Source organism: Manihot esculenta, chromosome 9 (assembly GCF_001659605.2).
Source record: "Manihot esculenta cultivar AM560-2 chromosome 9, M.esculenta_v8, whole genome shotgun sequence".
Classification (NCBI taxonomy): Eukaryota; Viridiplantae; Streptophyta; class Magnoliopsida; order Malpighiales; family Euphorbiaceae; genus Manihot; species Manihot esculenta.
The window spans coordinates 8,084,812-8,156,352 of NC_035169.2; the positions used below are offsets into that span (position 1 = coordinate 8,084,812).

Below are 71,541 nucleotides of genomic sequence, written 5' to 3' on the forward strand. Positions count from 1 at the left end.
CAAGTTGAATATAGAAATAAAATGCTTTTGTTTTCTACTAACTTCAATCGATTTCATTGTTGCCCTTAAATTCTAGAAATAGTTTGACCCAATTTAAAGCATAACCATTGGATCAAGATCAAGAACAAGCCAATCTATTAATAGGCACAATACATCATTACCCTTTTTTTTTTAAAAAAAATAATAATTATTGGGACCCATAATTGTGCAAATGGCTGCAACCCATTTTTGAATCAGAACTTTTCTGGTGTCTGAAGGTCAAATTTTCTTTTCTTTTTTTTTTTTAAAAAAAAATTTCATATTTTTGGCATGAGGTCAATGCCACGGTACTTTATATTTTATATATATTGAACTCGTCAAGTCCCCGACCCTTAAAATGCAAAAAACCTGTTTTTTTTTTTTATTATTTTTAACCATTTTTTCTGTGTGCGAGTAAAAAAAAAAAATTAAAATAGTACTCTGCTTACAAATAATCTTAATAAACATGATTTTTTTTTTATCATGTGTAGTAATTATTGGCATATTATTGATCAGTTCTTTTTATAAAAAATAAATAAATAATTTGAGAAGGTAATTAAAGTGTTCTACGAACTAAATTGGAATCCTTCCCATGCATATTCGAAACTCGAAGAGGATTATTGAATTTTGATTAAATAATACTAAAATTATTTTGAAAATATGATATACCAAGTTCAACTCCAATTTTAATTTAACAAAAAAAAAATCTTATTCCATTCCCTTCTTTTTAAATACAATTAATTTTATTTAAATTTCAACTAGATATCACAATTTTAAAAGTGATTTAGTAGTTGATTATTTTTTTTGATATATACCAAAATTTATTGGGTATGCGTAAAATGATTTTTTTTTTTTTAAATATACAAATGGAATGATAGAGGTATTTCTCCTATTAATCTCAAATATTCTGAATGTAAAATACTTTTAAAAAATTTTAAAAGAGTGAATTATTTTTTTTTAATAAGTTGATTCGGTGCTTATTCGAATTAATTAAAATTAGATGGTTCGTAAAAAAAAAATTATAAAAGAAAACAAAAGGATGTCAAACCATGTTAGGTCTTGCCAACCATATGGGCACACAGCTTGCACATGCATCACGTATTCGAGCTAAAAACAACTCAACAACATCTCTTCTCTCCTCCTTGTCAAATCCATTCTGTAACACGATCAGTTGTACAAATATATTAAATACGATGCCGTCTCCAGATCATGATTCACTCATTTCTTATTTTATATATATTGGTTTGTGTTTCTCATTGTTGCAGTATTTGACTGCCTGAAATCTTGATCATAATATTTGATTTGATCAAACGTGTAGACGTCCATGATCATCATCAACTCCTAGATGAATGATGATGATTGTAGGTGGGACTCAACTTAATTAATTTCTTAGCTTGGATCATGAGATGCATTCTTATTTATTTATTAAGACAACTTAGTTTACCTAACCTTGGACCAATCTCACAGCCTCAACACTACATCACTATTATTATGGCCTTAATTGATAATACTAGCTGGTCTTTAACTCTTTTAATAGTGATTAAAATAATTTTTCATAATTTACTTCTTCAATTTTTTGATCGAGTTAAACCCTAAATACTGATTTCAAAATTATTATAATTAATTTTGCATTTAGAGATGCTTGTGTTTAGATTTGCAGTTGAAGTTTTCAAGATGCATCGTGCTGTTCTAGATGAAGGGTTTAGTTAATTGCTTGGGATTTCATTACCTTCAAAAACAAGAAACCCTTAACTTGTATGGATAACCATAATTCTCAAAAAGAATATTTCTTTCATTAAATTTGTTGGATTTTGAGATAAGGAAGACTTCCCTTGCTATTAATTATTATCAACGATATGAAAAATAAGTTTAGAGGAAGAAAAATAATCTTGTGTTCTGTTGAGAATATAATTTATCACTTGTTTAAAAACATTCTATAATTACAGAAAATTGATTGGAAGCTTGAAAATCTTTTATATACATATGGAAAATCAAATTGCAGGTGCATGAGACATGCATATGCATTATTATAAATTCAGGTTGACATGTACAGAATTACTTGAGATTCTCTACATTTTTAAAATACAAGAAAAATAATGAAGGTAAAGCCATATTTTTTAATTGTCAAGTCCTTGCGAAGAAATATTAACACTAGAAAGATCAAAGGGATTCCAGCTACCGAACAAGAGATTAGAATCTTGAGTTTCAGGTCCAACAACTGGATCTTGTGTCACTTGCATGGTATGATCATTACACATCAAGTGAGAATTGGACCATAATATCTCTTCATGAGAGCTTACCTCTTCTCCTGGCAATGGTGGCAACCCATTGTGGTTTGATTCGTGATGAGTACCTAAGCATTGTTGAACGTTATTATCATGAGCTTGGTGATTGTGTGTTGAGCTGTCCGCCCCATAATAGCACATCAACTGATGATTATTGTTATCATCAGAAGGAGCTTCCATGTAAGAACCAGAGATAGTAGTGAGGCACCCATCAAGACTTCCATGTAGTTGAACGCTGCTTGATTCCAAATTTGAGTTTGGAATGGTAGGAAAATCAAGAGGCTGATCAAACTCACCAGTACCCAATTCTTGCATTTCAAAACCGGTGCTACTAGTAGCAGTGGTGGTGGTGGTCGCGGTGCTCTTGGAAGGTGGTGGTTGATGAGGATTCATGAAATTTGCATAAACAAGAGCAAGATCAATATGTGAACCATCAGATGTCATGGAAGAGCTACGACTTTCAACAGAGGTAACCCCTTTGCTAGAGAAAGCACCAAAGCTTCTGGAATGAGCAACATCAGAAGTGGAAAGCCTTAAGGACTTCACTCTTCTGTTCTTCCTGCAACCACCACCCACAGGGACGTTCCTTAGAGATCCACCTTTGGTCCAATACCTTCTACAACCTTTGCAGAAATATCGAGGTTGAGTCAAGCTGTAGTTGTTGTAATAACAAAATTTAGTGTTTGAAGAACCACATCGAGGACAGCTCGGTGGTATTTCAACATTGGCCTTCCATCCTCTGTCCATATTATCCCAAATTGCTTAAAAGAGCTCTCCACTCTCTTTCACTTGCTCATAGAAAGTGTTCAAGAATGTGATTAGTGAAGTTAAGCCCTAATTAAGGTCATGAATGGTGGGGGGTTTTTTGAGTATAGTAGCAAGCTTGGATCTTGGAAATGTGCAAGCACCCATGCATGCACGTGAGCATGCATAAGGCAAGTCTTGGTTTCGGGGCCGTTAAGGGCGACGGGTAATAGGTAACAGCCCCGTAGGCTAATATATGGTGTCGGTGTTTGTCATGATATGTGGCACAATGCAATTGATGGGAATGAAGGTATCATAGGAAGCAATGGCATCGGGAGGCTAAACCAGGTTTCTTTGAAGAGCAGACAGCACAGATTAAATTAAAACTTCGCTTTTCCTTAAATGACATTTCAGTCTTTGAGATGTTAATGTCAAAAAACCCTCTCCTTACACCCTGGGATTTTCAGATATCAAACTTATACACAATATGAGAGATTTAAGCTAATGTGTACACCTTGGAAAATCTGTGTTGGGATAGTTCTATAAATTTTGCCTAATTATGAAGGTAAGAATCCTTTGCTGATACTTCGAATCCTTAGTAGATTAATCAAAATAAAGTAAATATATGCTCATTTCCTTGGAAAAAAAATAAAAATAATAATAAATAAAAGAAATCACATGTGAGGGACACATGCAAGGAGGGGTTTCTTAAAGGAGGAATGTCTCTTAGGCAAATAGTACATATGTTAGGCAAGTTGCAAAGGATCTCTCTCGGATCATGGGCTCCTTGGATCATGTGATCTTGCTGATTTCATAGAACGTCACTCGCAAATCCAAGACATGAATCTGATAAGACTGCCTTCTAGGAATAGTGCTTTCCAGACCTCGCACACACTCCGGGTCACTACACTAGGCAACCATGATTCACAGGTTGAACCGAGCAACCACTTCTAAGGTCTGAAAAGTGAGAACGATGGCTTCATGGAATTTTTGTTATATATTACAGTTTGAGCTAATAGTACAGACAAGCTCTGTACAAACTGAATGTGATGTTTTAACCGTGGATGAAGAAAACCACCAATAATTTGCAGTCTGCTTCTCCAAACCCATCAACTCATCAAAGGAGCCGTTTAGAGAACATAAATCAGAAATCATATAATAGGCAATTCAATGAATTGTTTAATAAACAAGAACATATACATTATATAGTACAACATCGATACAAGATTTGTGTGGGTAGTTCAATGGATTGCTTGGACTGTATTCTGAAGACCCTAAGAGATCAAAATTGCATTCCGCAGATATTGCTATTGTTGGCCCAATCTTTCCTGTAAACCACAAGTAATATATGAATCTAAAGCGTTTCAGCAGCGGCCGTATATAAATTAAAAACAAATAATGTACACACAAAGGAAAATTCATGATGTTATATAAGAAAAAATCATCTAAATGTCCCCTGGGACCTGGACGTATTACCTTTTGTCCCTCGGCATTCAACTTTTTATTAAAATAAAAACCAACCTAAGTGGGAAAAAAGTTAACAAACAACTGTACATCATGCAAAAAACACCGAAGGGTCAAGCAGGCTAATGTTCAGACAAGATCCACTTTAGTCTTTGTTGTTTTCTATGAAGAAATAACATTTGAAGCTCAGAAACGAAAAACAGGTTTCACATAAAAGTATCTAGAATTTAGATTATCATGTACTAAATAGACATATCAGGTTAACTTTAACGGAACAAGATTGCATTCAATCTGACTTTACATCTTAAAGCATGACATATTATTATTCAATGAACTATAACAGAATAACGGTTTGATACTTGTTATTTATTTGTTTGTGGTCTCAACTTGAATTGTTAATCTAAGCTTATGTAAAAGATCAATATACTGCCAGCATGAAGGAGGTCAAAAAGAGAAGAAAAAGGTACTGGACTGTCCCGATTCTTTAAAAGATGCTAATAATAATAATCTAGGTCTCTGCATTGAAGGAATTGGGTTCATTTATGCAGATGCTGGGGTTGTAAACCATCCCAGATATGAGCAAAATCTAGTTCCACCGAAAAAACCAATATAATTTGGAAACTCCGTTTGGTGAACCGGTTCGATTTTAAATTTTAAGTAATTCAGTCCATTCAGTTCAAATTGGTTTCTGAGGAAGAAAATTAGTACCAAACTGAACAGTGTGAGCTTAAAAATAGTTGTTATTAAATCTTAAAATATAAGTAAAAATACGAAAGATAACTGAAATTAGCTTCAAAATAAGTCAAAATAAGCCCCCAAAAAAACCAAACCGGTTCATTTTTCTTCCTAATCCATTACAGTTTAGTTTATTTTGCTATAAATTTTGGTTTTTCTGTAAACCAAACCAAGTTGAACCAACAGATGGTCGCCCTAATTTCAGACCCTAGGTGAACTCCAAAACAAGACCAATAGGAAAATAAAAATGCAAGAAAATTGGTTTTTCATGCGCATGCCAACACAACGGGAAATATAAAGAAATAAAAAATAATTATAATAATAAATTTCAGCAATTCCCCTCACAGTGACCTTATGCATTCATGACCAGCAAATGGCAACCACTAGCACAGAAAAGACAGGAAAACAAATAGTAACAGTTTCTCCAAAAATGATAATAACCTGAAGCATCTGCATCAATTTTGGATTCTGCTCCAAAAGCCTACAGAGTTCTTCCTTGTTGCTCAATAAAGACTGCCATCAAACAAACAAGGGCATTAATGATTAAGCAAACTACAGCATTTACCTACCAGGTGCATTTATGGAATTCCTTGAATGGAACACATACCGTAATAGCTTTAGGATCCTGGAAGTACTCATGTAATGACATTCCTAATTCTTGTTGCTGCGTGTTTGAGGCATCCCCTTGTTGATGTAGAACTTGTGGTTGACCATGTTCAACTTGTTGCTGCTGCTGAGATTGATAATGGGTATGCATAGGAGAAATATGTGGCTGCTGCAGTATTTGTAATTGATGCATTTGAACTGGGTTTTGCAAAGGAACACCTTGCTCAATCTGCTGAGAAGATTGTGCAGGTGGCCAATGATGCTGAGGTGGCTGTGGAGGGCGTTGAAGTGGAGGCTGGAGAGGCTGTAATTGATGAATTGACTGAATGGAAGACTGAGGAATTGAGAGATTTTGCATGATACTTGGGTTATCGCCTTGCTGCTGAATTGGGGTGCTTCCATAAGGAGTAGCAGGAATTGTACCTGGCCTACTGAAAACCAAGGGTGGCATTAGAGGGGGAGGCATATAAGAGGTAAGTCCACCACCTGTTACAGAAATATTTCCAAATCGAGCATCAATCATAGGTGAAATAGAGGTCTGTGGAAGTTCAGTAGTTCCAACAGAGTAGACTGAAGATTGGGAAGTAGAAGCCTTTAAAGATGGTAAATTATATGGACTAGATGAGAAAGGGGGCGGTGTAGGAGGAAGCGGCGGATGAGGCCCAGCAGAGCCACTGGGAGAAGAGATAGAAGCTCGTGAATACTTGGAATCTGATATAGAAAGGGAGGACGCTAATGATGCAGCACTGTTACCAAATGCAGACAGATAATCTGATTGAACCTGCAAAATGGGGAAAAAGTGATCACTGGGTACAAGGAAGAAGCAGTCGATAGAGATATTTTGAAAGAAATAGGCATATTTTCTCTTACATGGAATCCCGTGGGAATGGGTTGCTGACCTTCTATCAATGAGTTGACAAAAGGGGATGACTGACTTGGGACTGGATCAGGGGTCTGAGATATTAAAGGTAAGATTGTTGATGGAGGTGGCATTGGAGGCAAAGGTGGTTGATTCAGAGGAACTTTCTGCTCATAAAGTCCCCGAGATCCTGAAGCATTCTGTGGACTGTTCTTCAAATAGAAATTTTGAGGACTAATCCTAGAATCTGCTGGTGCCTTATTATAAACAGAAGCAGGAAAACCTGAAGCACTAGCAGCTGCAACAGAATCAAACCCAGTAGATGTCTTAACGGGGATAACATTCTTCATGTCATCAGGATGCTCAAAAAACTTCTTATCTGAAGAAACACTGGGCTCTCGGTGCAATGGCATTTCAGATCGTGAAACAGACATTCTTGAAGAGAACTCACTTAGGGTGTTTTCATCAATGTTAGATGTCATTTGAGTACCTAAACTAGGAAATTGACCACTTCCATTAGCATCACTCTCTGTCTCTTCAACAATTGAATGGGGAGAACTCTGCTCAACAATGACAGGGGCAGGCTGCTGCAGATTATCGTCGGGTTGAGGAAAAGGCAATTTATCATCTGATTCAGACTCCTCACCATCAAAAACAATATCTATTCCCTGAAGATCATCATCAAGATCTGTTTTCAACTGCTTAGACTTGTTTGCTTTTTCTCTCTCTGTGTCAATAAGAGGAGCTGCATTCTTCAATTGTTCAGATGGCTGCTCTCCAACTACAGCTGCCATAGGGTTCTGGCGTTCCCTTTGTCTGGCCATAAATTCATCCACATGAATTGAGGGAGGTCTTCCACCTGTAGAACCTACTCGCAGGACTGCTATGACATTAGAATTGGTACCAGCATCAACATTTCTTTCCCTTGCAACATAGTCATCAACGTGCATTGATGGTGGCCTGCTAGTATTTGGCTTTCGTTGCCTAAAAGTGTCCCTGCGAGTTGGACCAGAAGAGGTAGCAGATGGACCCAAACCTCGTGAAAATGAATTTTGGCCTGTGACCTCAGCCACCGAATTCTCTCCTTTAACACGCTTCCCAGCACCATCTAGGGATGACAATTTCCTTTTGCTAGGAATAGATTGGGACAATCTGTCAGGTAACGTTTCTGGACATTCCCACAGAAACTTCTCCCCAAGGTCTCCAAGGTAAAGAAAATCATCAGATTTTCCAGCGTTGGTATCTGAAATATGATACATTTTTTGAGAGACCATTACATCATTTTGTAACAAAGAAACACCTTTACTGCACATCAGATGATCCAGTGCAACTGAACCAGTAGGCTTTTCCAACAACAACATCAATGACTTGGCAGACTCTGAAGCCTGTATATAGGTAGCAAAGCAACTAATGTTCCACAAGTAAACAGCAAAAAAGAATTTAAAAAATAAAATAAAATCTAAAGGGCTAAGTGTTCAATTCAGCTAACCTGACACAAAGTGGCACCCATCTCCAGGGTAGCTAAACAGTCATCATCTGATGCCTTGGAACTCAACAGTGTAGTCATCTCTTGTATATAAGTCATATTTTCTGAAGAACCTTCTGTCCCATTCATATTATCTTGAAGCCCAAATAGACGTTTTATTGCATTTACCGAATTCGAATTCAGACTAAAGAAAGGAAAGGAAGAGGAAAAGGAAAACAAAAGTGAGCTTAAAAACAAAAATTTGGAAAATCATAATCGGAGATGAAGTTTATTGATGAAGCTTATATCATAAAGCAAGATTTGCAAAAATCAGACACAAATCATACAATGCCAGCACATTAAATGTATTTCTATTTTAGTTTATAGCCAGTATTGAAAAGAATACAAATGACCAGCATAGATACTACAGATACTTATCCTGCCTTAAAAAATCTTTATTACATATTTGAAATTAGTATTATCCCAAAAATAATAACATTCCTGGATGTTTATATCGACACTTCAACCTCAAACCATATCAGTCCAAGTACCTTGAGTCAACTTTTGGAAGCGACTCAAAAACACCATCCGTATTTTAGTGCCTGTTCAAGCATTGATGTTACTTTCATGTACAAACAACACCTCGAACAACAACTAAGCCCTAATTCAGTTCTGCTTGTATACAAACATCAAATTACATTACAAATAACCTTCTAAGAACGCCCACCTCTCTACTTCTGTATATCACATTGACGACAATGTTCAACTAGCAATATGTTGTTGGCAAGACAGAAAAGTTTCAATAATCTCAGTAAAAAATTCTAATATAGGCAAAATATATAAAGCAACTCTCCCTCATGTTGTTTTTATACAAAAATTAAGAAAGAAGTGGCTGCACCAAATTGAGTTTTGCATTCCATGATATCAAGTGATCTTTGGTCAATAATCCTACTGCAAGTGAAAAATAGCACTACCGCAATAAAGACCAAGTGTACAACGTTAAGAGTTTGATTTCCAAAAGATATCATAGAATTTGTATGGGTCATCCCCAATATAATATAGGAATTTAAACACATTTTCTGCAAATTGTAGCTAATACATGAATATAGACAAGCTAACAATCCCACATGTTAAACTAATATCATATGCAAAAGTGTCTTAAAGTGCAAAGCATTATTGGACAAAAAGGGTCTATAAATTCCAGAAGTTCAAAAATGCCTGCTCGCTAATGTTTTCAAATTTTCTTTTCTTTTCTTTTCTTTTGCAAGAATCCCACTCACAGGTCCTGTGTGACATTTTTCGGTTTAACAATTGAATCATTTAGCTCAAAGTAGTTGACTCACCTTTTACCATCCATGCAAAAGCACAATGAACCTACAGATAATTCATTAACAGCCTCAACTGCACAAGCTGACAAAGCATCCTTTGAATAAATTGATTTCATCAATTTTTTCCAGCAACACAACAGAGGATACTTTTTCTGTTCAAAATCATCATGATTATGGTTCCCATTCCTTTCATGCACACTTTCTGATCTAAGTTCCTCACTGATGGTATTGACATGCCTTAATGAAGTCAGCAAAGCACTTCGACCTTCATTGCAAGAACCTAATTCTTTAAAACAAGTAAGACAAGACAGTAATTCTTTTCCAACTGGCAGGACCTGGAAAATAAGAGCATTCTCTGTTACCACTGATTAAGCAAGGATAAACAAGAAATTTCCTTACTTTGACACCAATTTACACATACCTAGAACTGTCTTTAAATGGACAGGAATATTCACAAGATAAACATGAAAAATTAACTTCAGTGAAAGACTGACTAATCAGCACAAACAGTTCAAACATATTAAAACCTTAACATATCAACTCGTAGAACTTGCCTGGCAGAACTTAAACAGATATGTTAGGATTGACAGACAATCTGTGCTACTCAAATCACCAGAACTGAGCCTAATAAACAATCAAAAGAGTTCCATTAAACACACAAATGAATCCAACATATTGAGGAAGTATGGAGGGGAAAAAATAAATTAGCAATGAAAGAACAGTATCCACTCACGAGTCACATCTCCCAGAATATAGTAAAGATATTTGAGCACCCAAAAGAAGTGGTAAACACTTGAATACCGGAAGGCACCAACTAATCAAAGTAAATCCATCTTTAGCTGAACTTTTACTGTCTGGGATCTGTTTCTCATCGGAATCAATAGCACCCAAACACTTCTCCAGAACTTTTATTAGAATCTGAGGAAAGCCCTCCTCCAACAGGGGCACCTAGTAATAAAGACCCAAATTGAGTAACATTCTTTGCTCATAAGAAGCAGATGTAAGGACAATAAATTAACTGGAAGAGAAAAAGGAAAAACCTTGGCACTAGGATGTTCCAGTATGCTAGCTATGAAGTCAAGATACCTGCAAACCTGAGAGGAGGAAAAGAAATAAGTTAGCTATTGGATGAATGGACAGCACAAAAAATGGGAAATGCAGAATCTTCACCTTATAAGCATCTAACTCTGATGGAAAAGATAAGTCAGCAACATGATTATGGATAGAGGATAATATGGGCCGCAAAAGTATGGAAGCATTTTCTACTTTTTGGCTAGCAATGCGAACTACAAAAACTCGAAGCATGTCTTGGATGACGAGCAATGCCTGTTTATAAATGCATATTAAGCAACAGGATAACATGGTGACAAAGGGTAAATTTCATACAAAATTGCTAAACAGTTACTAGAAATCATTCGTCATTTAAAAAATCACCAAATTCGATTTCTATAATGACAAAACCCCTAGTAAAAAATCCAACTACTTCAAACTGGAAGTATGACGTGACAATCACAATGGAGATCTTAAAAATATTTTGGATGATCCGCTAAACATAAAAAAAATATACTAAAAGAAAGTCTAATGTTGTTGCCAATTTATGTTTTTTGTTTGATTCTAGACAAATTTTAAGTACAATCTCCAATGTTTTGTGGTTACAAAATAGACAGCATTTGTTAAGAGAGTAACAGAAATTTAATGATTTTAATGAGATAGCCATAATCATTCCTGCAGATGAGATGAACCTACTTGTGGGTACAAGGAAAATCATACCGATATAGCATAATGCTGAATAATGTGCGCAATTTTATCAAGCTGAGGTGTCAATTGGTTAAGAATTTTCTCAAGGTGCGAAGGCTCCAAATACCAGTTGACCTGCCTCTCCTTCTGTGGCCCCAATAATGTACCAACAGCCAACGTTCTTAGCGCACTCAGTAAAGGCATTCCATTCTTCCAAAGCCAGATACATTCTTCAGGGAATAAATCATTCTTGCAACCAAAAGTGTGAAGAACAAATGGATTGTTCAAATATTACAGCTCAAGAAGAACTAAAATTGGACATATTTCCATTACTTGATAAGAAACCAAATATTGCATATGCATCAGCTAAACAATAATAATGACCAGCACAAGCAACATGATCATTAAATAATTAAGAAAATAAGCATCAATATTTTAGCAAAAACATTTACTTAAATATTTGGTTTGCCAGAATATTCACAGTAATAGTTGGGTGAAACACAAACTAGAAAACTCGCATACCAGAAGACATAGCAAACTGCAGGTTTCCTTTGGACCCAATGACAGCACTGAAGTAACTTGCACATTGGAAAGAAGGGAGTGGAAAAGGCCAGGAGTCCAGCCATATACAGGCCAACAAGTAAGTGCTGACACAATAAGGTGGCAGACAGCTCCAAAACCAAGCGCAGAGTCAGGATATGATGAAGATAAATCTGCTGCACACGCAGCTAGCTTTGGGCTGCAGGCATGATAATTCACTTAATCACAGGCAAAGAACAAAAGCAAAGAACGAGAAGTGCAAGCTAATTTTAAATTACCTTACTTCTCGATGTAATCGCACAAGGGCATTCATTAGTTTTGTATTTCTGTGCTGCTCTTTAGCTTCCTATAAACATAACAATGAAAAAACTCATTTCTTGGACATTTCAAGAGTCAAGCAAACTGTACAGCATCAACCGATACAACAATAAATAAATCATGCCCTAGAAACCATCCAAATCATTCCAGTAGTTCATTTGTTTTCTACTTTCCCCCTTTTATATACTGTTTAAAAAAGAATGCTGAAGGGTAGTGCAACCCAAGTGCATTGGTAGCAATCAAGAGACAAGAAAAGAGCAAGAGATGTGAAACAACAACAACTTTAACATTATTTTATTTAAAAGAAAAGCACTTGATTGCTTTATTCTACTACAGGAACAAAGGTGAAGGCAGAGGAAAAAGAAGAAATTCCACGAATTAAAAACCACATGATCTGTTAAATTTATCCATGACTCTGCTGCTCAAATAGATCTCCATGTCAGATGTCAGATTCTGATATCTAAATAACACAGAGGATTGAAGCCATAAACTTTGTATAATGTGACACATCCTTACAGACATGATTTGAAAGGTACTTCTGATTGGATGAGTAGAAAGGAGATAACCAGTTTGGAAATCCAGGACTAGAGCTATTAATCTAACTCAAAGAGGTTTGTATTTTGGTCTAAAGTTTACTTTTTCTGTAATCATTTTACTAAACTGAGTATAGGATTTTTTTTATTCAAGAAAAAGAGTTTATTAAAAATCTCCTACTTAACATTCAATAAGAAGGATAAAGGGTCATTTAATCACTACAAATAATTAATAAACTAGGCAGTTTTTCAGGCTTTGCAAAGTAAAGCCAGATATTTAAGTCCAGTCAGCCTTCAGCCAGATATTACTCGGATCTCATCCTTCCACCTGACAATTATAAAACCCTACTTCCCTCCTAAGTCCTACCCTTTATTTAAGAGTAAGTTCAGTAAAGCTTTCAAAACTTTGAGCATTAACTCCAAAAGATGAAACAATCTTGTAAAGGCAGTTGCTTTTCTCTTGTTTTTCCGACAATAATATTTAAGGTGTTTGTGCACACAGGGCCAAAAGCTCGCCAATAGGCCTAAAATCTCTACAAACCCATCCCAAATGTCAGTTCTAAGTAGTTACCAATAAATCCCAGCAACCCGTTTTTTTATTCCAGCCAACAAATTTTTGCCTTTAACCTCATTTAGTGCATTCCAAATTGAGTCTACATATTCTCCATCCTGGTGAGAATTATTAAACCCTAATCCACGGGACAGCCATATACAGGTAGCTTTCAAATTTCTCCTGCATCAATTTTTCACCAAGGGGGGAAAAACACACAGAACCACCACAACTAAAGGAGCAGCATGGATAACAACAGAAGCCAAATAAGATTCCTTCTCTATCCTTCTGGTGGGGCCACAAGTTCTACTTTGATAACGTCGTGAAAATAATGAGGACAGGGACCATGTCATATCACATTCTAAAACTACTGATCAAGCAAACATCTCAAATTCAGGCCAAAAAAAATTTAGAACATGACCAATGATTCAATTTTGAAGAACATGAGGATGAAAGATACAATCTCATCAAGATAGTCCATATGAAATGACAACTAACCAGTAGTTTCTGCAAAAGGTTGATCAGCAACACCAAAGAAGGTACCAAAAGGTCAACCAAGCTCTGTTCACGATTACGTTCCAATAGTAAATCAGAAGTAGAATTGCATTCTGTTCCCTCATCAACAAGGTAATCTGTCCAAATATATTCAAAGAACATTCATATAAACAGAGGATAGCACAGCAGAAAATTGTTGATTGAGATTCAAAGACATAACTTCAGCAACATAATCCTACAAAGATAATTGCAATGAACACTAAAAAGCAGCACTGGAGGACAAATCATACAGAAGACTTTTATGCGATGGAATATTGCAATCAAGAGTTAAGTTTTTTTTTAAACTTATACCTCACAAATAGAAACCCCCTACTTCAACACAAATACAAGCACTACTTCAGCAATATAATTTCATACAGCTGATTACATAAAGACATGGAACCAAGACCTCATTACAGATATTTAGTGTAGCATTTATGTTCAGTAATTAGGAATTTAAATCTTATCGTTGGCGCTCTGAACCCTCTCCCTATACATAATTCCAGGATGAGCATCTCCAACCAGCACTTGCCCAAATATAATTTTCAAGAACAATTACAATCTATCAACTAGATAATAATTCACGATATAAAATACACTTTTCTGGCATTGACCTCTTTCTTTCCTCAAACATAATCATTAGCATTTATATGTTAAAAACATAGTTACAAACAACCAACACTTCATGTTTATTAATCCAGCTATTTTGAATTTGATGAAATGCACCAACACATTCTTTCTGCAATCTCTTACACATCTAACCTATAAAAATAAACCTATAAAAACAATTGCAAATAAGTGCAAGTTAAATAACTAACCATAATTATTTGAGGATCTCTCAAGCATGAAGCTGCAGTTGACCAGAATTGCATAGATTACTATTATGGCGCCTTCATCATATAAAGCAGCAGCAACAGTCTATACCACCAACAAAAAGTATAAGATTCCCAAGTTATATTCATCATCGTTTACAATAATTATTAAAGTCACGTCTCAGGCTTAAGGCTTACCAGGCTCTAACCCTAACGCCTCAAGAGCCTAGGCATGTGCTTTATTTTAGGCACAAGGCTCTAGGAAGCTGTGCCTTTATTTCCATCTTTAGCAAGTACTTTCATTGATAACAGAAATATATATATATATAACTTGAAATTTGCCCTACCTACTAGAATTCAATATCGATGACCAAGAAATTTTCAGATTTAGCATCACTAGTGATAACTAGTCAATTTTTTCTCTCTCCTCATATGCTGTTTTGAATAATCTCTTATTATTTTTCTCATCTAAATGCTGCTTCGTTTTTCGGTTATCTAAAACTGCATTTTTATTAAATTTTATTTTTTGCTCTGCACTTCATTCAAGCGCCTGGTGCCTAGGCTCCAAGACCTCTGTGCTTTAGACTTAGTACAGCTTGAGCCTTTAAATAACTGTGTAATTTTACATAAAGTGAAGAATTAACATACTGAATTTTCTGAAATGAAGGCCAGAATTCGAACAGCTGTTGTCAATTGTGCTATAGAAGAATCACGGAGTGTAACCCCATCGAATGTCTTCTCCAAGACAAGTTTTCCTACATTATCCATAACATTTATCTCAGAATTACCAGAAGCATCTCCAATGACATTCTCCACATCTGTCAAATCTGACACTAGAATGCTGGTTGAGGTCAAATGAGCATCTCCTCCAGAAGCTAACACAGCAGAATACCGAAGAAGCCCAATAGCACCGTTTTTGTGATAAACTGCACCAGCATCTATCCACTCCAACAGCCTGGTTGGAGCATCTTTCCTATTGGACCCAGGGGAAGAAGAATGTAATGCCTTATGAAGTTCCAAAGCATGTCCAATCCAAGAGCCAAGGGACGAAGCAGTTGAATCATTAACAATGATTTCAAAAATCTCAGCAGCAGAATGGAAAATTGCAAGATTTATTGGAGAGGCTCCTGCACACCCAGCATTTCATCCAATTCCATACATTTAGATAAACAAACAAGAAAATTTGTACATTCCAAGAACCATAGAGAAGTTGAATTACCACTATTCTTGGAAACTGGCTCTGATTCCTTGACAAAATGTAAAGCTTCAATCAAGATTGACACAGCCTATTCCCCAGAGCCACCAAAAGAAAAGTTATTACAAGGAACAACTAAAGTTTTTTACTACAAAAAAAAATGATGCAGAATACTACAAGAATTGGTGGAAAAAAATTGACAGACAAACAATGGTAGCATCAATAACAGTTTGAGAATTTAACTATTCAAGAGGCAGTTCACATCCACCTTTGACATCCTAGTGATGTAGAACCAATAAAGTATTGGGATTTAGGAGTGAGAAACACATTCTCAATTTACTAGCATAAGGGAATATTCAATCAATAATAATAAAAAAAGCCTATAAATATGTAGAGATCCCAGGCCTTATTTATAAGTTTTGCATCCGTAATTCCAATCTTAATTAAGAATCACAAACTACAAAGCAAATAAAACTTCTAACTTCTAAATGAAATAAACTACTATGTCCTATATGTTTTCCTAAAATCTTTAGGACTTCCTCCATAATTTAGAAAGTTGAACTACAAGAGAAGTATCTAAAGCTCAAAACTACTCTTCAGTAACCCAAGTAGCAATGGAATTGTAAAAACCATTCTACTTGACAAGAAATCTTCAAAAACAATGAGAGGAGGCAACAGACTCATCATCTAGCACAATTTCAATAAAATCTCATGGTTGAGGAAGAGATGATGGCTTTGGAATATGTTGACTTGCAGAAACATTAGGCAGCAAAGCAGAAGCCATAAAAATACCTCGATATGGTGAAAAGTCCTGCCTATTGAACACAAGACTATCATTCATATATTAGGCAAGCCAAGTAAATATGCATTAAATCCATGTTTGCAAAATAGAGAATGGACAATGGCTAAGTCCAAATTTAAATTGTAACAATTATTTTGACAAAATATCCATGAATAAAGTGTTAAAATGAAACCTAGTTGTCACATGCCATAATATTGAACTTTTGTATACCTCTGGGAAATATCCAAGAACCAATAAAGCTTGGCGACCACAATCTGACCTGCAAAACATGATTGAATAATGTATTAAAACCAACAACCATTTTTTTACAGTCAAAAGTAAAACAGAAGTCAATCAGTTCCACCTAGAGAGACCACACAACTCCCACAACACCCATAAAAATTCTTCAGTGTGTGGAGTTGATGCAATCAAACGATCAATTGCATTAACCTGCAAGAAAGGATAAACAAATGACTATCCTTAGCTGTGTCCATAATTGAATTTGGATATCTACAGAAAAGTAAAGAACGCTGAGCTAGGAACTAGAAAGTAACTAACCACCCTCAAATGCATCTCAACAATAATACCAACTTCACGAGGAGTGCAAACAAAACCCTTTGACAATAAAACAGATGCATATCGAAGAGGAACACAATCTTCCTTGCTCACATAGCCTGAACCTCTTAGAGCATCAATTAATGTAGTGGAAAGTTCAGGATGTTGTGAAAGGAAAATTAAACCTGGAGAAAGAAACAAGCAACATGATTGCATTGATCTCTTCATCTGATGAAAAGTGTAAGACCAATTTCATAGGCAAAACCTGAGTGTGACATTAGCAGTGAAAGAAGTATGGCCCCAATATTTGAAGCAATATCAATAAATGTGCTCATTGTATCTCCAACTTCTGAACGCAATATGGGCGATGACAAGAGTGCAGCTGATAAAGGGAGAAAGCCCCTTTCCTGCTTCCAAGAAAATAATTCAATACTAAAATAAAGCCAAGAATCCCACCTACCAACCTTTCTTAATTACCATATGAACAAAATATGCAAATAAAAGCAAATCTCGTATCAAGATAGAAATTAAAAAAATAATACCAAACAGAATTTACAAGAAAATATAATAATCTAACTATTTTACACTTTCCAACCATAGGTCATCCCACGGTCATGTATAAACTAAGAAAATAATACTACTGTGTTTATGTCCATAAAAAAAAAACAATATAGCCTCATTTTGTCTGTTTGATGACTTTAATCACTTAAAGAAATATGATAAATTACCCATCATGGTTCTATATAATCATTTAAGGCTATGGTCATAAAGTGCAGTTCTTTGAAATTGCACATTTACATATTGCAATAGCAAGTGTAGAAAAGCCAACAAAAAAATTTGTGTGGTTCAACAATGAGCCTACATCCAAGAAGCACCTGTGTTTCTCTACTATGAAAGAGAAAATATTCAAGGTTTTTCATCAATCCCTATGCTTCCTTCTATATTTATCACATAAAATAAAATTTAAAAAAGCCAAAATCTTCAAGTCAACCTCCCCCTTCAAATCAGTATTTCTCCCTCGGCCCTAGTCTATTTGAATACGAAGCATAATCTCATATCAAAGTGATTCGCCATTTACGCAAACACAGAAACTAATGACTCAAATAGTCAAATCACCATGCACTAGACAAAGATAAATGGATTCTGGTTAATGATAAAACACTTGAGCAAATGTGTGATTCGCCATTTGGCATCATCACAAAATGCAAAAAAGTTTTTAATGGAGTAACCAACTTATGTAGCCTTAGGCACTAATAACAAAATAATATCAGCTAGCACACACATAAATGCAACTTAGGTGTATCTTTAGACTTCTCCTTGCAGCTATTTAAGATTATTTAAACATTATAACCAATTATGCAACACAAAACACAAGCACATTTGTGTAGTTTGTTAGCCAAAGCCTGCCATGCATAACTTCTAATAATTATCTGACTAATAGAATTCGCGGCTACTCACAATGCAAAAGGTACATATCATTGCTACAAATGAAATTGCAGAGTCACACATGAAAATTTTCTCCTCTGAAAGCATGTTACATAAAATATATTTGACTTATAAATTGAAAGAATCAGAAAAACCAGTATTTACTTCAAATGGAAGATAAAAGCCAAAAAGAAAGCTATGCCAAAGAGACAGCGCATATCCTACATCTTCCAAAGAACAAAATAACAGACTTGTATACCTTCAGGAGTGCAAGCAAATGCAAGTCAATGTCCCAGTTTGAAAAGCAGCAGTTTGATGAACAAATCAAGTTTTTTGTTGATTTATATGACAATAATCCTTCTGTTTGCCCAAGGATCAAAGACCTGCTTGCACAAGCAACTACAGAAGGATCTTCAACAGGACCACGAGAACTTATCAATTTCTGCATCAATAGTTGCAACAAATATGATATATGGATTTAATTATACAGACAAATACAAATGTAATTCAAAATTGTACTGACCAAAAGCCTCTTGAGTTGAGATTTAGCATTGTTAAGCATGTCTGAAGTAACTCTTGTAACCTGTCCAATAGCAGAAAGGCCCCCCAGTACAGACAGAACAGCACACTGAGAAAGAAAGGAACCACCAAAAATTATCAAAAAGAGAGATAGTTTCAGAAACATACAAGAATACATCATTATGTGCATGCAAATTGAATACAAACCTCATATCTTGCAGCAACTTCATAAAATCGTAAACGATGAAGAACATAAGTTGCCAAAGAAGCAAGATCATGCCATGGCTTTTGCAAGAACAAATTCAACAATTGACTATAGCCTTTGCTAATACCAGATGGGATGTTTTCATCTTCACGAGGCCACCAACCTAGAACTCCTTCGCAACCAATTGGATAGCGTGTAGCCTTCTCAACAACTCCAAGTAGCAATAACCTAATGGCAGAAGAATTCTGCATGCTGAGAGAAAAAGCATCTGCAAGTTGCTCCATTCCCCCACCATTGACGAAATGAAAGCAGCTTTCTCTACCAGAGCACAATAAAAGAGCCAGACTCAGCCCCAGAATAATATTCTTGTTCTGAGATCAAGAAGAAATGACATTAAGAATGGAGAAGTTTCTGTGAAAGAAAAGCTGATAGACCAATTGATGCATATCTGTGCGTGCACGTGCACATATGTGGACAAAGGGAGAAAGAGAGAGAAAAGTGATGCATTTTCCTTTCTTTCCTTGCATTTATAAACAGAAGCAGAAAAACATTATGTCAATGATGCATACTGTAGCCAAATCACCTTTGAAAGCTGGTGATGTCCAACATTTGAGGAGTGCTTGTTAAAACACCAGTACTGGATCAACATGTCCACCAACTGCTTTGAAGTAGCCAAGTCAGCATGAGATTCAAAAGCAATGCACTCTGCTAACAACTCAGCCGATTCATCTTCTGAACCTTGTTGAAGCACTTCAAGAAGCTGCTTTCTAGCTTCCCTAACAATGCAATTCAACTGATCAAATTCTTTGGATCCATCCATTTTATAGCATCTCTGATTGATTCCCACACTATGTATATCATGAGTAACATAAGAACAGACTGTTGTCACTAGAGCACCAACAACTTTAGGCAAAGAATCCTTGAGATTTGACAACCCCAACATCTTCAAAATTAGCTGCAAAAACTGCTTAACTTCAAGAGATATATCTGAAGCAGAAAGCGGTAAAGATAATACCTTCAAAGAGGTTAGGGACTCCTCAACTGCCCTATTAGCTGAACGTAATGCCAGAGGAAGATCCTCAAGTTTTCCCTCAGAAGAACTAACAAGATTAGTTAAAGAACTATCATCAAATTCAATATTGAACTGCCCTAAATCCTCAGCTGTGTTTCCATATATGACCAAACTTAGACTGCGGTAGCTACCCCTTACCACCAGATGGTTTGTTACAACAGCCTGCAATAAAAAGGTAATTTTTCTCAAACAGACTTCTACATCTAATTTTATAAACAAAAATTACAGTATAACAAGTACATAAGAAATGACGACCCCAAAACTTCTCACTGAAGACAGAAGATGTTATTTAAATGAAGTGAAAACACGCTAAAACCTTGTAATAAAGCAAATGGTTGAATTAATCACTAAAAATTGGTAGCTAAAACAGGCAAATAGAATGATGCAAAAAGTAATTACCTCAACTTCTAGAACATTTGATGAAGAATGAGAATAGAGGAATGGCTGGCACAGACGCCTAAATCTTGTTTCTCCCTCACACTGAACAAATACCTCTAGAGCAAATGAAGGAGGCGAGGTGGCCCTGCATGACATATAAGTACTTTAGACTATAGTCCTAGTTTAAATCTTGGCAGTAACATCTCCTTTTGTTCACGGATATATACTCCTACGCAGCAATTTTCCAGGCCAATAAGCTAAAATCTAAATTATGCCATTCTTAACACCAGAATAAGCAAATTTTTAATAATAATATGGTAAACATTATATTTTGCTAAAATTAGGTGAATATTTGCTTCTAGTCTACAAACCATTCAAAATCATGAAAACAAAATTGAACCAATTACTGGCATCACATACCCAACAAGCGGCACCACTTGGGAGCTTGAAGAAGCATTCTGTTCAAGGAACTCACAAGCAGTAATTACAATTGGCTCAGCAAACAATACCTGAAAAAAAAAAATAAAAGAAAAGAAAAACACATTCATTGAGGTAGCAGTCAAGTAATAACAACAAAGAAAAGGAAACCATTCTACCCAACTGGGCAATCAATTTAACGATATATGTACAGCCATTTGCTCACACCCGAGTTTATTAAAACGACAAATCCAAACTTTAAAAACAAAAAAGATAAATAACAGAGTGACCAAAGAAGAGAGATAGAACGACGTTGACAGAGAGAAGTGGTTACCTCATCGACGTATTCATCGAGTTGGGGATGAACGAAGGTCTGGGAGAACAAGACACAGGGTTCGGGTCGGCCCATAGTGGATTCGGAGCCTGGAACTCAAGTCAGGCGAACAAAGAGATAAAGAACGTATGCATTGAAGGTCTTGTGAGGTTAAATTCACATGGCATTTCTAGGGTTTTAAGAGTAATTGGGTTTTGGGGGGAATTCCGTTGGTGCCTTAGAAAAAGAGGAAGAAAGAGGAGAGGTTTTGTTTTGGGCGTATTTATACTGCTAGAGATAGAAGGTAGTATCATGAACTTCCCTTGAAACTGGGCATCAGGGCATGGACCCGAATGTTTTGTTTTTAAAAGAAAACTCGAGGTCCCAAATTCTCAAAAAGAAAATTTTGTTTATTGAAAACAAGTCATTTTTTTTTTTTTTTTGGAAATGGGAAAACAAGTCTAATTAAATTTCTTATTTTAATTAGATAAAATAAATTTAATTTAATATTTTTATTAATTAAAATTTATATATTTATCAAAAATAAATAAATTATAATTTAATGTAATACTATTTTTAATAATTATTATTTTTATTTAAAATATCAAAATTTTAATATTTTAATTAACATAAAAATTTAAAATAAAAAATAGTAAATAATTTTTCAAATTATAAAAATAAAATTTTTATTATAAATGAATTTATATACTATAATTTTGACTAAAATATTTATTTTAAAAGATTTATGTGGATATGGATGATTCTGTGATTCATCCTTTGTTGGAAATCAAAGGATGAGAAGGGTGATATACTAACTTGAAAATAAATAAGGGATTAAATTGAAATTTTGCAACTCATGCTCTAAGCACTCATCACTTTCGCAAGAAACTTTCTGCAGTCTATTCACGTGCACACACTCGCACACAATTTTCTCTTGCTTGGTACCAACACAGGCACACCACACTTGTATTTATACTATGCTAAGTCGTCAACAATCAAATGAAATTTAAGCCATGAGTTGAGTTGATGAAGCACAGAGTAAGCTTCAAGGTCGGAGCTTTCATGGCGGTGCAGAGAAGTTTCTTCAATTGCTGCCGTATCTAGAATTTTCTGCAATATCAAGGAACTTCCCACAAATAAACAAAAGGCATTGATGATATAGTTTCATCCTTAACTTTGCTAACAACGAATGAACTTTCTCTACCCTAAATGTCATTTGTTTTTGTCTTATTTTCGTATTCAGTTTCATGTCAACATCCATATTCCTCATATAATATATGCTGAATCAGACAAATTTGCTGTCTTGTTTCTCGCATATTTAAGAATGAAACGTTAACTTGCTAGTGTATCATCAATAACATTAATTCCACGAAACGCAGTTGACAGGTATATAGACTTGTGTAATGTCTTATCTTATGTATTTGCTTGATGTTTTAATTGAAAGAAACATATTATCCACCTAAGTAAAAGACATAAGATTCCAACAAGATTCAGATTTTCCTGATACCTTCCTTTGCACAAAACTGCCCATTGCATAGCTCATTTTCCTACCAACTTCCTAGTACTTTCCCCATATTTTTTTAAGGTTATTGTTGCATCAAATTCAATATAGAACTCATAGTTCCCAGTATATATAACACTCACCATTAACCGAGCTATTAAGAACCATCCCCAGCTTTAATCTTTAGTCCTCCTAGAACTTGTAGCTTCTTGAAATTTTCTCGACATGATTATCAGTTGCAGGCTTTCCTTCATTATCATCCATTTTCTAGTTTCTTATGCCCATGCAGTTTCCTTCAGTATAACTCATTTTGACCCTGGTGCAAACAACATAATCTATGAAGGAGATGCCATAGCATCAGATGGAGCTATTGAACTCATCAACCTGGTGGATTATACTTGTCGTGTTGGCCGTGCGACATATGCAGAGCGTGTGCCTTTATGGGACTCTTCTACTGGAACACTTGCAGATTTCAATACCCGCTTTTCTTTCACCATTGATACTCTCAATTCAACTAACTATGGCCATGGGATTGCATTTTTCCTTGGTCCTGTGGGGTACTCAATTCCACCCAATTCTGCTAGTGGATTCCTGGGGATAGTGAACTCCACTGCTAGTTCTGCAATGTCAAAAACTCAATTAGTGGTTGTTGAGTTTGATACTTTTGTGAACAAGGAATGGGATCCACCAATGCAGCATGTTGGGATCAACAATAACTCCATCTTCTCTGATGTGTCTGCAAGTTGGAATCCTGGCTCAAATTCAGGAAAGGTTGCCAATGTTTTGATAACTTATAATGCTACTACCAAGGACCTGAGTGTGTTCTGGACGTATGATGAAAACCCAACTTTCACTGGCAACTCTTCTCTTTCTTATCAAATTGATCTGATGCAAGTACTGCCTCCATGGGTCACAATTGGATTCTCAGCAGCTACAGGCCAGTATCTTGAGAGAAACACCGTACACTCGTGGGAGTTTACTTCAAATTTTGTACCAAATGAGGGAGATGGCAAGAAACCACACTTGAAGACACAATGGATAGTGCTTATAGCTGCAGCCTGTCTAATAGTTCTGGTTGTGCTTGGCTTCGGCATTTACTGGTTAATCAAAAAGATAAAAGGAATTTTTTATGGCAAGAGATCCAGTGGTGGTCGCTCTAGAAAAACTGATCTGGAGAGTGCAGTTTTGCCAAAAAGTTTCTCTTATCAAGAACTTTTGACAGCTACAAAAGGTTTTGCAAAACAAAGACAGCTAGGTGAAGGAGGTTCTGGGTTTGTTTACAAAGGAGCCTTGACTGACCCATGCTGCCTAGTTGCTGTGAAGAAAGTTTCTCCTCAATCAGAAAGGCTCTTCGATAACGAAGTGCGAATCATAAGCAGTTTAAAACACCGAACTCTGGTGCAGTTCTTGGGGTGGTGTCATGAGCGAGATGAATTTTTACTCGTTTACGAGTACATGGCCAAAGGTAGCCTTCACGATCGTCTTTTTGGTAGTAAGAAAACCCTCCCTTGGAATCGGAGATACAATACTGCTTTGACTGTGGCCACTGCTCTTAAATATCTTCATGATGATGCAGAGCACCAAGTACTTCATAGGGATATCAAACCAGAAAATATATTGTTACGTGGAGATTTCACAGCGAAAGTTGGTGATTTTGGGATTTCCAAGTTTGTTAACACTCAGTTGAGGACTCAGAGAACAAATCCAGTAGGGACTCCTGGGTATGTAGCCCCTGAATACCGAAGAGATGGGAGGGCAACTACGCACTCGGACATGTATAGCTTTGGTGTTGTGGCTTTAGAAATTGCTTGTGGAAGGAGGAATTACAGAAATAATGATCCTCTAAAGGTGGTCAAGGAAGTATGGACACAATATAAAGCAGGAAATATTCTTGAAGCAGCTGACAGAAGATTAAAGGAATTTAACCTGAAAGAAATGGAATGCTTGATGATTGTGGGTTTATTATGTACACATCCAACTGACAGAGAAAGGCCTTCTGCTGGTGAAGTGATTAAGTTTCTCAACTTTGAAGCTCCATTGCCAGAGCTTCCTCCAATGCTGCATGATCCTGAATTCCCTCATAATTCAGATATAAATGAAAGAAATACTCGATGAACATGAACAAGAAAGGCAAGTTCTGGAAATGCAAGCTCCTTTTTTTTAATAAATTTCATTGTATGTCGGCTAGATTCTTGAAATTTTTTATAATCCAATTTGAAGTGTTTGCAACCTCTTCTTTATCCTGAAATAGACTTACAAGAAAATGAAAAATATAGCAAACTGTATTGAAATTGATTCCCCTTTTGCATGATTATATCAAAGATTGCTTAATTATCCCAAACTTTTTAGTTGGATTAAAGCAAACTCATTGTATGATCAAGCTATTTGGCAACCATTAAATTCACTTGTAAAATTAAGCAAATTACATAGAGGTTATTCTTGTTGATGGTCATCGAGTCTTGCATCCATCCATATCCGAATCCAAAGAGAACTCGGGATAATGCAACATTGGAGGAAGTTCTGGCAATAGAACTTCAAGGTTGAGATATTGAATCACTCTTCTGGCTGGAGGCCTTTCGTTGTCTGTTGGGTGTGTGCACCATAAACCCACAATCATCAAGCATTTCATTTCTTTTGGGTCAAATTCCTTCAATCTTTTGTCAGCTGCATCAAGAATATTTCCTGCTTTATACTTTTGCCAGACGTCCTTTACCAACTGTAGCGGATCATTATTTCTGAAATTCCTCATTCCACAGGCAATTTCCAAAGCCACAACTCCAAAGCTATACATGTCCGAGTGTTTAGTTGCCCTTCCATCTCTTCGGTATTCAGGGGCCACATACCCAGGAGTCCCCACTGGATTTGTTCTCTGAGTCCTCAACTGAGTGTTAACAAACTTGGAAATCCCAAAGTCACCAACTTTGGCTGTGAAATCTTCACGTAACAATATGTTCCCTGGTTTGATATCCCTATGAAGAACACATGTTTCTGCTCCTTCGTGAAGATACTGAAGAGCCGAGGCTAAGCTCAAAGCTATATTATATCTCACATTCCATGGGATGGCTTTCCTATTGCCAAAAAGATGTGTATGAAGGCTACCTTTGGGCATGTATTCATAGACAAGCAAGTACTCACCTTGTTCATTACACCATCCCATGAACTGCACCAGATTTCGATGTCTTAAACTGCTTATAATATTCACTTCATTGTTGAAAAGATCCTCCGATTCAGCATCAATTTTCTTCACAGCAACTAGGCAGCCTAGCTCTCTCAAGAATCCTTTGAAAACAAGTCCAGATCCACCTTCCCCTAACTTCCTATCATTTGCAAAGTTATTAGTAGCTTCAACAAGTTCTTGGTAAGAAAATCTTTTGGGCAAGGCTCTTCTGCCAAGTTCAGGATCTTCAGGGAGAGGACTTCTGCAAAATGTTTTCTTTACAAAGAAAATTGAAATTCCACAAAGTGCCAAAAAGCACACAGAAGCTAGAGCAATAATCAATATCCTATGTGTCCCTGTGTTCAGGATGCCTGGTTTATTGCTTGGAAGTATGTCTGTTTTATTACTTGAACCTTTTGTCACCAAATTTGAGGAGAATGCCCATGAATTGATTGTGTTTCTTTCAACATACTGACCAGTAGATGCTGAGAAACCTATTGAAACCCACTCAGGAAGAAGTTCCATCAGATCAATGATGTAAGAAAGCGAATTGTTGCCTATGAAAACTAGATATTCATCATATGTCCACAACACACTGAGGTTCTTGGTAGTAGCATTATAATCTATCCCAACTTTAGCTGTCTTGCCACTGTATGAGCCAGGATCCCATTTGGCATAAACAGAAGAAGTAATTGAATTATTGTTGATCCCAACATGCTGCACTGGTGGATCCCATTCTTCATTCACAAAGGTATCAAACTCAACCATGACTAATTGGTTTCGAGACGCAGCAGCACTACTAGTGGTGTTAAACAGTCCTAGGAACCCACCAGGTGAATTGGGTGGAATTGATTTGCCCACAGCAGAAAGGAAAAAGGCAATGCCATGGCCATAAATCTCAGCTTTACGAGTGTCAATAGTGAATGAGAAGTTGGTGTTGAAATCTGTAAGTGTCATAGTAGAGGAGTCCCACAGGTGCAAAGGCTCTGCATAAGTTGCATGGCCAACGTGACATAACCAGTTGACCAAGGTCATTTCAATCGCTCCAACTGATGGTGTTGCATCACCTTCATAGATGATGTCGTTTGCACCGGGGTCGAACCGATCTATACTGAAGGAAATTGCTCGAGTATAGTCTGCATAAAAATGGAGAAAGTGGATAATAGAGAAGAGAACAATTAAGTGAATGTGAGAGCTCATGTAAGAAGAACATGTTGCTAGTTTGGCTGCAGACATGTTTTTTGCAGTTAGTTGTCCAGGGAAGTAACTGTTATACATGGTCAGAAATTTTGAGTCTCTCTTGGAATCATCCCTCATATCCTCTTGCTGTCTCTGACTTTAACTAGGAATAGGACAAAAGGTAGAGAAATCCAATGAGCTTGGTTGGCCAATACTATAGGACTTGTCGACAGGGAAAAGGCAAGGAAGAACAATGAAGTAAATAACTGACAGGAAAATTTTCAGTTTCTGATGAGTTTAAGTCTTGTTAAATATAGATTTAATCTCCATGTCTTGAATTCATCGCCGTGGTAGCTATTAACAATCTGGTTAAACAAAAATTTCAGTGTCTCTAGTAGTTGATTATTATTAATAACAATGCATTATTGAATTTAAAAGAAAAAAAAGGGTTTGGACAGGTTCCATTTCTAGCATATTCAATTTAGTTTAGTAATTATTTAGCAGGTGGAAAAAGAAATGGTTAAATAGTTTGTAAGTTCAGTTAACTAATCTTCATCTGTAATAAAACCAACGTCCTGGAGATGAAATTAACCAGTGAACACTTCACAAAAACAATTTTTTTTTCTTTCTTTCTATAAATGGTATCTAGAAACCATTTTTGATGAGCTATTATCTATGGGCAAAGATGGAAAATGGGTATGAAGAACCATATTTACTTCGTCCTTCCCTGGCCTTTCTTTGTGTTATGGCTGCTTACAATTTTATATACATAACTATTAAATTCTTTTTAAAAGAAAAAAGAAAAAGGAAAAAGAACTCTGCAAAATGATTCCAACAATCAAACACAGCCTTAAGATTAAGAGAAAAAACTAATCTAATTCTCATTAGAGATCTTAATAAATCTGTTCCGCTGGAAGACAAGCTCCTTGTGAAAGACAGTCGAGAATTGGTTCACAGGCGGGTGCTTTCAGTACTGGCGGCAGAATTTCACAGAACAAGAATGCACACTTGATAAAGTTGGCAATCACTATTTCAATAAAGTAATGAATCTTAAAAAGGAAAAAAAATCATTATTTCATATTTTGAGGAGTTTTTCATCGGACTTTTATTACATTAACATGTCCAGCATATGCTGGTTGCAGACTGAGAGGTGCTTTGTATATTGCATATTCTAGTTTGTCACTATTATTTTGCCAAACTTGCAAAGGGACATTTGAGAATGGGATTGAACATGAGACATTTGACACTCTCAAATTTACTTAAATGCAATTAACGAAAAACATGCACTTTTCTTAGTTTTTGCCAAGGAGAGAAGAAATTCATTAGATGAAAGCTTTAAGTGTGGTTACATCAACTACATTGCCCAGCGAAGAACCCCAAAAACTACAAACTACAACCCAATCTCATAAAAAAAAAAAACTCAACACATACATTGTAACATATTGGACCTGAACCCGCATTTCTAAAAAAGCTGCCGCATCAAATAGAAAAACCAAAAAGGGATCGTCACACAAGCACAGGGGCGAACGCCTGGGAGGCTCATCATGGGGGCACCGATGAGTTGAAAGCACGCCTAGCCGTCTAAAGGGACCCATCAACCAAGAAATCCAGAGCAAACAACTTCAAATCACAAATTAAACACCACAGGAAGAAACGAGCTAGGTTAGATGAGAAGGAACTAGGCGACCTTAGAAGCTTGGAGAGACGCAGATCCCAGAAAAATAGTCCTACGAATAAAGACCCAATTTAACTAGGCTGTTTGAGTTGCATGCAGGAAAAACCATGAATAACAGAAGCGAGGACATGTTTACCTTTTTTTAGTTTTTGCAGACAGCCCAACTCTAGCCTTAAATGACTAATTACTGATTATTCAAATTGCTATAGACTTGACCATCATCCTCGTTTCATTGTGTTAAACTCCCCTTAATAACTTTAATGTCATAAAAAAGGAGCATACCTGAGAGAGGGAGCGAGAGAGAGTGTTTTCTGCCTGATAATTCACAAACCTTCAAGCGACGGTCGACTCGGAAGATGCCCAATAAAAACCTCTTTTACGTTGTTGCAACAAAATCCGAGCCATAATATCACATGACTATTTATTTAATAATAAAAATTATCACGTATTCAATAATAAAAAAAATAATTTAGCACCATTAAAAAATATTTGTCCTGAGAACAAAATTCAGAAACGTAAATTGTAACTGTGCAATAACTCGACCACAGCAGAAACAACCCCCTTTCCCTCCATAGAAATGTCCAAACTTGGGTCCTCTATCTTCCTCCACAGAAGCTTGTCAAGTTCTGCCCGCAATTTCTGCAAAATCCAATTTATCAAAACTAACACTTTACCATATGAAAGATGGTATGACTAAAACCTCCATTTATTTCATAAAAAAATATTTTTCAAAAAAAAAACTTATTTTTTCACTGTTTAATCGCAAAGTTTTTTTAAAAAAAAAAGGCTGTTAGTAAACTTATGTGTAGAAAATTTGGTGATGTTAATTAGATTCTTAAAATCTAAAAATGAATTCTCCATTTTAAGAGTAAGTTATTGTCCCTTACAAAGGTTTAGATTTTCTATTTGACTCGGAAAGTATTTTCTATTAGTCAATTTTCCCAAGTGGCCTAAATGTCAAAAATGCGGAAAATATTTTCCCAAGTAATAATTTCCGCGAAATAAACGGACCCCAATATTAAGAAAAAGTTAAAAATGAGAAGAAAAACATGCCAACATTATCAAGTCATAAGTTGCAAGAAGGAACTAAGGTTTACCTTTATCAACTCCAACACGCTCTTTGATGCAGAGAAATGAAGGTAACCACCCAGCATCTCAATACCTTCTCCATTATTGCTAGGAAAAAGGCTACCACCAAACAGGAGCAGAGCATAATCTGATATGTTTGTCGAGTCTCGAATATAAATGCTAGTTGTTTTCACCTTTTCACTGTAAACCATGTACGGCAGAGGGAAAAGATGAACCCCCGCATTTACAGATGCAGGATGTATGTCCACTTTCCCAACTTCTTTAGTGTAGAATGCTGTGCGCTTTCCTCTTCTTTTGCACTGTACAACATTTGGGTAAAGCCCAGCACAAAGGATTGCTGATACCATTTCCAAGTCATGGCTGTATTGATTGTAAGCCTACACGAAGCATACACATCTATAAATATTTTATCTTGCAATTCTCCTAGCTTAGATAGAAGCACATAGTAAGGTCCTTAGATCACCAGCAGTACTATCAAATTGAAGTTAATAGTATCGGGTAGGGGGACAAAAAAAGGGGAGAGAGAGAGAGAGAGAGATCCCCATTAGGAATGTGAAAGTCAGAAAAAATAGTAGCTTACTCTAGCACCCCTAGATATGTCAACAAAGCCAATGTCTGCTAGTAAGGTGAGAAATTGCTCTCTCATATCCTCCATCATCTGCAGAGTTATTGGAGATAAAAAATTTTCCCAACAAAAAGCTCTTTCATTTCGATTATGTTTTGCTTCCTTGTATCCTTCAAAAGCCTTGACAAGTGCAATGTGATCACTGCATAAAGAGAACCCATATTCTATTTTAGCAACATAAATACAATACATCAGGACAAGGTCCTAGATTCCTATTAGAATGGAGCATGACGAAAAATTTAACTAAACCTGCAAGAATCACCAGCAAAGGATCTTTTTGCAGCATCAGCCTCATTTTTCCTATCAATTGGAAGAACAAATGGATCACGATGCGCAAGAGCAGCTGCAATTGTTAAAGCTGGATTGAGGCATTGAAAGATAGAACCCAACAGAAGCATCTTTCCAATATTTGGGTCCAGCGGCAGAGTACAAAGATGGCGGCCTGTTATAATTATTAATTTAGATGGCAGCAGATATCCCAATACCAAAAAAATGGAAAAAAAAAAAAAGACAATAAAAGTCAAACAGTACATACCAAGTGGAGTAAGCTCCTCATTATCATCTAAAGCCCCAATGGTTTTAAGGAGTTCAATAGCATTTTGAACAGAGAGAGGATCTGGTGGCTGAAGAGCCTTAGCCAAAAATGACCCAACAGTTCCTAGCTGTAAACTTTTGATGTGCAGGCATAGCTCTTGTAGAGGTGTTCGGAGAATTTCAGGTAACTGATACTGAAGCATTGCATTATGGATGATTTTTGGATACAATCTATAACAAACTCCAGGTTGCACACGGCCAGCTCGACCTCGTCTCTGAAATTCATTCATATCAAGAAAACAAGAACTTCTTAATTTATGGCTCTCAAGATTAGTTAGCTGAAATATTTAAAATATGGAATCAGAGAACCTCATAGCTTTCCATGGTACTCCTCAATACCTGATGTGCTGAAGCCTTTGAAATCCATGATGGTAATAGACAAGCTAGCTTGTTTAGAGCATCATAACTGGTTTCCTTTGCCTTTCCACAGTCTACAACATACACAACATCATCTATGGTGATGCTACTCTCTGCAATATTGGTTGCAAGAACAATTTTTCTGCAAAAAAGAGACGAGGGATTTCACATTAAGGGAGAAAGAAGAATCTAAAGTTTTCATAAGTGAAACAGCCAGAGTGGCGGTAATAATTCATTCAACATCTATATTTCAGGCGAAACTCATTGTATAAACATTCCTAGAAGCTGAAATGCCAACAAGAAATTAAGAAATTTAACTCGTGATCATATGCAACATAAGGTACCAAGAAATCCCTACTGAAAAAAAAAAGGAAAAAGTAACGAATATCTTTTGACAAGCTTGATCTACAGCAAGATCACAAAAAGCATTTCTTATTTGGGCAACGCTTGCACAGTGGCAAGATTTTCTTACTCAAAAAGCTAGAAACAATATCTAACCCAGTTCAATCTAAATGAGACTAGAAGCTCTTGAGTTTTAAGCCTGGCAATGGCAGTCACCAATCAAACACACAGGTATCACAATTAAATTATCATTAATCTATTTACTTTAAGTTATCCTCAGAGAAAGCCTAAACTAGCTCACTCATGAAAGAGTCAAGAAGTAATAAACCCATAATTTTCAAGCTCCCCAAAAACATCGAGGAAATTCTTTTTCGGTATACCTGCAAGGGGTGAACCATGAAGGCTAATAATGTAAGAATATTTACCGCTTGTTAGGCGGAGGACGATCAAATATTTCACGTTGGTTGATCGTAGGCATTGAACCATGTAGAGGAAGGACTGAAAACTTGCTTGGGTCTCCCAAAAGTTTGTTTCCTTTAATCCGGTCAAGTAGCTTGGAAATCTCATCCCAGCCTGTAAGGAACACAAGAATCGCACCATCCCCTTCGTGGCGACAAATAAATTCAACTGTTGCCTCCACCTACAAAACATGTTTTGACAATACTTATCATTATTAAAATATTAAAAAGAATAATATAAACTGTCATTTGATTTGGGTCCAGCAAAAAAATTGGCAAAATAAATGATACTGTGAAAGAAAACACAGTAGATGTCAATCACATCATAATGGCTACTATCCATCGTCGCTAACAAAAAAACAGAACTTACATATAATTTTCTACTAAAGCAATTCATCGGGGTCAATATAATTAGGTTACTGTTAGCAAATAATACAAGTTAGTTTTTTGCAAGTTAGTTGTCCTATTTTCAAAAGTCATGTCGTTAGAGATTTACTGATGTTCTTAGTGATTAATCCATGATTTTGATAGTGCAAGTCAGTTTTTTCTTTTACTTAGTGGTAGGAGGGTGATTCTCCATATTGCTCAATGGTTCACTGTATTTAGCAAATAGTTATTTCTCCCTTTTGTATTTAAGCATTTAAGTGCAACAATTCATAAAAGAATTATGAGAAAAATTGCTAAAGTTTTTTAGTACTTCAACTCGAGATTTTCAGGTTCTTCCTAAAGAGCTTGTTTCATTGCAACCATAGATCGCAAAAAGAAAATTTCATCCCAAAAAATTCCAACAACAAACGCATAACTCGATCCATTTCTAAGGACTCTTAACATTTTGGTATCAAAACTAGGGGTTATAGGTGACTCAATCCAACAACAACTTGTTTGAATTTTTGCCTTATTCTTAGAAGAGCAAGCTGCCAACAAAGCTCGCCAAGAAGAACTAAGTGCTAAGTTGGAATCTCTTACCCGTGACATTACCAACCCTAACCCAGCTCCTGTAACTGAGGAAAGCAGCCACTCTCGCTCATCCACTCATCCAGAGGCAAGGGGGTAGTAGGATCAACAGGTTCAGATAATTCAGGCAATAGCATGATTGTTCCAAAATTTACCAAATTAGATATCCCTTGTTTCAATGGTCAAGAAGATCCATTAGAATGGCAGAGTAGGTGTGAGCACTTCTTTCAACACCAACAAACTTTTGCAAAAGAAAAAGTCAATCTTGCTTCTTTTCATTTGAAAGGTACAGCTCAATTATGGTTCTTGTAGTTAATGCAGGATTTTCTTAACTTGACTTGGGAAAAGTTCAAGCACCAACCCAATCTCCGTTTTGGGCCACCAGTCCGTAGTAACAAATTAGTTCTCCCAAAATTAAGGCAGAAAGAAACGATTGCTGAATACCAAACCCGATCTGTCGGGCGGAAAGTCTCACCTAGGATAAAAAAAATTTACAACTTTATCTCAATGGATTACAAGATTATATTGCAGACCTAGTCATCGCCACGAACATGTCAAGACTATGAATGGAAAAATTCGTCCATATGTGCTGCAAGTCCTTCAACCAATTATTCATCTCAACAAACAACGAAAGCAAAAGATACCTGAATTATTAAGTACTTGAACATGATGAGGTGGAGAAACGACGACCAAAAGGACTTTGTTTTAACTATGTTGAAACCTTTGTTCAAGGACATAAGTGAAGTTCAAGGACATCAGTGCAAGAAATTATTCTGACTGGATTTAGCATATGACAACCCAGGAGATGTCACAACGAATCAATTACTGGCTCAATAGTTCCCAAAAATTTCATGAGTTTGCGCTTGTCCTTAAGCGCATAGTGGAGGAGAGAGTAATGTCAGCAAATGATGCAAGTTAGTTATCCTATTTTTAAGAGTCTTGTAATTAGTGGTTTACCCATGTTCTTAGGGGTTAAGCCATATTCCTAGTGGTTAAGCCATGTGATAATGCAAGCTAATTTTTTCTTTTCCTTCCTTGATGGTAGGAGGGTGGTCCTCAATGTTGCTTAATAGTTCCCTATTTTTAGGAGATGGTTATATCTCCCTCTTGTATTTATGTGCAATAATTCAATAAAAGAATTATGAGAAAAATTGCTAAAGTTTTTTAGTATTTAACTCAAGAGATGAGCCTGTTACATTGCAACCATAGGTTGCAAAAAGAAAACTTCGTCCTCAGGAAATTCCAGCAATAGACCCATAACTCGATCCATTTCTAAGAACTCTAACACTTATGTTTCTTGAGAATAGAAGGAAGTGAATCTAGTCAATAATAAAGGAAAGATGCATTAAAGGAAGCATCTGTATCATGAAATATATATGATAAAGTCAAGATGCAATATCTTCCTATCCTTCTATCTTTCGAACCAAACACCACATCACTGAAGAATGGTCCATTTTCAAAATTAAACAAAAAATTAAGCAAATGCACTCTTAAAGTACAAACCAGACCCAAGTCAAGCAGTGAACCCGACCAAGCTTCAAGAGAGAGTCGAGTAGATGCACTGTAATTCTTGTATTCAGAACTAATATCAACATCCTGCAAAAACGCAATGAGTATTAACAGACATATACAAAAAAATAAAAACAAAAACAAAAAAGGGAAACAAAAGCTCCCTAAGCTTAAGAAAGATTTCCACTCTCAGAATTAGTAAAAACTGCAGATGATCCAGAAAATTATTCTCCCAAATATCAAACAATAAATTCAACAACAAAGTACAAATCATAAGAAAATCAATAGTATAAATTAGTTGAAACTTCTCAAATTATGATTGTTGTTTTCATGTCTATAAATGTCCATGGCCAATTCATAAAACATTACATCGAGATTCTGAAAGCTAAAATCTCCGATCTACTGACTGCGTACATGAAGTCAAAACCTGATGCCATATGGTCACATTGTAAATGTAATTATTTCTTTTCAGCACTTCCCTATATTTTTACTTTTCTTTGAGGTCTAACTAATTCAAGTTTGACTTGATATACAAACATCCAATGCGCCATCCATTAAACACAACATGCTCATCATAGTCAACTTCTTGAAAGATTTAATAGAGGGAGAGTGACAAAGAAGTAGAGATTATAAGATCTGTAGTTCCGAGAATTAGGGAATTGCCTCAAATAATTCAGTCAAAGGATCTTTCTTGGAATCTTGTTCCCTCTTCCTCCTCCTTGAATTACCCTGAAAGCTGCCAGCCTCTGATTGGATTTTATAACGAGATTTCTCCAATATGTCTTCTAGAAATAACTCTGTCACAGGGAAAGTCAATCCCTGCCAATATACCAAAACAAATAAAAAGACGAATGATGATGAACAGATATGATAGCTGTGTATTCAACACCCTCCAAAAAAAGTTTAAATGCATTGAAATTGAAATAGTTAAAATACCGGTATATGAATAATTTGGGCATTTCCAAAGTATTTCGAGAACAAATTGGCATTAATGGTTGCACTCATTAGAATAAGACGTAAATCTGGACGCCGAGGGAGAAGGTCACGCAAAATAATTAATAGAAAGTCCTCATTCATACCCCGTTCGTGAATTTCATCAACTAACAAATGGCTCACACCAGTCAAATCTGGATCCTGAACCTGTAGTTAACATCAAAATACATAGAAGCAGAATATCAGGAATGTGCAAGAACATAAAAGCCCATGTGAAAGCTGCAAGAAGGTAAAGCAGAAAGTTCAGGAATTAGAACATCCTTGGTTTTCTGACTCAAGAAATCTAAAGGATTGCACTTTCAACACCTATACAAGGTGGTCTATAAAGTTGCACCATCAAGTTTACGAATAAGCATAGAGTTAAAGCTTGAGATACTAGACAATTTCCAAATTGAGGAATTTTAAAAGCTAAGCATGAACTAAAACCCCTAGGAAGAATTAAGCAATATATAAGCCTCATAAAAGTGGAAGATGCACATGTAACAAAAATTACCAACTGGCGAAGTAAAACACCAGTGGTGCAGAAGAGGAGCCGTGTCTGATCAGATCGCTTTGCCTCCAAGCGAATCTGATAACCAACAGTTTCACCAAGATTCTCTCCCCGTTCAGATGATATTCGAGCTGCAACAGATATGGCAGATATACGACGGGGCTGTGTGCATATTATGCTGCAGTGAGCACCACACAGTCTTGCTATCTCCTCTTCCAATATATATTGAGGTAGCTGTGTTGTTTTACCACAACCTGTCTCTCCTGAAATTACTAAAACCTGCAATTTTCAAATGCAGATAATGAGAATCTGCTTAGGATTAGTTTTAGAAGATTTATGAAGACAATAAATTTCCCTTTATCAACTAAAAGTTTTAAAACAATGTTGGGAAAGGATCATGGGGGCTGGGGGCACAAAGAAGAAAATATTAAAATCTCCAATTGGAAGGTAAGATGATTGCTTTTCATGTCACAGGCACATCAGCCAGAAAAAGATACTACTGGACAGTTATGCCCCAGTTTATACACCAAAGCATCTAAGGGGAATTGTTTATCGCATCTATCACAAAAATATTCTCTGTTACCTTCCTCTAAAATTGAAGGTCATTTTCTTTAGGCCTGGAGGAAATTAATTAAAATTCAACAGCGTGAATTCTATACCATCTTTCAAATATAGCTTTAATGTACGGAAGTTGAAAATCATATTACTTTACCAAATTGGTTGGAACTGAACTAAAAATGACCCAGGCCACAAGATATCAGGTAAATACATCATGATTCAATTACTTTCTGATGTAGGTATTAATATTAAAAAATAATTATTCATAATCTTAGTCAACACAATAATACACACCAAACCATTATTAAATTTCATACCTAAAGCATGGTCCTTATTTAACTGGAAATAAATGAAGAAATATCACTAAAACAATGGTGCAATTTGTGGACCCCAAGGAACATCTTTTTTTTTTGTTATTGATGATACTTATTCAAAATAATTGATTAAAACTTGGAGATAAAGAAAAAAAAAATCTGCACCTGATTTTCAGAAACAGCATTCAGAAACTCGCCCTTCACTTTGTATGCAGGGAGCTTTTTTCTAAAAGACTGCAATTCCTTCACAGAATTACTTGCCTGAAAGCAAGAAACAAATGACAGGAAATTTTTCAACATCTGACATGTCTATTAAATTTATAGAAGTAAACAGGCATCACCAGGAAGATCTGGGTTTTTCATGTGTACACATAGTAAAAATCAAAAACATCAATAAAAATTATAAGCTTAGCCAATCTACCATCAGTTTATCCTGCCTCTGCTTTAATTCAATACTGAGTTTCTCCTTAGCAGAACTTGATTCCAAGGTAGAGACAGGTTTTGTTATCTTTAGACCATTTGATGGTTGTCTGTCCCCCTGACCAGATGCTGCAGAATCAATAGCAGGTGCTGCTCTCTGTGAGCTGCTCAAAAGATTTCCAACTCTCCTCTCAGTCTCTCTAGACATTTGGATCTGTAGAGGGAAATGAATGAGAATAACCCAACAACTATATTATAATTTTGTATAATTGCATATTCTTGCCTCTTTCTGTGTGGATCCATGACGCTCATCAAGATCAGCCCGATAATCTGGCAACGGAACTTTGCTAACCACAAGTGTCTTTCCCTTATTATATGCATGGCTTCCTTTCCACAAGGAAAATTAAGCAGCCAACAATTATGAGATGAAGCTTCAGGGTGAATAATTAAGCAAGCACAATCCAAAATCACTTGTGGAGATAAGCTTAAACTTGTGAAAAAGGAAACACTGCCATAATCAATTAAATAGCCATAAAATTTGAGTGGACTTTTCAAATATTCTAAAACTATGCTGCCTGATAACATTATTGCTCCAAGAAATTAAGATACAAAATATAATCTAAATGGGTCTGTACTTCTGTCTTCGCATTCATGGTTGGACTATTTCCTAAATATTCAAATTCTACTTAATAAAATATGGCAAGCAGTTGAAATCACTTACAAGTAAAGACCCAATTGATAAGCCATGTCAGAGAGGGTTTGCTGGTCAGCGCGACTGTAGTTACGCTTTATAATCATCTCCTCATCTCCTCCATTCTTCATGTTCTCCATCTTATCCCACCATTCATTCTCATCAAGAACTTCCATCTAAAAGGCGCGAAAAACACACAAACATACATACATAATATAAAGAAACTAAATAAAGGAAACAATAAACCTGAATGTGCAGTATCTCAAAAATTAAGAGGCATAATCTGTAAATTTTTATGTCAAGAGAAAAAATATAAAGAGGAATAAGTCTGCATTTAGCTTGCTTCAACTCCTGAAGGGCACTGAAAACCATGATCTGTCTTCTTACACAGGTGTTAAATGCCATCTTTACAATTAGAACTAACGGGATTTTTCCAAACAAGCATTTTACAGATCGTTACAATTCATTTTCATTAGCAACCAAGTTATGAACATTTGAATGTTTCGTTGTTCAACTACATAGCTCAATTAATATTAGGTTCATCTTCATCCATACATTTCCTCAGAGTTCTTTTAACTTAGTGACCAAGCAGCTGGTGAACCAACTAAAACCCTAAAAAGACAAATAAGTAAACCTCCTAGAAACGCAAATTCCATAATCAAATACCTCAGCGGCTTTCTGTCTCAAGCGCTCCGCTCGCCAAACTGGGTCCCACCACCTCTGCTCACCACGTCCACCTCCTCCTCCTCCACGACCTCCACGTCCTCCACCACCTCGACCAGGCACGCTACTGCTGCTGCCGCGGCCACCTCGGCGGCCGCCCTGGAAGTTAGGACGGCGAGACATGGCGATAGTAGAGATCTGTAAGCGAGAGGATAAAATCTTTGATCCAGAAATGGGTGCGGCTAGTGGTTGTTGGAGAGTCTTGGAATTGGAAGTGAGAGTGAAAAAAGAGTTAGAGCGGAGCAAGCGCAGAGACATTTATTTATAAAATTACAAAAAGCAACAACACAAAACGCACTGTACTGAAGTGCTTAGATGGAGATTTTGCGAGTTCCGTGTGTAATGGCCACGGTGCTCCAGACGCGGCTTTGCACGTAGCTAATAGTTAAAATGCCTGCCCTGCCCTCCCTGCCCTGTGCCAACTTGTAAAACTATCATAACAAATCTACGGATACTACACTCATTGATTTTCCATGAACTGAACTTGGTGTATGTTTTATTTTGTTACTTGGTCAAACAATCTCTAACAATAAGCTAATAAGCTAATTTGTTTATTTATAATATTTTTTAAAAGGATCAATGACAATAAAAATTTGTACTTTTAATTTTTTTTATAATTATACTTTAAATTTTTTTATCAATTAAAATTTAATATTTTAAAATTATTTTAATTATATTTATCATTACATTTTTTAAAAATTAACAAAATTATCATATTATTTATCAACGCTGTACTTAATAAAATTTAAAATTATTTATTAAAAAAATTCTATATTTTACTTTTATTATAATTTCATCCTATATTTTTATATTTTACCAATTAACTTTTTCTTATTATTAAATATATTTAAAAATTACTATTTATATTATTATTTAATTTTTTTATTTTTATCAATAATTTTATAATAATAATTTATTTTAATTTTATTAATTTTTCTTAAATATGTCTAATATACTTACTATTTAGCATTACTTTCAAAATTACTATTAAAAACATAGCTTTAATAAATATATTAATTATAAAGTATTAAAAATAATTTAAAATAATATTTAACATGATTTAAAAATATTAAAAATAATAAAATAATTTTTTATAATATTTTTTAAAATTATTTTTTTAACTCTCAAATATAATACCAATCCACCATTTCTTTTTAAATTATATTAATATTCAGAGAAAAATTAATAATATATATATTAAATATTTGATTTTATAGTATATTTGGTTAAATGGCTAAAAAAATATATAATTTATTTAAAATTATAAATTCTATTTTTATTCCTCATCTCCTAAAAAAATATTAATAAAATAAATAAGTATCAAAAAAACATATACTTTTAGTTTTATTGCAATTCTATTATAAACTTTTAAAATATTATTAATTTTACTCTGAAATTTACTGATGTGATGAGTAACATAGCAATTTTATTAATTTTTAACAGTATAAATAATAGCAAAGTACATTTGAAATAATTTTAAAAGTTACGTTTTAATTGATAAAAAAAAAATATAGAATGTAATTACAACAAAATTAAAAGTACACTTTTTTTATCGTTTGACTTTTTAAAATTATAATTTCATTTGTAAGTTAAAAAAATAAATTTAAGAGCCTATTTTTCATTTAGATTATAATAATTTTATATTTATAAGCTAAAAAAATAGATTTAGGATTAATTTTTTTCATTTTAATATTTATAAATACTAAACTTATAATTTAACTAAATTGCTATATTATCCTATTTAACTTTTAGAGTTAATCACATTTTATTTATTATATTTTTTATTAATTTTAATAACAAATATGCTCATACACTATTTACTAATCAAATATACATGCAAATGGTTTATTAGACATTTAATACATTTTAACTAGATATATGATTATTGAAAATTTTTAATATTTATAAAATTCAAATAACTTATAAATATTATTGATAAAAAGTAATTTCAACACATTTTTCATGTTATTTTTAGTATTAAATTGAGTATTTTTTTTATTAATTTTATATTTTTTTATTATATTTTACAAAAAAAAATCTAATAAAAATAATTTTAAAATGCTGAAATTAATTTATCAGCGATTTGAATAAATATACCGGATGATCATACTGCACATAAGAATGAATTGTCCAAACCCGCAGGCTGAATTAACTATTTTTAGACGGTAAATTTGACAAAGTAATTTGCTCAAACTAACTAGCAATTTAGTTAGGGTGAAATTTCAGTTTATACATAAATTGGAAGATCTAAACTCAATTATTCATTTTTTATTCTTTAATATTTATACAAATTCTGTTTTTTATATTATTATTACTTTGTTATTTGATCAAAATGCTCGATTGTTTTTAATTTCAAAGTAATATATTGTTAGTTTGAATATCTGAAATTGCTTAGGTTATTCAATAATAAGTAACAATTAATGTAACAATTAAGAAATTATATAATTTAACTCAAACTCACCACGCGACTAGTCGGTTTGAATTAGGTCTCTCTAATACTTAAAACAGTTAATAAATAAAATTCCAAATATGTTCGTAGGTAATTTATTGGTTATGATTAATTAGTGAATATTTTATAATTAATTTAAACATAAAAAAAGAATGTTTATGTAGAGCGTCTTCTATAACTATAATTAATTTATTAAAATGAATAAAAATATTTTTATATGGATGATCAATTCCTAAACTAAAATGGATACTACACTTCAACTAGAACTTATTTACATTTATTTATTTCTTTTTTAATTATCATTTTCTTTAATTGTTTTAATTTTTATTTTACTCATCATCAAAATCCCATTTTATTTTTATTATTTATTTTTCTAGTTATAATTTGAAAATTTTTTGTGTCAATTTTCTGCTAATTCGATCCTATTCTCTATATACACAATTCATATTTATTGTTATTTAATATATTATTTTTTGTAATTTCAATGTCCATCAATTATATGCATATATTGTAACAAAAGTTAATATGAGCCACTTATAACTTATAAGTACTAAATATATACAAGTTTTCCTCTGTAGTCCTTTTGTACCTTGATAGTCTCGCATTTTCCTCTTTCTTAAACCTAACTTCTACTTTCCCCTTTCCCCATGGAAGACGATCTGTGTCAATTGACTATCGATGAATAAGAAGATGTTGTTGTCCCTATTAAGAGCTCCAGAGATATTCTGATCATCACTTATGATTTCATCATCACTTATGATTTCTGTATGGTGGGGATGTTCCTCACATACAATCCAATCAATTTGTGACTCGATGCTCTCGCCTATTTCCTCTTTCTTAAACCTAACTTCTTCTTTCTCCTTCTTTATGGAAGACGATCTGCATCAATTGACTATCGATGAATAAGAAGATGTTGTTGTCCCTATTAAGAGCTCTAAAGATATTTCGATCGTCACTTATTATTTCTATATGGTGAGGATGTTTCTCGCATGCAATCCAATCAATTTTCAGAATATGCAGACCTCATTGTCAGATTCATGGCGCAATTCTCGGATAGTTAATGCATTGAAGGATTTGGTTACTAGTTACAAGTCGGACATTTTATTTTTGATGGAAACAAAAACTCTTAATTCTCGTATGGATTTTTTGCGTAATTTTTTACATTTTGATGGTTGTTTCTCAGTCAATAGACAAAGATTGGGAGGAGGCCTTTTATTAATGTGGAAGAGTCATGGGTCTATTTCTGTGATTGACCTTTTTTTAAATTTTATTGATTCGGTTGTTTCGGAAGGTAATGTTCAATGGAGGTTTACTAGTTATTATGTGTAACGCCCCGAAAATTGGACCGCCACCGGCGCTAGGATTCAGGTCGACTTAAGGTCGCCGAAACCCGTAGCTAGCCTACTATACTCCCTGTGTACCTGTAAAATCCCATACATGATCATATATATTCTGTGAAAATAAAAATTTTTCTCTGAACCAAGGCTCAACCTGTGCATGCACGATCTCTGTACTACAGAACCCCTGACTAGAGCTTGCTCTAGATGGGTTAAACTCATACCTGTTAAGCCTGGTTTCTCACATGCTCATAAACCATTTATCTAAACAGATCAAGTACATGAAAGATTTACAGTACAACTAAGTCAAGCACAATTGTGTTTTTAGCTCAAAACCTTCAAAATAACATTAAAATCAATCAAAACTTTGCAAGATTTGATGAAAACATGAAGAAGATCCAAGGAAGACATGGTCTCACCTCTGCCTATGCAAATGAACTCAATACTTATCCATTTGCCGACTGAGGGCCTTTTATAGGTGGCTGGCCAGACCACCTTCGGCGGCCTAACGTGATCCTGAATGCCATGCATGTTCGGCAGCCGAACTTCACCTTCGGCGGCCGAACCTTGCATTTCTTCCTTGGCTCATTTTTTCAAAAACTCATTTCCTTTATACTTTCAAACATACCAAAATACTTTAGAAAAACATAAATTTTACCCTTCTAGAGGATTCCGACATCCTGGACTCCACCGGAAAGTAAAATTCGGATACCGGACTCTAGCCGGGTATTACATTATAGGTTTCCAGAATTGCAACGACGATATCAGTCTTGGAATCTTATTTGAGGTTTATCTCGTAAAAGCTCTATTCTGTGGCTTTGTTCGGGAGATTTTAATTATTTATGCTCGAGAGATGAGAAATAATGATTATCTTTGCCAAACTATCTTATGCAGGGTTTAGACAGACACTTGAGAAGTATTTTTGCCAAATTATTTTATGCAGGTATTTGATTTTAAATGATTGTAAATTTTTATTAGACTCTAAAACTTATATTTATGTTACATGAGTTCGTGGTAATACTACTCTAACTGCTCATACTTTGGTTAGAGAATCTATTAGGCATAAACTGCTCATACTTTGGTTAGAGAATCTATTAAGCATAATCGTCTTTCTGTTTGGGATGATATCCCTCTTTATTTGATAGAATTTTATTAATATAATAAGTAGATTTGCTTTAAAAAAAAATACTAAATATATACTTTAAACTTAATATTGTCACTTATAAGTACTAAACATTTTAAATTATTTTGATGATGAAAGTTAATATATTATTTTCATTTAATTTTAAAATTTTACTATGTATTTTATTTAATATATTTCTTTTTGTAAAACGATTTATTTAATATATTTCTTAATAATTTTAATAATAAATATATTTATTAACTACTTATTATATAATATATTAATTGATTATCAATCATAAGCATTTTAACTAAATACGTAATTATTTAAAATTTTAAACGCTTATAAATATAACTCATAAAACGCTAATTGCTTTTAAATTAATTTTAATAAATTAACTCAAACATTCTCTGAATATTAAAATAAAAATATAATTATTCTTAAAAAAACTAAAAAAATAAACATTACAAAAACTATATATTTTTAAAATTTTAATATGCCATAATTATTTTTTTTCGTACTATTCATTGAAACTTGTTTACAACAAATATATCCTTTGAATTTATAAATTAATTATGATATTAAATTTCACGACTTTTAGCAAATTGCCATGTATTTTAAAATAGGATAAATTACATTTTAATCTCTAAATTTTAATATAATTAACAGATCGATTCATATATTTTTAAAAGTGAACACTTAATTCTTTCTATAATTAGTCCGTTAAAATTAGAGATCTCTTCATCTATTTATACATTTAAATGTGTAAAAATGTCTTTATTACTTTTAAATGGATAAACTACATTTAAGTACTTGAATTTTAACATAATTAATAAATCGATCTCTGTATTTTTAAAAACATACACTTAAATTCCTCTATAATCAGTCTGTTCTCATTTATTATAATTTAAATATTTTGATCCAAAATTTTTTATTTAAAAAAACACTTAAATCTCCATTAATTTTTGTATATAATATTTCATTTAACTAATTTTTAACACTTTTTATTTTTTAGTTTTTATTTATTAAAATACTTCGGTATTTATAATTTTAAAACTTTCAAAAAATACTTATAATTGCAACTATTTTAAAGGGTATTAAATAACTTTTTAATAGGTTATAAATTTTTATAAAAAATAATTTAGGAATAAAATTACACTTTTAGAAGAAATTTGATCGCCCATTAGTTTTAAACTAATATTTATAATGAATGGAAGAATTATAATTTTAGATGAATTAAATGTAGAAATATTTAGAGATTTAGTTTTTAAAATATAAGAATTGATCTGTTAATTACGTTAAAACTTAAAGACGAAAGTATAATTTATATAATATAAAATTTTTCGCCTATATTAAAAATGATTTAAGTTCTTATTATAGTTAAAATGAGGAATAGGTGATTCCATTCATTAGAGAGGTTTTACATTTATATTTATACAGCAGAATAATGTGTGAGAACCCTAACTAAGAAACGTATACAACAACTATTATGATAACAACTAGTAGCTAACAGAATAACAAACTTTGGTTAAGATAAATTCTTATCTCCTAATACCCTCCCGCAAGATGGCAGACCGTGAAGAAATGCCAAGCTTGTCACACCATTTATTAAAAGCTTGCGTTGAAAGAGCTTTAGTGAGCAAGTCCGCAAGCTGTTCTTTTGAGGAGACATGAGTCACGCGCAATGAGCCATTTTATACTTGCGACTTGACAAAGTGGTAGTCAACAGCTATGTGTTTCATCCTTGAGTGAAACACGGGATTTGCAGCAACATACGTGGCACTCAGATTATCACAATAAATAACCGGTGTAGAAGAGATGTTCACCTGAAGTTCAGCTAAAAGATTTCGAACCCAAGTAACATCAGCAGATGTGGATGCCACTGACTTGTATTCAGCTTCTGTGGAAGACCTCGCAACGGACTTTTTCTTCTTGGATGACCAAGAAATAGGATTGCGGCCAAGAAAAATAATATTAGCACTTGTGGATGTGCGATCATCAGGATTGCCAGCCCAGTCACTCGTCAGCATCGGAAAATGCATGGAGATCACACTTGGAATCTCGTCGAAGAAATAAACCTGTATCAAAAGTACCAATTAAAAATCGCAACAACCGTTTAACCGCCGACCAGTGATTAATGGTTGGTCGAGAAGTGAACTGAGAAAGCCTATTTACAGCAAAGGCAATGTCTGGTCTAGTAAGTAAGAGATACTGCAGTTTGCCAATAACTCTGCGAAAACTGGAAACATCATCAAGATGTACTGAATCAGCTAACCGAAGAGTGGACGATGTTGACAATGGGGTATTGACAGCCTTTGCACCCTCCATTTTCGCAAATTCAAGTATCTCCCTGATATAGTTTTGTTGAGATAGAAAAATTCCTATTGGCAGTCGTTTGACTTCAACACCCAAAAAATAACTTAAATCACCCAAGTCTTTAACCGAGAAATTGGATTTGAGCTGAGAGATAAATTTTTCCACTGCTTCCAACTTGTTTCCTGTGATGATTATATCATCAACGTAGACTAAAACATAAATAATCAGTCTATCATGAATGTAAGTAAACAAGCAAGTATCAGAGTGAGACTGAGCAAATCCACTGTTAATTAAATAATTTTTCAACTCCAAATACCAAACCCTTGGTGCCTGTTTTAGCCCATACAGAGATTTATGCAGTCGACATACAGCAGTGGGATCATTACTATCAACATATCCAGCAGGCTGTTCCATGAAGACAGTCTCGGTTAAATGCCCATGCAAGAAAGCATTATTAATATCCACCTGTCTCAATGGCCAATCATTAGTGGCAGCAATAGATAACAAAATGCGAATGGTTGGATGTTTGGCTACCGGAGAAAATGTCTGATCATAATCCAAACCAGGCCGTTGAGTAAATCCTCTTGCAACGAGGCGTGCCTTGTTCCGAATTGGTTTACCATCCGAATCATATTTGATGCAAAAAATCCATTTGCAACTGACCACATTAGTTGCCATAGATTTCGGCACCAATGTCCATGTCTTCTGTCTTTGTAAAGCATCATACTCTTCATCCATAGCAGCTCTCCACTGTGGAATTTTTAAAGCTTGACTTACTGTTTTAGGAACAACCAACAAAGAATCATTAGCTTTTTTCGCATTCAAACATAAACGCTGCACAGGTTTGACAATATTGTTCTTGCCCGGAGTAACCATCGGATAAGTATTCTGAGGTGCCATTGGCATAGTTGTCAATTGCCTTTGTGAATCGGCCACTGTTGCACTAGAAGGCAACACGACAGACAAGGGAGTAGTGTCCTGAGCATGAGCAGAGGCTGATTTCATACCTGAGGATTCTGGTTCCAAATTCTCAGTATTCGGATGTGGCGAATGATGCTCCAAGGTTGCCGTCGGCGAAGGAAAAGCCAATTGTTGAACAGACCCCATTCCTGCATTATTAGAACTGATCGGAATAACAAAATGAAGAGGAATCCACGAGTCTAACGTAGATTCAGTGGAACGAGCAGATTGTGTATCGAAATTTTGGAATGGAAAAACATTTTCAACAAATTGAACATGGCGAGTTACATAAATTCGAGAGGTTTTGACATCCATACATTTATAGGCACTTTGATTGGTAGAGTAACCAAGAAATACACAAGGTGAGGATTTGGATTGAAGTTTTGTGGAATTATAAGGACGGAGCCAAGGATAGCATAAGCTTCCAAAAACATGCAGTTTAAGATAATTGGGTTCAGTTCCATGTAACTTTTGGAATGGAGAGACATTATTAATCACACGAGTCGGCATACGATTAATTAAATAAACTGCTGTAAGGAATGCATGTGGCCAAAAATGTAAAGGAAGATTGGCTAGGTGTAACATGGTCATACCAGTTTCAACAATATGTCTATGGCGTCTTTCTGCAGTAGCATTATGCTCCGGAGTATACGAAGGTGTGAGGAAATGTGTTATGCCATGTTCCTGAAAGAAAGGTTTTAAAGAGACAAACTCGCCACCATTATCAGAATAGACAGAGATGATTGACTGTTTAAAATATTTTTCAACTGTTCGTTTAAAGACAGAAAAGATTGGGGAAACTTTAGATTTCTTTTTCAAAGGAAAAAGCCATACATACTTTGTAAAATGATCAACAATAATCAAATAATACTTAAATCCTTCCATTGAACAGACCGGGGCAGGACCCCAAACATCACTGTAAAGCAATTCTAAAGGTGCAGAACTTGTAACCGAAGACTCACGAAAAGGAACTTTATGCATTTTGTTGCATTTACATGATTCACAATGAAAAGAATCATTAGCAGACATAGAACTTTTATTTAGACTCTTAAGAAGAAAACGAATAACAGGAGCAGAAGGGTGACCAAGACGCCGATGCCATAACGATTGAGAAGTGCAAACAGTATGAGACACAATGAGATTTGATTTCGACTTTGAGAAGACTGGGGGCCATTCGTAGAGTCCGTTCTTAGGCTCTCCTTTCGCCAGCAGCTTCCCTGTGCGCATATCCTTCACACCAAAAGAGAAAGAATTAAAATAAACTTCCACATCATTTGTATCACAAAATTTATGTACTGAGATTAAGTTTCTATTAATAGCTGGCACGCAGAAAACATCATTCAACATTAAATTTCTTGTAGGAGTTGAGAAAGAAACAGAACCAGTATGTGTTACAGGATGACTCATTCCATCACCAAGCATAACATCTTCACCACCATCATACTCTGAATGAAGAGATAAATTCTCGATATCCTGTGTCACATGTTGATTTGCCCCAGAATCTAAAAGCCATTTTGAATTTGCAGACTGCTCAGCAAAATTAACTTGAGGTTTGGAAGTCTGAGAATTGGAGAAGAACCACGGGCATGCTTTCTTCAATTTCCAACACTGTTTAGTTGTATGTCCAGGTTTTTCACAAAATTGGCAAACAATACGACTTCTATTGCCAGTTGAACCAGAGTTGTTCGAATTTTTATTCTGAGATTGCTTCCCAGAACCACTGTGGTTATTTCTTGTGCCTCCAGAATATGATTGATTCTGTTGGTAACAACATTAGAGTCTCGATTCAGCTGAGTCTCCACATCTGTGAGCTTCTCATGAAGTTCATCAAAAGAGACAACATTATCTCTTGCTCGCAAAGCCGCAGTGATTTCTTTGTAATCAGACGGAAGGCCAAGAAAAACAGACAAAGCAAATTCAGCTGCAGAAACAGAAACACATGCAGTTTCAAGTTGAAAAGATATAGACTTTGCCTTTTGCAAATATTCAGATATGGTTAATGATCCCTTCATGATCGTGAGCAGTTGCTCACGCAGACTCATGATACGACTCTACGATGGTTTCGCATACATCTTTGATAATGATTGCCAGACATCATATGAGGTTTTGTCTCCAACAACAAACGGAGCAACTTCAGGTGACAAAGAAGCTATTAACGCACTACGTATAAACTGATCTTGTCGAAATAGGAAAGAATTTCCAGTCGCCTCAGTTTTGCGATCTCGTTCGACAAAGTTGAGAAAATCATATCCGATTAAAAGAGAATACCATTGGGTATACCAAATCTGATAATTGAATGGAGTGAGTTTAATTGGTGCCTGAGCAGAAGCATTAATCGAAATTAATTGATTTGTCAGGGTAGGATTAACATTAATCGAACCTGATGGTGTTTGAGGAGAAGAGGAAGAATCTTCAGGCTGTTTTGTGAGATCAGTAGGGTTCGTCATGATTTGGAATAAGGATCGAGAGTACTGCTAAGTTTGAGGCTCTGATACCATATAGTTAAAATGAGGAATAGGTGATTCCATTCGTTAGAGAGGTTTTACATTTGTATTTATACAGCAGAATAATGTGTGAGAACCCTAACTAAGAAACGTATACAACAACTATTATGATAACAACTAGTAGCTAACAGAATAACAAACTTTGGTTAAGATAAATTCTTATCTCCTAATACTTATGATGGTATTTTAAACGTTTATTAATTTTTTAATCAATTGACTAACAAAATTATAAATGAAAGATCTCCGATTTGAATTGATTGATTATATAGAAATTTAAGTGTTTAATTTTAGAAATATATACATCAGAAGTGGACTCTCACATATTTTGCTACTACTTCGAGATGACTTCACCTTGTTTCACAGTTAATTCTTTTTTTGCATTGTACTCGCGCTTCTAATTTAGAGCTCTAATACATAGTCCGATTCAAAACTAATATAAATAATTTTTATCCATTTTTTACCTAATTTAAAATAATTAACCTAAATTATTTTTTAATTTCATACTAACTATTATATAAAATTTTATTTTTTACGAGAGACATAATACATTATGCATGAGCAACTTAAAAAATGTGAATTTTTTTAGAGGATATTAATTATTTTAGTAGTACTTAGTAAAATATTATAAAAAATTATTTTTCATAATATATATATTTAATATTTAACTACTAATATTTTAATTAATTTTAAATACTGAATACTACATTTAAGATTGTTGTGGAATACAGCTAATGGTTACTTGCTTTTTTTAATATGTCTATTGGCGGGACAGATTGGATAGTCAGTAACTTTTTGCATACATGATTTTGAGTTGGATGGCGTTGCTTGGCCCTTATGTTTGGTATCTGCTCGTGGAAAACTTGGAAGCACCCTAACTTGATTTTATTTAAGGATGAAGCTTTGATGTGAATTGCCCTATGCATGAGATCATGCGCACAATAAAAGAAGTAAGCCTCCAAATTTATGAAATATGAGGATTAAGTGTTAGTCATTCTCTATGGATCCATTGGATTTTTGGTTTTTCAGGTTGGGTGAAATTGAAATCTAATGATGCAGTGGAGGAGAAAAATTTCCGGTTTCGGTTTACTCTAGGTTGTTGCTAGCCAATGAATTGGAATATATTGTTTACTGTGGCAGTTCAATTTTAATGGCAAACTTATGAATTTTTTTTAAATATTTTAAATTGATTAAATATTTACATTCTATCATCATTTGACATTTCGATTGTGTAAAAAAACTTCCTCTAAATATTTTTTTTCTATATGCATTCATTCGATCTAAGTTAATAAAAAATAAAGACCGAATTGTATTTGACATTATCTCTAACAAGAAAAAAAATAATTAAATTATGTATCTGTTAAGTCTGTACCTTCAAATAAGCAAGCTATTAACTTATAAAGAGAAAGAAATGGATAAGCTATTAAACAGTTTACAAGAATTCGAAATCTTTTTTGATAAATCAACATCTCTTCCCAAATTGTATAAGTTTATTTCAAGTCTTACGAATTTCTGAACCTAAATGATAATATTTATACAGATGGTTTGTTTGGAAGGAATAAGGGAAGGCCAGTAGTGCAAGAGACTTGATCAGATATGGTTACGTGTTTCGTAGAAAGTGTAGCAATATGTGTCTGATCTGATTTCTTATTTAATTTAAAGATATTACTTTAAACTTTTTAGAAAGTAATTTAACTGAATCAGGAAAATAATTTACTTTTTCTGCATAAAAAGGAAAATAGAGCATTTAATTTTTTAAAAAATTTTAAAAAAATAATAATCAAATAAATAAATTTTAATACTTCCTAAAAATTTTAAAATTTATTAATTAAGTTATTCCCAAACCAAATACGATTGGAAAGTGTAAAGTCACAGTTGTTGAGAAAAAGCAAGCAAATCTGTAGCCCTTCGAAAGAAGTGAAAGAAAAATAAAAAGCGAGTTTTTACAATTTTTTATTTAGATATTAAATAGGGAGAAAAAAAAGAAAATTTTATTTCTCAAAATTTCCAAATTAATTTAAAATATTTTTGAAATTATAATAAAATGGAAAAGAATGTGAAAATAAAGATATTATTGATATAAAAATTACTTGATTATTAATTTTCATTATAATTTAGGTAATTATTATTTAATTATTTACATATGAATAAAATCTAAAATTAATTAAATATTTATATTAATATTAATTATTTTATACCTTCAAATTAAATTTTCCGATTAATATCTTGTGATTGCAATGAGAAATGAAAAATTAAAGCTTCCATTTAAAATTTAAAAAAACCAAATTTTATATTCCATATATTTTTAAAAGAATACAAATTTCAATTTTTTAATTAGCACCAACTTAGATCGTGTTGTATTAAGATTCATTGGGCAAATTGATTAGACCACAAGTTTACTAAACCGGAGCAAATTGAGGCTAAATTATAATTTTTGATATCATTTAGGAATTAAATAGTAATTTTTTTTTTGTCTTTTATGGAGCCGATACTTTTAGTCGGGTACCGAGTACGAAGGGGTCGAGTAAACGCTACTATATATAAGCAGTCTCCCCCGCGGCTCATCACTCTTATTCCTATCGTCACATATATCTTTATGGCTTCTTCCGGCGAACCTGAACAGAATAAGATGGTCACCGGCTATCCTGCCTTCACCAGCCATGTTGCCACCGGCTACCCAGCCGCCGCCACTACCACCACCAGTAATGCCTATGCATTCCGCACGCGAGTACCAATCTCCTCCGTCTACGGCCCTTTGGAACCCACCTCGTATAGCCATCCCGTTACGTCCACCCTTCGCCACCGTGTTTTCTTTTTCTTCATCATCACCCTCTTAATTATGGCCTTTCTCTTCCTCACTACCTACCTCGTCTTCAAACCTCGGCTCCCTGTGTTCCGTGTCGACTCGGCCACCGTTTCGCAGCTCAATTTAACTCAATCTGAGATAACGGCCACTTGGCTCTTTACTCTCTTCGTGAACAACCTCAACCAAAAGGTAGGTATTCACTACGACCGTCTCCAGGCATCCGTTTTCTACGGGGACGAGTTGGGAATCGCCATGAATCAGTTGGCCCCTTTTTTTCAAAACGGGAACAATGCGACAACGATTAAATTCCAACTCAATGTGGTACGCGAGTACGTGGGTGAGGATGTAGTGCAGGAGATTTCGAATGAGATGAATCGGGGCTCGGTGGATTTTGTGCTTAGAATTTTTGCTTGGGTCCGGTTTAGGTCCGGTTTCTGGAGAATGAGAGAGCATATGTTGCGGGTCGATTGCAATCCGGTTCGAATTGGGTTTTTGGGGATTAATGGGACCGGGAATTTCATGGGCCAATCGAAGAATTGCGAGGTTTATTTGTGAGTAATTAATTATACAAACACCAAATGGATTATTATTTTTTAGATTTTATTAAGGGAATAAAAGAATTATGGTGATATATTATGCAATTGGTTTGGATTTTTGCCCTTTTTTAGGAGAATTCTTGCCATTTTCCTTGCGCACGTAGTAATGGAAATGCATTGGTAGCTTTCTACAGCTAATTTAGGGTTAGGATATAATTTGCCATTATAATATGGACAATTTAACCCTTTTGCTTTTAATTTTTTCTAGTGACCATGATTTCCGCAGCTCATAAATAAAGAATAAAACAAGTCTTCAGTTCTAAAGTTGAAATAACTAGATATGAAGCTATGTATTTATGCTATGATTTCCACACTCTATCAATAAAGAATAAAACAAGTCTTGAAGCTTAAGTTGAAATAACTAGATGTAAAGCAGTGCTTTATGCCTATGTTTTTTATAAGTTGAACCAATTGTGCCTAGTAGTCACAAAAGTAAAAGTTGAAGGATGCAATAAATACACTTTCCTCAACTAGGTTAGGCGCAATTTCTGTATGCGGAAAAAAAAAGGTCAAAATGCAAAGGTTCAATAAGTCGAAATAAATGTTTAAGGGCTTTAAAGGTTTTTACAGTTGAAGTTCTTTTATGTGGATTTTGTCTTAAAAGATATTGGTCAAAGTAGATTTTCATTCTAGCATATTATCAAAAAGAAAAAGAGAAAAGGAGCACTTCGTTCTAGCAGCTCAATGATGAAGGTGCCCATCAAGGAAAACTTACTATTCTTACTTTGACATTGTTTATGTTCTCTGTAAGTTCTTACTTTAGAATTAATTGTGAGGTTGGTTGGCTTTCAGTGTAATGACATGGTATTTAACATTATTACTTGCCCTAAAAGTTTATTTATTGTGTGCAAAAGAAATGACTGCGTCTAGATTATTGTTGGGATATGTGCCTTAATGTTAAATTTTGTAGTGGTTATGAATATGGGATTAAGCCCGGAGTCATCATATTTCCTTTTCGCTCACCAAATATATGCAGATATTAAAAATATTTTCTGAGAATCTGCTGGATCATTTGGATACGCGAAAGATGTGTTCAGGTAGGTGCAAGGTTTTATATCCCTTTATGTGCATCTGTCGAGTTTTCATCACCATTATCATTATCATTATCAATAATTCTACTTTTTGTGAGCATCTTCAGATGTAGTTAACGCAATTTAGATTTTGCTGACTTCTCTGCTTTGCTTTAATATTATTGCCGAACTAGTTGAGTTTTAGTTATATAATACTCTTTGTTCATTCGGTTCTCTTTTGGGGTAATTCACATCAATTAATTTTCTGCCTTATATTGAGTTGTACTTGGTGGGAATACCAAATCTTAGTGCTTAATTCATAGTGAACGACCTTTAAGAAAACATTATTGAAGAAAGTTGCACCAATAATGTGATGTTGTTTTTGCATTTTGACAAGTTTAGTTTTCTTCACTGAGATTATACCAATCAGTTATTGTAATGGAAATGTGCATCAAACTACTGTTTAGGCTGGCCTTTCAGTTGTGGCATAAATGGTTCACAAGGCCATGAAATGCAACAGCACATCTGGACAAACATTTGGCCTAGCAGGATGAACAAAATGATGCTTCAATTGTCTGTTGAAAATGTTCAAGGGTCCACTGGGCATCTGTGGAAATATTGTTCTCCCGGGGAATTGTTCTTTATTCTTTCAAGGAAGCAGGAACTGGCACACCATTTATTTCTTCCTTTCGCGTGCTTACATCTGTTTTGAAATTTCTTCATGTGAGAAACCTTACATTTGAAATAATCAACCATCCTTTATCTAATTCTCTTTTGGAGTTTGACATTAAGTGGGAAGTTAAATAGATTGTCTTGAGGTATAAAAGAGAAATCACAACCCCAATTTTTTTTTCTCACTATTTCTTTTGTTATTTTATTCACATTATTCTTCAGATCAGTTTATACAAGGCCATGTGACTGTTGGGGTTTCATTTGTATGCACATTTATGGGACTCCTATATGGTAAGATGTTGAGTATCTGTATTTAGAATGTGCCTTGGCCCTATCTTGTTGAGAAGAACCTTTGTTTGTGATGCACTGTCTCTTTAACTTCCTTTTTGATAGCCATTACATGCAAATGGAGCATCCATATGACTGATGATTGTTCTTAAAGTATCCCTTATAAACTTTAATCTATTCAGAAGCCTGTGGAAACAACAAACAAGGGCAAGAAGGTAGCTCAGTAGTTGGAGATGTCAAGATGAGCTGCAATTAGAGGCCTTTGTCCTCGGCTAGGTCTGAGGTGGGTTGATATTTGGTAAGGTGCAAGATGATTTTTGCTATATTGCAATTGCTGCAATTTTGCTGTGACCAATCTGAGGCAGTGTTGTTTGCATAAAGAGCAAGGCCTATCTATCTGACTAAAGATGGAAGGGACAAACATGAACAGCTTTGCAACGACAAGACAACCATGAAAGCAATGCAAACCACTGGTAATAAAGGCTCTTGGCTCCTCAATAGCATGACAACAGCATTGCAACCATCTTAATAGCAAGACAACTCGTATGAAGGAGATGTGATAGAGATCATGACCTCACAATAGTCTTAGGGAGCATTAGTCATCAGGCGTGATGGTGCAATCTATAAGTTGCCATCGTTACTCAAATGTGAAACCTCTATGTGAGTTAGAATAGAGCGACCCTAGAAGTATCAAAACAAAGCACAATAGATCTCGAAAGAGCCTTCAATCTAAAAAGCACGGATATATAAAAGGCGGACATATAAACAACAAGACAAGCAACCCATTTGACAAAATCTTGATGCCGTATTTATTGTCTCAAAGGGTAGAAAATCTTTTGACAAGAAAAAAAGGGTTGAAAACCCCTAATGCAATTCGTGACAGCTTTCCCTAAAGCTTTTAATGGGCGTCAATCTACCAAAAATAAATGAGTAGGATCGAATACAACGGTTTAATCTTATTTTTTAATAAAACAAATCAAAATAAAATCTAAGATATTTAACTGAATAAAAAAGTAAATTAATTGAGTCGCAAGTAAATAAAATGAATTTCAAATTAAAAAATATTTAGTTTTAGGAATATTTTAATGTTAATTCTTATATCACGGGTTATAATCTAAAAAAAAATATTAAAAAATCATATAAAAAAATAACAATCTCAAAATATTCTCTTTTTTTAAAAATCACATATGAAAATAAGTTCCCTAAACGGTTATTTGCAAATATTTGAGAGTCAGATATGAAGGTCTCTCGACTCTGCATAAGTTGTATTTAAGATCCGCATAATTTTATCCAAAATTTGTATTATGACTCAACTCGCTTCTCAATATAAACTATCTAATATAAATTGTGCTGCGCTCAAAATTAGTTTCAGTTTCGTGAGTTTTCTTCTAATTTTTTATTTAAAAATTTTCAATTTAAATATTTTTTTTTTAAAATATAAAATTTATCAACGTCATTAAAAAATATTCGCAATTTAACATAACCGACTTTAATTGTACAAATAAAAACGTGCCTTAAATAGGAAGAATTTAAGCTCTATCACCGTTCCTCTCTAATTAATAAATCTCGCTTAAGAATGGTGAACTTGTGAAACATTTAGGTCACATCTTAGTAGAAGCCAATGAGTAGGCCGTTGCTGTGGGCTGGTCCAAATTTAACGGATCTCTCTTCGTTCTTGCCAAATTGGATCCAAATTGCTGCTAAAACGACAACGTCAGGGCCGCAATTTCACAAAAAATTATGCGAATGAAAGAATGCAACCTCAGGATCTCATCTTCTTCGTTTTGTAATTTTCCTTCAATAATACGCCCAAATCAACGAAACCACGAGACGACTTTGGACTTACTCGTTCGGTGCGGAGAGGCAACAATGGAACTGCCTCAAAAATAAAGTGAGATCCTCTGGCAACTGCAACTTCTCTTTTCATACAATTCTCATGATTCAGTTAAAAAGCCAACAAGCCCATATGCTTAATCTATGTGACTTGCCGTGAAATCGAGTGAAAATGATGGTTGGGTCAAGACGGTGGAGAATGTTGGATGGTAAGGTTCGGTCAAAATTGGATTGGGGCTTTTTTTTTTATTAATATAATATAATTAAATTTTAAAAAATTAATCTAAATTCGGTTTATTAGAGATTTAATATATAAATTAGTGTATTTCCTTGAATTATATTATCTCATCAACTTTATTAATTATTTTAAAATTAAAATTTTATTAATGAATTTATTTAAAATTACAATACATGATAAAGAAATAAAAACATTATAAGTGATAATTAAATTATTTATAGTATTCACTATTATATAATAAAAAAATATGTATACATATAAAATAATAATATATCGATTAAAATAATAATTATTATTATATTTAAATTATTAAATATTTAAAATATGTAGATTAAAAAAAGTCATTTATTATACATAAGTTATTAATTATCAATTATTAACAGTTAATAAATAATTGTATTTAACAATCAAACTGAATTTATTTCATAACACGTAATCAAGCCAACGTTCTGATACTCCAAAAGAACAAGCGCGTGCGGAGCACGCACCAACCAATGCTCAGCTTTACTGGAAACTTTTGAAAAGGAATAAATTTTAAAAATAAAAAATAGGAAATGGATTTTTTTTTTTTTTAAAAAAAAGGGAATTTGAGAGGTTCAAAGATGATCCTTGGTGGGGACTTCACTAATACAATGAAAAGGGGATAAGAATCAATCAGCCTGCAATAATGCAAACCTTTTCTTCTCCACCCGCTTCCCTTTCTTTTCTTGGAATCAATATTGAATTTGAATGAATCGCATTAAGTTGGTCTTTGGGCAGGATCTAAATTTAATTTTAAAGAAATTAAATATATACATAAAATAGATAATATTAAATTTAATAAATTACATTAAATTAATTTTTAGAGAGCATCCATTTAAAATTTAATTTTAGACGAATTAAATATACATGTAAAATAAATAACAATAATTGATTAAATTAATTATTAGTTTATTTTAAAGAAAAAAATTAATTATTAATTTATTAATCTAATAAAAAATAAACATTAGTATTAGAGTATAATAATTGAGATAATGGGAGCAAAATTTTATTTTTAAATGAGGATAATAATTAAATTTATTTTTTTTAATACAAAACTGTATTAATAAAATTCTATTAAATAAATAGGGATATCATTATAAACAGAGAGACGATTATACCTGATAAATTCTCTGAACCCATCTAATAGAAATATGTCTACCAAAGATTTACAATCATTCAAAATCAAACTCCTGTATAAGATAATTTGGCAAAAATACTTCTCAAGTGTCTGTCTAAACTCCTGCATAAGATAATTTGGCAAAAATACTCCTCATTCTTTCTTATCTCTCGAACATAAATCATTAAAATCTCCCGAACAAAACCACGGAAGAGAGCTTCTACGTGATAAAGCTCGAATAAAGTTCCAAGACTGACGTGGTCCTTACGATTCCGGAAACCCATAATAACTAATAAATCTCCATTGAATATTACATTCCGAAACAACTGAATCAATAAAATTTGAAGAAAAGTTAACCACAGAAACAAACACATGACTCTTCCACATTAACGAAAGACCTCCTTGCAATCCTTGTATATTGACTGAGAAGTAACCATTAAAATATAAAAAATTATGAAAAAATTTCATACGAGAACTAAAAGTTTTTGTTTTCATAAAAAAAAAAGTGTCCGGCTTGTAACTAGGAACTAAATCCTTCAATGCAATAACTGTCTGAGGGTTACCATCATAAATCTGTCTGAGGGTTACCATCATAAATCTATCAAAGAGATCTGCATATTATGAAAATTGATTGGATTGTATGTGAGAAACATTCCCACCATACATAAATCATAAGTGACGATCAAAATATCTCTGGAGGTCTTATAATAGGGACAACAACATGTTCTTCTTCATCGATAGTCAATTGACGCAGATCATTTTTAATGGAGAAGGAGAAAGAAGAAGTTAGATTTAAGAAAGAGGAAAAGGCGAGAGTATTTGAGGTACAGAGGGACCACATGGAATTCAAAAATTATTTTAAATTTACTTATTTTAAAAGTAAATTTTATTTAAAATGAGGGGAATGATAATTATTGAGAAATTTTTTAGGGGCAGTAAAGGCAAGTACCTCATTACTCACCGTGTATTTACTCCTGGTTTTTCGTGATCAGAGTTCGAGTATTATACTACGAGTTATAATCATATATATATAGTTTGAACTAATTATTTTGAATAAAAAATTTTAGCATTTTTTTAAAAAATATTTTTATTCATCTAAATTTTAATGGTAATTTGTATTCAATCAGAATAACTTAAATAAATTGGTATTAAATTATATTGGACGGATTTTTAGCTAATCGTAAATTAGCTCTTTAATTTTGCAGTCATTGTTTTTTTTTTTTAACTGAGAATTGGGAATTGAGGGAATAGAACTTGAAATCTTTTAGATTTACTCAAATGCATTTTCTATCAGGCTAAAACTGTGAGTGCAACTTTGCAGTCATTCTTGTATTTTACCAATTCAACTAAATTATAAATTAGTATAATTTGAGTACAATTTCACACCTCTAAATTTTGTATTTATATTCTTATGAAACTTAAACGATTAATAATCACCAAAATTCTATTCTATAGTAATCAAATTTTAAAATATTTAAAAATATATTGCATGCAATTTATTTAGTAAATGTTATGTTTTTTTTTTTTTAAATATGCAAGGAGAAGTGCAGTTTACAAGGTTCAGCAGCCCAGGACTAAGAGAGCACAGTAAAGAAATAATTTTAGAGAGTAAAATCTAGCTCAATTAAAAAAAAAAAAACTCACAAATCAACCAATTAACCACTGAAATCATAAATTAAACCCAACCAATCACACAAATCAACTTAGAGAGAAGGTTAGAAGTGAGAAAATTACTATGATATTGCCAGCAGAAACAAGCCAAAAATTGATAAACCATAAATTCACAAAGCATATTTCTATAAACAGTACAGTGCAAGTCGAGACTGATAAGGCAAACTCAGCCTCTTAATCTCATCTAGCCATAGACACAAAAGTCATCGGCCATTCGAGATCAACCCAAAGTTTTCATCTAGCCATAGACACAAAAGTCATCGGCCATTTGAGACCAACCTAAAGTTTTCATCATCAATGAAATTGTAACGACCCGAAAATCGGACCGCTACCGGCGCTAGGATCCATATCGGCTTAAGGCCGCTGGGACCCGTAGCAAGCCAAACATTCATCCTGTGAACCTGTTTAATCCCATACATGATCAACAACATACATAAAAATTTTGAACTTTCATTCATTCTTTCACCCAAACTCAACCTGTCCATGCACTATATATAATCATAATTATCAACCCACACTGGAGTCCTCAACAATGCTCCAATGGGGTAACATACATACATTAAGTTTGGTTTTCAATAATCATCATTAGACATTAAGATCATGTACTAGAAAGGGATTAACACAAACTATGGTCAAGCACAACTCTAAACTTCCATAAACATTATTACATAACATTTCTATATCATACTTTTACATTACATTCATATTCATGTCCACATCTAGCTATTACAATAACATAACTCTACTCCTGCTGACCTCCTGGTCTACCCTGTACCTGCAAACCTTGGGGTTAAGGGAGAGGGGTGAGCTATAAAGCCCAGTGAGCAGAATAATAAAATATTAAATTTAAAGTCCATGCTTCCATGAAATGCATCACATCACAAACATATCACATAAATGATGAATTTGTCACCAATAGCCCTCTACATCATTCCATAGTGCCAGAACGTGGAATGAGTCCTGGTCTTTCTCTTACATAACATAACGTAACAGTCCAAGATGCCAGGGACGTAGAATGGTCTTCCTGGTCTTTCTCTTACATGGTGCCAGCGAACGTAGAATGGGTCCCACTGGTCTTTCATTCCGTACCGTACATATCATATCATCACATCATAGATTGAGGGCTATGGATCATCCAATATCCATCCACATCAACAACATATTATGCAATGCAACATATTCGTGAATTCTAATGCAAACAACCTAATATATCTCATGGCATTTATGATGCGTGAATCATGCTAAGAATTGATTTATTATTTACTTTAAAACATAAAGAGTTATTCCACTCACCTCTGGCTGAAGCTCTAATGACTCAGAAGCAGTTGAACTCACTGCTGGGATCCTCGGTTCCTCGGGTCCGAACCTACACAGGTGGACTTAAATGAGGGACCTAACATACATAAACATGACTCTAAAATACTCCCCAAAAATCCCCTAAAACACCTTAAAACAATCACATAAATCATGCAAAGGAGGGCTGAACAGGGCACTTTCGGCGGCAGGTTCGGCGGTCGAAAGGCCCTCCAGAGTCGAAAGTCATGCACCTTCGGCAGCACTTTCGGCGGCCGAAGGTTCCCTTCAGAGACGAAACTCATGCATGTTCGGCGGCACCTTCGGCGGCCGAAACTCCCTTCCAGAGCCGAAAGTCCTCTTTCGGGGGCAGGGTTCGACAGCCGATACATGCTACCAAAGGCAGGTTCGGTGGTCGAAAGGGCCTTCGGCTGTCGAACTTGAGTTCTTCCTAAAGGGCAGAAACTCAGCTCAACATGCATAAACGCCTCCCAATTCATTCAATCATGCATTTTCCTATTCTATAACATGCATACCCCAGCATACAAGCTCTTAGGGGCTTCAAACTATCCTAAACCCCATCTACAACATATCAAACATGCATATCCAACATACATTGCTCAAAAACGCACAGTAAACCCATAAACTCCACATAAACCTACACATACATTTCTACCCCAAGGAACTTCATAAAACTCTCTTAAAACATTAAAGGAACTATGGATCTACTCTTACCTCTTGAAGAACGAGAGGAGAGACGATCCAACTTGAAGATGGGAGAGATCTCAACTCTTTGGTCTCCAAGCTTCCAAAACTCGCTCTTTTGTTCAAATATCTTCAAATCCACATAAAGCTTGTTAAAACATGAAAGATTGAAGGAAAACATAAAAAATGAACCATAGGAGAGCAGAAACTCACCGTGGCTGAAAATGGGGAGAAAAATCGCCCGTTTCGGCCATGGAGCTTTTATATAGGGCTGGTAGACCACCTTTCGGCAGCCTAAAATGCCTCCAAAACTCATGCAAGTTCGGCGGCCGAACATGAGGTTCGGCGGCTGAACCTTTGAAACTTTCGGAAGCCTAATTTGTCCCCCTAAACCATCCCACGTTCGGCGGCCGAACTTGAGGTTCAGCGGCTGAACCTGGAAATGTCTCCTTGGTCTTTTTCTTTTAAAACTCAATTTCCTTTTTGCTTAAAACCATAAAATACATTAAAATATTTTATGAAAACATGATTTTACCCTTCTAGAGGTTTTCGACATCCGAGATTCCACCGGACGGTAGGAATTCCGATACCGGAGTCTAGCCGGGTATTACACACATGCAAATAGAATCCCGAACGGATAAAATTGAAACTTCTGATGATTCGAAAGTGCGATACCAATAACAATAGATTCAGAAAGAAATCTCATCCTATCTTACCTAAATCTGCAATAAAATCAGAAAAGAAAATAAATACAGAAAAGAAAACAAACACACAAGCAAAAACAACCACAACCTTCTCTCTATGCTAGTGCATATGTGCAAGATTCATAAACCTTGTTCACATTGCAAATATAAAAGTTATATGAAGGACACAAAGAAAGGGAGGATGTATGCAAAAGATTGGCATAGTCTTGCATCCAAATAGGAGGCTATCTATGTCTTTGAGACCTTTTAAGGAAAGAAGGTTCATGAGGGTTGTCACTAGCAGGACTAGATATGTATGATTGAGAATCAGTACATTCAGAGTCAACAATAGGTATGGGAAGAACAATTATTATTTTGAAAGGGAAAGATATTTTCATGAAAGATGACATTCCTACTGATGAAGATGGACTTATCAGTGAGATTATACAACTTATAAGCCTTGTGTGTGCTTGCATAGCCAACCAGCACTACCTTTATGGCTCTTTCTTGGAATTTATCCCTATGGGTCCTCATAGTAGTGGCAAAACAAAGACACCCAAATTTTTTGAGGTGTGAGTAATGAGATAAAGTTCCATAAAGTCTCTCATAGGGAGTGGTCCAGTTAAATTGTTCCATGGACATTTTGTTAATAAGATAGGTGGCAGTCAGAATGCATTCTTACCAGAGTTGCGTAGGGACACGTGTTTGCATTTTCAATACTCTAGAAGTGTCAAGAGCGTGTCTATATTTTCTTTCCACAACTCCATTCTGATGTAGAGTATATGGATAGGACCTTTGGTGAATAATGCCTTTACTGGGGAGTAAAGAACTATAGGCATGACTTAAAAATTCTCTACCATTATATGTCCTAATGGTCTTAATGGTGGTATTAAATTGAGTTTCCATCATACTGATGAAGTGTTTGATTAGATTAAAGGATGAGCCCTTAAAATGCATCATAAAGGTCCAGACTACTCTACTATAATCATCCACAATAGTAAGAAAAAATCTAGCACCAGTGATAGAACTAGTCTTATAAGGTCCCCATATGTCTATATGGATCAAATCAAAAGGTTTTGAAGCCAAAGTATGGCTTTTGGGAAAGGACAATCTTGATTGCTTTGCTAAGAGGTAAATAGGACAGTAGATTACGGAGTTATCACTCATGTTTATGCCCTTGATGTGTTTGAGTTTTTCAATAGATGCATGACCTAGTCTATCATGCAAATTAATCATAGTCACAGCATATTCATACACATGTTTAGAAGATATAAAACTTCCTTTATTATAATCAGTCATATAAAGCATGGTATTTGTAAGAGTATGCAGATTAAGACTAGAATTCATGATCTGATGTAAACAGTGTTTAATATTGTATGAGAGGAACTCATCTGATTGAGCATGAAAAGGCTTTCCTGTTTCTTTCCTATGTCTACAACCTTCTTATTCAGTGGGTCCTGTATGATGCAGTAATGATGGCAGATTACAACACAATAGGCGTAGCTATTTACTAGCTGACTAATGGATGTTAGGTTGTACTCAAAGTGAGGAACATATAAGACATCATCAAACATCACTTTCTCAAACAGATTTAACTTTTCAGAATGTAATTTTTGTATTGTGTTCCCATCTGGAAAGCAAACAAATACATATTTGTGCAAAAAGATGCAAATAAATAAAGTTTTATATGAGCACGTATGATTAGTGGCTCTAGTATCTAGAATCCAACTAGTATCATTGCATAATTTTGCATAATAAGTTTTGATAGCATTGGACTTACCAGCAAAATCCATGAAGTGAGAGTTTGGTTCAATTGAGGATCTTGCAGTGTGAACACCTTTGCCTTTCACAAGTTGTGTAACTTCTTGCTTTAATGAACTTAACATAGATGTTAGTTCATTGATTCTGGTTACTGTGTTAGGATAGTCTAGAGGATTGTCCTCTCTAATGCTACCTCCTTCTACAATTGCTACCATTCTAGTATTCTTATATTCCTTAACTAGTTGTGTGCCAAACTTTTTCTTTGTTTTAAATCAATCAGGATAACCGATTAGTTTGAAACATCCTTCCCGTACGTGCCCATTCATGTTATAGAAAGTGTAGTGTCCCTTTTTTTTTTTATGTCTAACCTTCTTAGTCTTGTTTGGGTTTGAGAGTGTATCTTATTGAGCAATATACAAGAGACTCAGAATTGTCATTCATGGCCCCCAATATCTCTTTTTGGGATTCAAATTTTATAACCATTGAGTAGGCTTTGTTTACTATTAGTAAACGATCCATTCCCAGAATCTGATCTCTCACGGATCCAAAACCTCGTTTAGACTCATTAGAAATTGCATAAGCCTGTTTCTATTTGTTATTTCCGCGATAGCTTTAGAAGTCTTATAAGTGCAAGTAGGAAGAGTTTCCATAGTGCTAAGCTCATCCCAAAGTCCTTTTAGTTTAGTAAAGTAGAGAGAGACAGAGGCATTCTCTTGAGATATAAGAAAAATATTTTGGTGCAACTCATAGATCATAGGATCGTTGCACTCACCAAACCTTTCATAAATCTCCAGCCAGAGATCTCTAGTAGAGGTAGTGTAGATGAAGCCATCTACCAACTCTTTGGAGATAGAGTTAAGGATCCAAAATATGACCATGAAATCACATCTTTTCCATTGCTCGTAGTTCTCAAAGTCTTTATTAGGTGTCGAAACTGTTCTTTCGACAAACCCTAACTTTATCTTGGCACCTAGGCTATTCTAACAGCCCTATTCCAAAATCAGAAGTTAGTTCCTACAAGAGATACAGAGACCAAGACTATAGCTGAATGATCGGAAGACTATAGGCTCATTGAATCTCCCATTCCTTGAACCACGATTTGTCCTTTTTTTGACGTTGTTATTGATATCTGCTCCTTACTACTATTGCCTCGTTCCGTCATCATTTGATCACGCGATAACTCTCAGATTTATTTGCATGCAAGGGATGAAGCGGCACCGAGGGCTCAAACTTTAACTTTAATACCATATTAAATTTGAGTCAGCCTAACTCACCCCAAGAGATAGCTTCTGGAGTGAATTAGGCATGATTTAAATTTAATTTATTATTAGAGCCTTCCACCAACGTTGAACTTCCCGTAAATATGTCACGCTCAAGTATAATTTTGGACATGGGGATGTGTTGAATCCCATATCAATTTGAGATAGGAGTAATGTGCATCTTGTAAGGAGTTTTAGGCATTCATCCCCTTTGACTAATCTTTGAAATGAGTTAGATTTAATTTAAATTTAATAGAATTAAAAAATAAAGTAACTCTAGTGTATATTGAGGATCAAAATATCAATCACAATACTCATTAATTGTATATATTCATTTACTAATATAAGTTATTTTGAGGCTTGACTACGACTAAAGTAATTCGTTTTGATTAGTGTAGTAAACTGTTTAGTTAGGGATGGCAACTGATCAGGTATTTTCGGGTATCCGATCTGATCAAACCTTAATAGAACAGATTTAGATAGTTATAATCGGGTTTGGGATGGGTTCGGGTTTTAAAAATAATATTTGTTGCGGGTTCGGATCGAGTTCGAGTTTTAAAAATAATATCTGTTGCGGGTTCGGATCGAATTCGGATTTTATATACATGGTATCCACTACCCCAACCCGTTTATATAAATAATTAATTTAATATAAAAAATATATTTTACAATAATATTTATAAATTTTTTTATATTTTTTTATTTAAAAATTTAAATTTAAATATTTTTTAAAAATATTAAATTTTTTAAATGAAAATTATTAATAAAAAATATTTTTATATAAATTATTATTTAAAATATATAAGATTAAACGGGTTTGAATTTTATTTGAATAATAATAATCGGATTTAAAATTACGGATAATTTAAATTAATTTTTAATTAAATTCAAAATAAATTTAAATATTTTAATATAAATTGGATTCGAGTTCGGATAGTTTAATTTTGGTAGGCTACTTGTATAGACCCCTATGTTTAGTCAGTTGTCAACTACGAGTCCACCACGCGCTCTCACTCCTACAACACCCAACTCCTCTCCCTATATACCAAAGACTTTCTCTAGCTCTGGTACCGCTCTTTACATTCTAGCTGTCACCTTCTTCTTATTGCTACCATGTCGGCCAAAGACTGCGGTGGTCACGGCCGCAAGCGCCAGGAACTCTGCCGCCGGATTTTCGCCGGCATCCTCATCTTCCTCTTCCTTGTCCTCCTCACGATACTCTTAATCTGGGCCATCCTCCGCCCCAGCAAGCCCAGTTTCGTCCTCCAAGACGTCACCGTTTATGCCTTCAACGTCTCCGCCCTAAACTACCTCACCTCCAACTTCCAAATCACCTTCTCCTCTCGCAACCCAAATGACAAAATTGGCATCTACTACGACAAGCTTGACGTCTACGCCATCTACCGGAACCAACAGATAACTCTCCGTTCAGCAATCCCATCCACCTACCAAGGCCACAATGAAATCAACGTATGGTCTCCAAACATCTACGGCACGGACATCCCCGTCGCGCCGTACAACGGTTGGGCGCTAAGTGAAGACCAGTCCACCGGAGCAGTGTTGCTGATGATCAAGATGGATGGACGAGTGAGATTCAAAGTTGGGACCTTCATCTCTGGGAGGTATCATCTGTACGTGAGATGTCCTGCTTATATACAGTTCGGGAGTAGCACTACCAGTATTACTGCCGGTGAAAACTCCGTTAAGTACTCGGTGGTGGTGGGCTGCAGCGTAAGTCTTTGAAGATGATGAAGAAAGAAGATAATTAAACTTGTGAGGCCATTAAGTATTTTTCTTCCCTTTTTTTTTTCCTCTAGATTTTATTTTAAATATGAAATTGATGGGTCTGTTAGAAAATTATAATATTATTAAAGGCTTTTGATTTGAAGTGTACAATTTCTTGAAAGTAAATAAATGGAAGAAGAAATTAGTAATTGATGGTAGATAACAATTTTGATTTTGCAGATTTCTCTTCTTTCCTTTAATACTATTGCTGAACTGCCACACATTCTTAATTCTATTATCCATACCTTATGGATTGTAGGCTCCTGGCCTATTATCCATTCACATTCTTAATTCTTTATATGGCCGCAGTACCACACATCCGAAATTCTCCATTTAGCCAGAGGAATAAATTAGCATCTCATCTTCACCCAATTGGACATGATTAAGACTTGGGTGACTCTTAAGTGTGTTAGGGGAAGGAAGAGAGAGATAGATTAAGTTAAAATTTTCTGTTTGGAGTATTGCTTTCAATCAGATGGGTGTTTGATAGGAAACTTCCAATTTTCTTTTTCATGTGGGATTTGAATGCAATAATGCAAAATGGTTCAAAAGAGTTTATGAAGAAAACAGCAAACCCAACATGCAAACTTTACTGTTTCTGGATTGGTTTCTGCGTCTTATGCTCTTTCTTTCCGCTGCCTATTAATTTCTCATAAAGGACAAGCGTGACTAAATCACACCAACAAAATGCTCAATTATTTTCTAAAAACTTTAGAAATAAGAGAAATGTTAGCGATAAAAAGTATTAAACAATCAATTGAAAAAGGTGGTTGTTGCTAAATATTTATGTAAATTTTAATAATAAAATAAAAAATAGAAAAAGTGAGAAAAAAAAAGGGAATTTGAGAGGTTCAAACTTCAAAGATGATCCTTGGTGGGGACTTTACCAGTACAAGAAAATGGGGACAGGAATCAATCAGCCTGAAAGAATGCTAAAGGCAGTATAAGAAGATTCTCTGCAGCCTTTTGGCCTTTGGTACAAATGAATATGAGGCTGTGTATCCGAGACCTCTTTCCTCTTTACCCCTTTTCAATTTCTTCATTTCGGACCAATAACATGAATTTTAATCAATTTATAAGTAGTTAATTATTTCCAATTAAAATATTTAACTTTTTACAAATTTTTTTATTGATTTATTTTTTTAATTATTTAATTAATATATCTGCCTTATTTTGATTGACATTTTATTTTAACTTTCTGCTAATTTAAATAAATTTATATTACTTTTATATTAGACAATATTGGTTTTTGGCTAATTATTAATTCAATATTTATTTTTGTTGTCATTCAAGTTTTAAAATAAGTTATAAATCATTTTAATTTGAATTAACAATTACAATAATTTTATGACATAGTTATAAAAAATTTAAAACTCGACAAATATTTATTACATGCAATTTATTTAGCAACTTTCATGAAATTAATGTTAAAAAATAGTAAAGATGAAAATTTGTTTCAAATTAAATTAATAAATATTGTTTAATTTAGTTTATATAAATAAAAAAAAATCTTAAACATATTTGAAATAATCAAATAAAAATAATCATATAACACAATTTCGCATATTGATTTTATGGTTTGATTTAAAAATTTTAATATGATCACTTTGGTTTGAATTAAAAATTTTGATAAAATCAAATTGCACCGATTACTTATATATTAAATTTAAATTATTAATTATTAAAGCTGAAGTCGAGCTCTAGAAAAAGAGACAGTTTCAAAATCTATTAGAGTCCACTAATCAGGCCAATCCATCAACACATCATTCAACCCGCGACTAAAGCAGGTTGGGTTAATCGAGGGTCCAGACCTATTAGAAGAAAGTCTAGCTCATTTGATGTGACAGGAAGTAGGGGAACATGTCCAGTTATACTGCGGCCCTATAAGCACGCGCGTCGGAGGAAAATTAAATGGTCGCCTAACAAAAATGGGTAGACATGTACGCCTGTACGTACGGTTCTGTGTGACAGAGAGAGGTGGCACTATGGTAGGGTGGCGGTTATGCGTCACTAGAGGATAAGGAAAAAAGAATAAAAAAGGAAAACGTTATTCCTCCAGACTAAATTTTTTCACACTTTTTGGATCTCAGAACATCAAAATTCATGAAATAAAAATAAATTGAGAGCTAATATATAAAATTAATATAAACTCAAATTTTAAATCTTATTAAATTAAATTAAACCAATTTAATTTTATTATTTTATCAGTGCAGTTCCGATCAGTTTTCATACCAAAAAATTAAGTTATTTTGATTTTCATTGATTGAGTTTGATAGTGAATTGAAAGGTCTAATTGAGCCAAAGAAATCTTCACCATATTTTGTTTTTGGGCTTTTCTATTTTGCTGAGCCTAATGGGCTTCTTCTTTTTGGATAATTTTTACTTAATGTTAAAATAAAATATATCTATATATAATAAAAAGATACTTTTCAATTCGGTTTAAAATTCTACCTCTACCGTTATTATTATTATTATTATATGGCACGATTTGGTTTAGACCGTGTCAAGACACAGGAAGATAAAGTTAAATCATGTCAGAAATTCTCTATTTAATACAAAAACTATAAAATTATTAAATGTTGTCGTTATCAGACTTTATTGTTATGCTCACCTAATCTTTATGTACTTTTTTTTCTTCTAAACAAAATGAATAAATAATTAAGGACCTTCATATTTAGAGAGGTAGAAATTGTCTTTACCTGTCTCTACCTGACCAGAGACCATCATCAATTTCTACTATTTTCTAGATTTTTGTATGCTATATATTATAATTTTAAATAAAATTCATCATAATTTTAAATATTATGATATATATTATAATTTTATTTATTTTTTAATAGGGAAAATTTGTTAAAAAAGAGTAAAATTTGAGAAAAGGAAAGCATGGTTATAAAGTCAATAAGAACACATATGGAAGCTACCAAGAAACAGCCATGGACTAAGGCAACAAATGCTGCGTGTCCCATTGGAAATTTACAAGCTTCATTAAGATTATAAAATTACCCACAGAGGAACATCAAAGGAAAGAAACAATGCAATCCCATAAAGCAAGCGCGTCAATTGACGAAGCGGCCCTCTGCCTCCGCCGTGTAAGACTTCCACAATTCACACGCCAATCCCTTCTATATAAAACCCATTAATCTCTCCTTCTTCATCCATATCTCATACCTTCATCTTCTTCTTCAATAGCTCTCTCTGTGTATCTCCCATGGCAGAAAAACAACCTCAGTTGAATGGAGCCTATTACGGCCCTGCAATCCCTCCCCCAAATAACTACCACCGCCCTGGTCGTAGCTCCGGCTGCGGATGCGGCTGTTGCCTATTGAGCTGCCTCCTGAAAATCATCATCACCATCGTGGTGGTTGCTGGCCTTGCTGTCTTTATTTTCTGGCTCGTAGTTCGTCCTAACAAGGTTAAGTTTCACGTCACAGAAGCTAATCTCTCTGAGTTCAATCTCGCCGGCAACAATACTCTCTATTATAACCTATCTCTCACAGTCTCTGTACGCAACCCTAACAAGAAGATTGGCATCTACTATGATCGTATAGAAGCCAGAGCTTTTTACAAAGATCAGAGATTTGGTTACGATACCTTGAATCCATTTTATCAAGGCCACAAGAACACTAGCATTCTGACGCCTACATTTCAAGGTAAGGAATTGATTCCTGCTCTTGCTGGTGACGAGCTTTTAGAGTTCAATCAAGAAAAAACATCTGGGGTTTATGACATTTACGTGAAGCTGTATCTGAGGATTAGATTCAAGATTGGTAAGATTAAGACACACAAGTTCAAGCCCAAGATTGAGTGCGATTTGAAGATTCCTTTGAGCGAAAATGGTACTGTGGTTTCACGTATTGAGACTACGAAATGCGACTTGGATTACTGATCATCGTATCTTCATGGTTGCTGTTTGCAGCCACTTTGATCTTCGTCTTGTTTCATTGAGTCTTTGATTGTTTTGGTTTTCTTGATATTATTATTTATTGTTATTCTTTAGTTTTTTTTTTTTTTTTTTTTTTTTTTTTTTTTCTGATTATATGGTTCCACAGGTATAGATGAGACTGCTCGTCATTTTCTTGTACTTATTTTCTTGGTCGACG

General features: G+C 34.4%; 8 protein-coding genes across 12 annotated transcripts; 4 read left to right on the top strand and 4 right to left on the bottom strand.

The window, feature by feature from the left end:
* Positions 1-1,981: 1,981 nt before the first annotated feature.
* On the bottom strand, positions 1,982-3,754 carry LOC110623012 (dof zinc finger protein DOF3.5). The gene has a single exon (XM_021767823.2). The coding sequence runs from the start codon at positions 3,048-3,050 to the stop codon at positions 2,136-2,138; it is 915 nt and encodes a 304-aa protein (XP_021623515.1). The 5' UTR covers positions 3,051-3,754; the 3' UTR covers positions 1,982-2,135.
* A 426-nt stretch (positions 3,755-4,180) lies between these two features.
* LOC110623011 (protein virilizer homolog) lies at positions 4,181-21,729 on the bottom strand. 2 transcript variants are annotated; one of them, XM_021767821.2, is made up of 28 exons: positions 21,410-21,729; positions 21,079-21,167; positions 20,680-20,803; positions 19,792-20,442; positions 19,211-19,579; positions 19,008-19,112; positions 18,744-18,926; positions 17,325-17,466; positions 17,063-17,244; positions 16,869-16,954; positions 16,736-16,784; positions 15,748-15,814; positions 15,177-15,655; positions 14,535-14,634; positions 13,681-13,814; positions 12,060-12,127; positions 11,764-11,980; positions 11,275-11,490; positions 10,675-10,830; positions 10,545-10,598; positions 10,238-10,452; positions 10,059-10,128; positions 9,520-9,839; positions 8,201-8,381; positions 6,723-8,096; positions 5,854-6,633; positions 5,688-5,759; positions 4,181-4,375 (listed from the first exon to the last, which is right to left on the bottom strand). In XM_021767821.2, the coding sequence occupies exons 1-28, from the start codon at positions 21,482-21,484 to the stop codon at positions 4,355-4,357; spliced, it is 6,579 nt and encodes a 2,192-aa protein (XP_021623513.1). In that variant the 5' UTR covers positions 21,485-21,729; the 3' UTR covers positions 4,181-4,354. The 2 variants fall into 2 exon arrangements, with proteins under 2 accessions (XP_021623513.1, XP_043816325.1); XM_043960390.1 differs by lacking the exons at positions 20,680-20,803; positions 21,079-21,167; positions 21,410-21,729 and having other exon boundaries at positions 19,211-19,526; positions 19,792-19,960.
* A 654-nt stretch (positions 21,730-22,383) lies between these two features.
* LOC110621876 (L-type lectin-domain containing receptor kinase IX.1) lies at positions 22,384-25,049 on the top strand. Its single transcript, XM_021766152.2, has one exon. The coding sequence runs from the start codon at positions 23,115-23,117 to the stop codon at positions 25,002-25,004; it is 1,890 nt and encodes a 629-aa protein (XP_021621844.1). The 5' UTR covers positions 22,384-23,114; the 3' UTR covers positions 25,005-25,049.
* A 103-nt stretch (positions 25,050-25,152) lies between these two features.
* LOC110622735 (L-type lectin-domain containing receptor kinase IX.1) lies at positions 25,153-28,891 on the bottom strand. The gene has a single exon (XM_021767341.2). The coding sequence runs from the start codon at positions 27,361-27,363 to the stop codon at positions 25,339-25,341; it is 2,025 nt and encodes a 674-aa protein (XP_021623033.2). The 5' UTR covers positions 27,364-28,891; the 3' UTR covers positions 25,153-25,338.
* Positions 28,892-29,298: 407 nt separating this feature from the next.
* On the bottom strand, positions 29,299-39,393 carry LOC110622521 (DExH-box ATP-dependent RNA helicase DExH1). 4 transcript variants are annotated; one of them, XM_021767051.2, is made up of 16 exons: positions 38,961-39,393; positions 38,325-38,470; positions 37,887-37,986; positions 37,605-37,817; positions 37,349-37,444; positions 36,315-36,590; positions 35,765-35,968; positions 35,492-35,647; positions 34,823-34,915; positions 32,333-32,547; positions 31,548-31,707; positions 31,150-31,423; positions 30,864-31,056; positions 30,570-30,756; positions 29,998-30,366; positions 29,299-29,539 (listed from the first exon to the last, which is right to left on the bottom strand). In XM_021767051.2, the coding sequence occupies exons 1-16, from the start codon at positions 39,273-39,275 to the stop codon at positions 29,408-29,410; spliced, it is 3,129 nt and encodes a 1,042-aa protein (XP_021622743.1). In that variant the 5' UTR covers positions 39,276-39,393; the 3' UTR covers positions 29,299-29,407. The 4 variants fall into 4 exon arrangements, with proteins under 4 accessions (XP_021622743.1, XP_021622744.1, XP_043815588.1 ...); XM_021767052.2 differs by lacking the exon at positions 38,961-39,393 and having other exon boundaries at positions 37,887-37,990; positions 38,325-38,464; XM_043959653.1 differs by lacking the exon at positions 38,961-39,393 and having other exon boundaries at positions 37,887-38,111; positions 38,325-38,449.
* Positions 39,394-52,182: 12,789 nt separating this feature from the next.
* On the top strand, positions 52,183-53,243 carry LOC110622302 (NDR1/HIN1-like protein 26). Its single transcript, XM_043960120.1, has 2 exons — positions 52,183-53,052; positions 53,178-53,243. The coding sequence occupies exons 1-2, from the start codon at positions 52,183-52,185 to the stop codon at positions 53,241-53,243; spliced, it is 936 nt and encodes a 311-aa protein (XP_043816055.1).
* Positions 53,244-66,662: 13,419 nt separating this feature from the next.
* Positions 66,663-67,592, top strand: LOC110622233 (NDR1/HIN1-like protein 1). The gene has a single exon (XM_021766677.2). It carries the CDS (start codon positions 66,770-66,772, stop codon positions 67,397-67,399), a length of 630 nt encoding a protein of 209 aa, XP_021622369.1. The 5' UTR covers positions 66,663-66,769; the 3' UTR covers positions 67,400-67,592.
* A 2,951-nt stretch (positions 67,593-70,543) lies between these two features.
* On the top strand, positions 70,544-71,467 carry LOC122724502 (NDR1/HIN1-like protein 10). Its single transcript, XM_043959648.1, has one exon. It carries the CDS (start codon positions 70,650-70,652, stop codon positions 71,325-71,327), a length of 678 nt encoding a protein of 225 aa, XP_043815583.1. The 5' UTR covers positions 70,544-70,649; the 3' UTR covers positions 71,328-71,467.
* Positions 71,468-71,541: the final 74 nt, after the last annotated feature.

Excerpts from the sequence above, each read along its gene's own strand:
- LOC110623012 (XM_021767823.2), bottom strand. The coding sequence starts at position 3,050 with ATGGACAGAGGATGGAAGGCCAATGTTGAAATACCACCGAGCTGTCCT.
- LOC110623011 (XM_021767821.2), bottom strand. The coding sequence starts at position 21,484 with ATGGGCCGACCCGAACCCTGTGTCTTGTTCTCCCAGACCTTCGTTCAT. Across the intron at positions 19,113-19,210 it reads AAGTTGCTGCAAGATATGAG|TGTGCTGTTCTGTCTGTACT; the intron begins GTTTGTATTCAA and ends TTTCTTTCTCAG. Across the intron at positions 11,981-12,059 it reads CGATTACATCGAGAAGTAAG|CCCAAAGCTAGCTGCGTGTG; the intron begins GTAATTTAAAAT and ends TCATGCCTGCAG.
- LOC110621876 (XM_021766152.2), top strand. The coding sequence starts at position 23,115 with ATGATTATCAGTTGCAGGCTTTCCTTCATTATCATCCATTTTCTAGTT.
- LOC110622735 (XM_021767341.2), bottom strand. The coding sequence starts at position 27,363 with ATGAGGGATGATTCCAAGAGAGACTCAAAATTTCTGACCATGTATAAC.
- LOC110622521 (XM_021767051.2), bottom strand. The coding sequence starts at position 39,275 with ATGTCTCTGCGCTTGCTCCGCTCTAACTCTTTTTTCACTCTCACTTCC. Across the intron at positions 37,818-37,886 it reads ATGGATCCACACAGAAAGAG|ATCCAAATGTCTAGAGAGAC; the intron begins GCAAGAATATGC and ends TTCCCTCTACAG. Across the intron at positions 30,757-30,863 it reads TTTGCTGGTGATTCTTGCAG|TGATCACATTGCACTTGTCA; the intron begins GTTTAGTTAAAT and ends CTCTTTATGCAG.
- LOC110622302 (XM_043960120.1), top strand. The coding sequence starts at position 52,183 with ATGGAGCCGATACTTTTAGTCGGGTACCGAGTACGAAGGGGTCGAGTA. Across the intron at positions 53,053-53,177 it reads GCCAATCGAAGAATTGCGAG|GAGAATTCTTGCCATTTTCC; the intron begins GTTTATTTGTGA and ends GCCCTTTTTTAG.
- LOC110622233 (XM_021766677.2), top strand. The coding sequence starts at position 66,770 with ATGTCGGCCAAAGACTGCGGTGGTCACGGCCGCAAGCGCCAGGAACTC.
- LOC122724502 (XM_043959648.1), top strand. The coding sequence starts at position 70,650 with ATGGCAGAAAAACAACCTCAGTTGAATGGAGCCTATTACGGCCCTGCA.